General features: G+C 60.6%; 2 protein-coding genes across 4 annotated transcripts; both read left to right on the top strand.

The window, feature by feature from the left end:
* Positions 1 to 34,748: 34,748 nt before the first annotated feature.
* On the top strand, positions 34,749 to 57,452 carry ELN (elastin; the record flags this gene model as incomplete). The annotated part of the gene is given in 33 exon segments (XM_084272908.1): positions 34,749 to 34,830; positions 41,371 to 41,424; positions 41,835 to 41,861; positions 42,044 to 42,076; positions 43,359 to 43,403; positions 44,005 to 44,097; positions 44,424 to 44,497; positions 44,640 to 44,697; positions 44,783 to 44,830; positions 45,848 to 45,919; positions 46,142 to 46,168; positions 46,363 to 46,434; positions 49,871 to 49,969; positions 50,259 to 50,303; positions 50,424 to 50,525; positions 50,614 to 50,673; positions 51,378 to 51,482; positions 51,575 to 51,634; positions 52,404 to 52,589; positions 52,669 to 52,739; positions 52,743 to 53,001; positions 53,118 to 53,177; positions 53,687 to 53,851; positions 54,023 to 54,076; positions 54,298 to 54,441; positions 54,632 to 54,679; positions 55,082 to 55,123; positions 55,317 to 55,373; positions 55,813 to 55,839; positions 56,229 to 56,270; positions 56,493 to 56,522; positions 56,648 to 56,698; positions 56,821 to 57,452. Coding segments are annotated over 33 exon segments (2,442 nt in total). The 3' UTR covers positions 56,871 to 57,452.
* A 925-nt stretch (positions 57,453 to 58,377) lies between these two features.
* LIMK1 (LIM domain kinase 1) lies at positions 58,378 to 67,719 on the top strand. Of its 3 annotated transcripts, XM_084273167.1 has the most exons (16): positions 58,378 to 58,481; positions 60,742 to 60,838; positions 62,779 to 62,917; positions 63,232 to 63,341; positions 63,418 to 63,609; positions 64,459 to 64,564; positions 64,656 to 64,843; positions 64,927 to 65,110; positions 65,261 to 65,347; positions 65,559 to 65,690; positions 65,801 to 65,860; positions 65,959 to 66,024; positions 66,119 to 66,275; positions 66,393 to 66,448; positions 66,532 to 66,689; positions 66,808 to 67,719. In XM_084273167.1, the coding sequence occupies exons 1-16, from the start codon at positions 58,424 to 58,426 to the stop codon at positions 66,959 to 66,961; spliced, it is 1,944 nt and encodes a 647-aa protein (XP_084129293.1). In that variant the 5' UTR covers positions 58,378 to 58,423; the 3' UTR covers positions 66,962 to 67,719. The 3 variants fall into 3 exon arrangements, with proteins under 3 accessions (XP_084129293.1, XP_084129291.1, XP_084129292.1); XM_084273165.1 differs by lacking the exons at positions 58,378 to 58,481; positions 60,742 to 60,838 and adding an exon at positions 61,152 to 61,387; XM_084273166.1 differs by lacking the exons at positions 58,378 to 58,481; positions 60,742 to 60,838 and adding an exon at positions 62,563 to 62,643.
* The last annotated feature ends 635 nt before the right edge of the window (positions 67,720 to 68,354 follow it).

The following is a 68,354-nucleotide window of genomic DNA, read 5'->3' as shown; positions in this document are numbered from 1 at the left end:
AGGAAAGGCAGCTGCCTGCAGCATCTCACCACACAGTGCCATTTCACAATGCCTGGAGCCCAGCAGGGGTGGCTGGAGGCTGCCCCGACCCTGCAGGGCTTCCCAGCAGAGCCAGGACGGTGCCTCAGCACGCCAAGTGCCGCAGCACACCAAGCCCCTGCAGCCCTGGTACTGCTCAGCTGCATCCTTGCTGGGTCCCCACTGCCACCATCCCTGTACAAGGGACTGACTCAGCTACTCTCTGCTTTCTTCCAGCATCCCCCCTGCTCCATGAATGCTGTGCTGTGGAGGGAGGTCTCCCATGCAGGGAGGCCTTCTTTTGTGGAGGGGCTTGGAGAGCAGGCTGTCCCAGGAGATGGAAGGAGGGCAGCCATTCCCTGGGGCTCTTGGCAGAGAAGCAGATGTGTCTTCATTGGCAGCTACCCTGCAATGGACCTTACAGGAGCCTTTGATCTAACAGCGGTTAATGGACATTAGAGGTTGGCAGGGGTTGGATGGAGATCCACCATGCCACCAGGACAATTTCTGATGGATGATGTCCCTTGAACCAGGACTCTGCAGGAGCTGGTGAATGTTCAGTCCATTGTCTTGGCCATCCTACTCCCAGGGGTGCAGCAGAAAGTTCTGGGTTACCTCAACTTGTGAGGACCACAGATCACATCTCCCAAGTGTTCCAGGGAGCCACCTCTGCAGCCTCCTGGCCCAATGCTTCCCTTATGCAGTGCCTGCAAAGCCTGGGAAGCTGCCTCCCACCAGTCCGTGCCTTCTGCTGTCTTTCTTTACAGGGTTCATGAGGCTGCCCAGATTCAAGCCACAGAGGTTTCATAACCAGCTCATGTTTCTCAGCCTCTGTGGGTGACGGCTGCAGCTCTCCAGGAATCTTAGCAACACCGAACAGGCTCCGGATGGGACAGCTCAGGTAGCTGAAGGTATGTCGAGTCTCAGCTCAAGCATTTGTCAGCCTTTTCCATGACCTCATTAGGTGGAGGATCATTAGCTTGCTCTCTGCAGAAACTCGAGCTCCTGGCAGGGAGTTGTGGTTCGTTCCTTGCCGCCAGCACAGTAGGTATGTCATGTCTAGCGAGCGCTGCGTTTATGTGTGCCTCTACATGACTGGGCGTCACAGCCTCTAATAACGCTATTTCTGGATCACAGTGATGATAATTGAGAGCTGGCGTGTCATTAATTATACAAACCACTTGCTGCCAGCACTGGATTGTGTCTCTAATTTCTGGAACTACTGTCCTCATTCGTTTTGTCGACAGCTTCTAGCATTTGACGTCTCTCATTATTTGATGTTTTTATCCCACGGTGAACCCAGGCCAGTGGGTCCCTGGACATGCCCATCCTTCCTGAGGCTCATCCTGCTTCCAGGCGGACACAGCCTGTGGGCTCTGGAAGGGCTCCTGCCTCTGAGCTGCCTCCTCCCACGCTGCCCTATCTGCGCTGCCAGGACACTGAGTGCTCACAGGTTGGAGTTTCACCTCTGGCACGGCTCCTCTGCCTGTGCCAGGGAACACATCCCTCTCCACGTGTACGGTTCCCTTCTCCCTCGCTTCTCCTGGCAGCTCTCAGCCAGCATAGAGACTCTCCCTTGTCTCCATCTCAGCCTGAAAGGACCAAAGGTGCCCTCCAGGTAGTTTAAGGAGCCCAAATCTCAAAGGTTCCAGTGTGGCTCCAGTGGACAGGGGTGAGGAGGAGGACTGGGGTGCACCCCAGAACCTGGGGTCCTGTCCCCAGTGGGTGACACTTCCCCGTGAGAATGAGGAGACTTTGGCTGGGGTTGGCTGTCAGAAAGCATTCCTGGCTCCAACAGGAACATGGGTGGGAGACCAGGTGATACCACATGCCTGAATGCCAGGGCAGTGGTCACAGGCTGTGTGGGCAGCTCCTGGGGTAGCTGGGGCTTAACCTTTGTTCAGCCACTCTTTCTCACAGGTTATTCTTTTAACCTGGAGCATTCTCCATCTGTAAGTTCCTCCCAGAGCTTTTCAGGACTCTGTTCTTCTGGCATCTTTCCCTGCAGTACAATACAATCCCTGTGAACTCCACTGCCTCCAGTATCTCAAATATTTGCAGTATCTTTTTGTGAAATATTTTGGATGCGCAGCGTAGCCCCAGGGAGTCCCGGGAAGCACCTCCCAGATAAGGCACTAGGAGCACACATGCAGGAAGGCTTGGGATTTGGCCAGGAGAACCGATGAGGATCCAGATGAAACATCCTATTTGAGAACGTCTGACCCCTGCCACTTGCTCCAAACGGACTCCCCTGCCAGGCACAGCAGAACATGCCATATCCACACCGAACTGACCCACAGGCTGCAGAGCCTTCCCGTTTCCCCGCGGCACGGACCCGGCTCTGCGGCGCTTCGCTATCTGACGTCTCCCTCTTGCCAGCTGGTTCCTCTGCTGGAGAGCCAGAGGGACATTTTTAGCTGCTCTTATGAAAGGACAACGTTGTTTTCTAAAATTACACGTTCCTGAGTGTTTCCTAAGCTTCCGCAGCCCTGCCCCTCGCCTCCCTCCCCACGCCGACGCTGAAGGCAGGTGGAGGCATCGCCCCGGTGCCAGGGGCCAGCAGCCAGGCTGGGTGCCCAGCACAGATGCGTGGAGCCCTGTGGTACCCACATCTGAAGGTCAGTGCCGTCCCACGCTGCCATCTGGCATGCTTCTCCCCACGGAACGCTTCCCAAAACAGCCTCCAGCGTGATCTTTCCACTCTGCCTCAGCGCCCCGTGCAGCGGCGGCAGGATCACCCCACCATCCAGCTGGGATGCAGTTGTGCTCAGCGTGATGAGTTTTTTCCAGCAGCTCCCTTACAAAAACCAACAGCCAGGACCTGCCTTACAGGCAGCTCATCAGCCACCGAGGCAACTGTCCTGTCCCTGCATGTCCTGCTGTTTGGCCGTGCCCACAGCACGAGATTCTCCTGGCTCCCAGGGTCCAAGCAGTCCTTGTTTGGGCTTCTCTCCTCTTTTTCCTTTTCTTTTTCCTTTTTTTTCTTTTTCTTTTTCTTTTTCTTTTTCTTTTTCTTTTTCTTTTTCTTTTTCTTTTTCTTTTTCTTTTTCTTTTTCTTTTTCTTTTTCTTTTTCTTTTTCTTTTTCTTTTTCTTTTTCTTTTTCTTTTTCTTTTTCTTTTTCTTTTTCTTTTTCTTTTTCTTTTTCTTTTTTCCTTTTCTTTTTCTTTTTCTTTTTTCCTTTTCCTTTTTCTTATTTCTCTCCTCTCCTCTCCCCTCTTTCCTCTCCTTTTTCCCTTCCCATCCCAAAAACATGTCCAGATGCTGGGAGGATCTGCAAGGACATCACCAAGCTCTTACCCCCAGCTTAATAAGTTCTTATAAAGTCCAACTTAAAGATCAGCCTGAAGATCAGCCGTGCTTATGGCCCCTGTCCATTAGAGAGTGTTAAGGCCCAAATATTGTGAACACCTCAGGCTTACTGAGAATGTTTAAGGTCATGGACTGACAACAGGGATGGAGCTGAACAAGGGGCTCATAAGTCTTAGGCTCTCTTATTCTTGGCTGTGTCCTTACAGGAGAGTCAGGGACCCTCAGCAGAAGGCTCCAAGCACCATGATGTTCAGTGACAACTCTGTGGGCATCCAGAAAAAAACAAAAACAAAGAAAAGCTGGGGAGAAAAGTGGTTTCCATTGAGTTTTCTTGGGATGTGGGCTATGAACAGCCATGCTGATCCTCAGACAGTTGTGTTTCTATAGTCCAGGTCCTTGGTGACTAGTGATGTCCTCAGGGGGTTGTATTGTGTCCCCACCTCTCCATAACTTATACTTACAAGCCAGTGTTCCTGTCTCTCTGTGAAGTGCTTTCTCTTACTGTACTGACACAGGCACAGCGCTGCCTTAATGGGTTTGGGGCAGTATGACTCCAAATCCTTATTCTGAGACATCTGCACGCTGTCCCAGTTGGATACCCAGAATCCAACAGTATTAAACTCCGGGCTAGTCCTGACCAGGACCACCACTGTTCTGAAACCAGTTTGTGCAACATCTGTCCAGAACAGTTTGAGATCGCACTGAAATACTCTCAAGAGCCCTGCAGCTGAGGCTTAAGCAGGAACATAATACACATACCCATGATGTAAGATGAAAGAGAAAGCCCTTCTTCGATGGGAGGGAGGTGTGTAATTGCGGAGACGCGAGCTGGATCTGGTTTTAATCCCACTGTCAAGTGCAATTTCTAATCTCAGCCCTGCTCTGCTGCGTTGGAGTATGGCTGAAGGTGTTTTTCAAGTGTTTAGGAGCCTTTCCAAAGACAACAGTATCATCTGGATAACATCAGGCTCCAGGCTGGTTACTGCGAACGGGACGCGCTTTGAAAAGCCCTCGGTGCTGATGCAAGCCCATATGGCGCGTGTTTAACCTGGGCTGCGTCCATCTCTCAGACATGCCATGAGGTTCCTGTGGCTCTTGTGCCTTGGCTCGGCCACACTCAGCCTGTAAGTGCAGCACACAAGTGCTGTCCCCTCTCCCAGGTGGCAGGGGACTTCTCCGACCCAAAGGAGCGGTCACAGGTGCAGCCTGCACCCCTCCAGCTCTCCCCAGCTCTGTGTGCAGCGGACTCAACAGAATTTCCACTGAGCTGGACTCTGCCCCAGTACTCCCAGCAGAGCAGGGCTGAGGTGGGTATGGACCAGCCCTGGCTCAACACAGGAACAGGCTCATCCAAGGATGCCCTCGGTGGAGCCTGGGCTGAGCACGGGTTCAGGGGGTGCAGAGGTGGTGCTCAGTGTCAGCGAAGAGCCTGGGGAAGGTGGGCAGTGGAGGCTGCCTGCTCCCCCTGTTCAATCTCCTGTTTCAGGCACATGGAGCATCTCCCTGCCTCCCCTCCCACCTCTGCTCCCATGGCAGCCCAGTGCCAGCCTGCTGTAGATCTCCATCCCCAGGCAGCTCCTCCTCTGCAGGCAGTGCTCTTCCTCCCCATGCCAGTCCTGGTGGACACACAGATGGAACTCTCTGCCCTGGGAAGGAGTCAGCAGCCACCCACCCCTTCACCCTCCAAAACCTGGTGGAAGGTACTGCTGGGGGGGGATGCCATGCTCCCCACAGCCCGGAGCGAAGGCACAGGGAGGCCAGCTCCCTCGAGCTGCGGGGCCAAGGGCTTGATCTGGCTGCAAGTCAGAGTCACACAGCTGATTCCTGTGGGAAGAGCATCCACTCCTCTCTAAACAGCTCTGAAGGGGCTTTTTCCTCTGTCCCTCTGACACTTCAATAGTCCTCACGCTTGGCACAGCCGCAGGGACGCCTTCCTGGGTTTCAGTTTTCCTTTTGCTGCTTCTGTAGCTCTTCCAGGGGTGAAGAGGTTTGGAAAAGCTGTGGGGGGAAATGCAAGAGCACAGTGAATACAGATCTGAGACACTCTTGATTTTTTATGGCCGCGAGCAGCGGAGGGGAAAGAAAAGAAAAATGGGTGTATGTTCCTGGCTCCAGGAACTTCCAAGCTGCAAGTTTCAAGGAGGTGTTTGAGGAGATCAGGAAAACCACCACAGTGGTTTGCAAAGTGGTTTTCTGGCTTGCTTTATGCATAGCCAATCACTTCAGATGGCTCAGACTCCGGGTCTCGCCAAGAGCAGAGGGGATCAGCTACACGACGCCCCGTATTGACCATGGAGCAGCAGTTTTGCTTTCCAGCTAGGAAGGAGGATGCAAAGCATGGCATGCTGTGGGAGGCATGGAGAAGGGCTTAGATCAAAAGTTCAGGCTTTCCTGCTGCGTGTCAGGCTCTGGATATCGGTACAACTGCATCAGGCTGCTGGGACACCAGTAAGACTTGGCACCAGTGCAACCAGCCCCTGGTGAGGATTAGCTGTGTGTCATCGGAATGTCAACCTGCATTCAAGGACCTGAAATAAATCACGTCCCTGTAGAGCAGCTGAGTGAGGCAGATCTCTGCAGCTTTTCTTCCTGACTACATTTGTTCTGGTGTCTCTCCCCCCACCCCAAGTGCCTGACCCACGTATGCACAGGGAGGAGCACACATGGGCACCAAATGCTGCAGCTGCACAAGTGATGGTTGAGCTCCTGTGGAAAGAGATTTCCAGGCACAGGAGCCAGCACTGCTGCCCTGATGGAAGAGGAGGAAGAGGGTGCTCCGGAGCTTTCAACCTCTCTGCCCTACCTGGGCTGGGTGCACAAAGATGGGCTTGGGACCCCCAACCCCCATGCCTGAATCCCATCAGTCTTGGGAAGGGAGGATTCCCATGGGGATTCATGGGAGCAGCTCTGGGAAGGGACCATTGTCAAAGTTTGGCCGGGAAGCACCCCCTGCCCCAGGGCTGCTCCTGTCAGTGTTGCAGTGCTGGCAGCCACAACCTGCTCCGAGAGCTCCCCACACCCACCTTGTTCATGCACTGGCAGCTCAGCAACCTACGACCAGTCTTTTGGGGCTGGTCTGAAGCAAAAAGATTCTGGCAGCATCTATTTAGGGTCTGAACTCTTCTCAAATGTTTCCTCTTATTTGAATAACTTAACAGAAATTATTTCGATTTCTGGACCAAAGGCTGTATCTTGCCTCAGTAAAGTTCAGATGTTCTGGCTTTTTGGTAACAAATCAAATGTCTTTGTGCAAAGGAAAGGAGTGCTTTCCTGCCTAATCCCACACAGGCTCTGCCTGGCCCCGGGGGACAGCAGCTGGGTGCTCACCAGCATCATGCTTCTCCTGCTTTGACCAGGCTCTGGACAGCCCAGAGCTGTCTCATGCAGGCAGCAGGGGTAGAAATGAAGAGCAGAGTGGTTTCACCTTCCCTGGTGCCCACCACAGCCTCTCCACAGAGGTACCGGGATGCTGCTCCCGGGTGAGGCTGAGCTGACCTGACCGTGGCCCGTGAGGCTGGGGTCTTTGCTTGTTTTCCTTTCAGAATATGCTTCTGATAGCTAAAAACTCACCTTTCCCCCCTCTCCCCAGCACAGGAACTCTGCTGTAGTTGTGCCTTCAGCTCACGGATTAGCACGTACCCGTTGGGTGATGTTGCATCTGCGTGTCCAACCCAGTGAGTGTGTGGGGCCGTCCTGTGGTGCTGCTGCCCTGGGGCTGAGGGAAAGGATGGCAAAACAGAAGGGAAAACACATCCCCTGCTGCGACTGCTTCTCCTAATGAAGAGCAGGGCTTTGTCCAAGCCCCAGGACATGGAACAGAACTCTGCTGGGGAAGCACTTTGTGCCGCAGAGCTGGTCCCTGTGCAGGAAAGGGGAAGGGGGGGTGGTGGGTGTCAATCTGACAATTTTAGTGCATCCTGGGGGCAAAGACCTGCTGGCTGTTGCTCCTCTGGACCACTTTTCCTAGAAAGCAGACAGCAATCCAGATGGGCACCTTCTGAGGCTGTCCCTGGCCAGGATGGGGAGAGGGACGTGCTGTTAGTCTGCAGAGGTCTGATGGGCTCCGGCCAACACCCGGGCTCTGTGGAAAGTATTTCTGAGTGACTCCCAGCCATCACTCCCATTTTGTTCTGTTTAAATTTTCCTCCAAGACAACCTCACTTGTAATTGTTCTCAGATTTAGGAAACTTGCTCTTCCTGAGACCCAGAAAACATCATTGGGACAGTATTCCTCCTGCTCACAGGGAGCTCCCTTCCACCACGTATGTGCTCTGGGCTACTGCAGTATCTTGTGACCTTGTTCATGCTGTCCCACGCTCCCACCTGCCCCTGCTGGGCTTCAGGAATGTCTGGGCTTCAGAAATCAACCCTGGCTTCTAGAGATCCATGGGTGTTTCGTGGTGGCAGGGAAAACCTCCAGCGCACTTCTGGCCGCCTGTGGCACGAGGGGGTGCTCCCACAGGTGCTTTGGGACTACCTGACCCTCTCCCCAGGGACTGAAAGACCTCTGATGTGCAGTTTGCTTGGCAGGAGAGTGACACCCAAAGCCTTCAGCAGTGTGCCATACCCTGAGCCCTCAGCAGCCCTAACCTGAGCATCCCAGGTTCTGATTACAGCAGGAGCGGCTTTGCATTAAAATAATGCATCCTGCCAGTGCCTGGGCTGAGGGTCTGGGCTAAAAGAGCTGATCAGGGTCCTGCCCAAGCTCTGAGGCGGTTCTCCTCTGTCTCTGCCACACTAAACCAGCCCTGGTCCTTGCTCTTTCTTCCATCCCTTCCATTGCTCCAGGACCCAGATAGCTGCTAGGGGAGGTTGAACCAGAGGCACCAGCTTCCTTCCAGCCAACAATTGCCAGTTGGGAATTGGGTCCTAACTGCATCAGTGGCTGGGAGCTAGACCTCCTCCATCAGTCCATCTCCAGGGCTGGACACAGGGATGTCCATGGCGCTGTGAGGCTCCAGGGCAGCCTGATCCTGGCGTCTGCCCACACTCCCCGCAGTGACGTGCTTCTCGCATCTGCTGGAGGTTGCTGCCAGGATTTGTCCATCTGCCCTTCATTTGGCAAAGAGCATGGGAAGAGCTGCATGGAAATAGAGCAGAAACGTTGGGAAATGGGCACAGAGGTTGGACTGCGGGGCGGGGAGGAACTGAACAAGAGCATTTGCAGAAGGATGAGCTGTGGCTTTGGAAGATGAGCTATGGCTTGAAGGCAGATGCTGGAGCTGGTCCTGAGACTGTGGTCTTGTTAATGAAACGTCCTGGAGTGCCAAATGGGAAGGCATCATGGAAGGAGCAAACCAGCCTTGTCTGGGGTGACAGAGATGTTGGGGGGGCAAGGTCAGGTGTCTGCACAGCACCCCCAAATGTGCCCATGAAAGTTGAAACAGAAATGGAAGAGCAGTTTGGGAGCACAGGAGTCTCCAGCATGCCCTTGGAAAGGACAAATGCTGTTAGCAAGGTGCTCCCAGCCAGGACGGGCTTGTGGGCACCACCACTGCCAGGTGGGCACTGCTGAGAGCTGCCCTGGTCCCAGCTCTGCTGTGGTGATGAAGGGCTCAGCACAGCAAGAGGTGGGACGGGCGGGTGGAAGGAGAGCTGGTTTTACAAGGGGAGCCTGAAAGCTCTTGGCTTGTTTAGTCTAGGAGACTAAAGGCCAGGAGAGAGTTGGTCTATAAATACATCTGGGAGTAAACAGCAGGATGGAGAAGAGCTATTTAGGCTAGAGGACAGTGCTGGCAGAGAGGCAGATGGCTATCAGCTGGCCGTGAACATGGTTACGTTGCAAGCAAGAAGAACCAGCCCCTCCCTGCAAAAGGGGACCCTTCGACAGCCTCTGCTGGGGTCAAACGGGGCCAAAACCTGCTGCTCGGTGGAAATCCTTGGCCCAACAGCCTTGCTGAAAGCCGTGCTGAACACTGCCATGCTGTCAGGGTGGTGATGGAAGGGGGGGGACTAGCCTGTGTGGGTACCTGGAGGGGTCAGCGGGGACCATCACTTGGAGCCCCAGGTGCCATCATAGCTGAGACCTCACCGCGCTCATCGCCGGTGTGAGAGCCCTGAAGCTGACAGGCACGTCAAACAGGAGGAGCAGCTGTGGGGCTGGGAAGCTTGTGGTTCACCGGAAACTTCAAGAAAAACCCAAACCAAACACTGGTGTGGATCCAGTTTGGCCCCAGCCCAGATTAAAAAAACAAACAAACACGACATTTCTGGTGAACTAGAAATCCTGGCGCTTGGCCAAGGCTGCAAATAGCCCGACTGGTTTCAAGATGGAGCTTGAAAAATTTATGAGGAGGATTACCCGAGCGGTTGCCTGTGGTAGCAGGGGATGGGAATGGGTCCCTCAGGAGAGCTTCCTACTTCCCATGGCTGCAGTCCGGTGCACGGACACCCTTGCCGCAGCTGGGTCGGGAGCGGTGGCCTGGCCACCATCCCTCAGGACTGCTGTCCTCCTGCCTGTGTCACCCTGCCCTGCTCTGCAGCTGTGGAGGTTGCCCCAGGGAGATGGTCCTTTGGGAAGCAGAGAGGGAGAGGACAGACAAGGCGCGGCCGTGCTGCCTGAGAAGGTGATGCTGTGGGCAGGTCTGGTAGCTGATGCTCAGGAGGGGCTCGGGGCTGGTCTCCACACAGGCATGAGAGGGTGATGCTCAAGGGCACCTTGCACATCATGTCCACTCTCCTTGGCCTCATTTCATCCTCCAGTTCCCTCCTCCCATCGCTGTCTTGCTGTGCCCAGAGCCTCTGCTGCCCCGTTTCCCTTCCTTGTGTGATCCCCAGGAATCTCCCTTCCCCTTCCCTCAACATGCTGACTCAGGGGGCTCCTGCAGTCCTTCACCACCTGACCCCACCTCGCCGTGGCACTGCCTGAACGCTGGGGGTCCTGCTCAGCCACCCCCATCCCCTGTCTCCCTCCCAGCCCTTTTCCCAGGTCTGACATTCCCCCATTCCATGTGCTCCTTTCCTCTCTTCCCACCACAGCCACGTTCTGGTGGGACATTGATAAAAATCCCTGGTGAGGGCAGGCCCCCCCAGTCCCCACACTGCCCTGCCCCTGCCCACACCAAGGTTCAGGGGTGAGGCTGCCATGCTGCATTGGCGGCTCTCAGTGGGGTTTTCGGGGGGGTGCCACCTCCCAGGTTCTGGTTTGTCCCTGGGGGTGTCAGTACTGGCATCACTGTCCTTCTCAGCCAGTGGCAGTGATGCAGATGTGGGGTGAGAGCCACGCACGCTGGCAGGGAAGCATCACACCCAGTTCTCACCCTGCCTACATTGAGTCAGGGTCCTGCAGCTGCCCCTCACTTTTCCTGGGCCACCATTACCCACCTTCCAGATCTTTGATGTTTGCCAGGCTTCCCAAAATCACCCCTCCCCAGGGAACAAGAGCTCAACCCCTCCAGATGTGTGGTGGAAGTGGAGAACAGGTCGTTACCCCTCCCTTTCCCCCCATGGTATCTTGATGTGTAAGGCGATATGGAACCCAGCTCAAGGGATGATGTGTGACATGGTCTGTGGTGTGATGTGTGCAACCCAGAGTGACAGCAAACAGTCTTCACCCCCAAAGAAGATGCTGCCCATCCCCAGGTGCTCCCAGCCTCACCCTGTCACGACATGTTGCTGGGGTGATTCCCACCCACCTTTGCCACTCACGGCTTCCTCCCTATGACCCCCCATTGCCTCACATTTCTAACTCATTTCCTCTTCCCTCCCAGCTGGTTTGGATACTCTGTTTTATTTTAATGGCTTCCCCCTTCCCCATCCCTTGAAGCCCAGGGGGAGCAGGAACAAGCTCCGATGATGTTCTCATCCGGGCAGTTGCACCGGCTGTCGTAAAGTGTTTGAAAAGAGATTTGAAGCATTTCTCACGCTCAGGGGGCTCGGGGCCTCCTTCCAGCTGGTTGGGCTTAGAGCAGGTTACAGCTCTGGGAAATGGGGCCCTTTCAGAGGCCAGCGTGGTGCTTTGGGGCTCACAGAACACGTCAGGATGTAACCCTGCTGCCCGAGCATGGCACACTCCTGTCCCCGTAACGTCATTGCTTTTGGACACCCCCCCGCCCCCAGGGACCCCTCTTCAGGATGGGCCCTGTCCATCTCAGATTCAGTGCTCTGCAGAGTTCCCAGGCACAGCGATCCAGATTTTACCTGCTGCCAGTGCTCACAGCCCATGGCTGTGTCCCTCTGTCCCTGAGGGACATTCAAACACCCCTGTCCCCTGCCTGCATGAGGTGCTTTGCCTCCTACCCAGGCAGCAGGGAGCAGGGAGGGAAAGGATCGCAGCCAGGTTTTGAGTCACCAGCTGGTCCTGACCCTTGTGGCAGCCTGGCAGGGTGCAGGGGGCCTGACTGGACTCTGTGCAAGAGACACAGCCCCTCTTGGGGGGCACCTTGACACTCTGCCCCAGGCTGCTCCGGCATCCTAGCTCCACAGCCTGGCTTCAAGCCTGCTCTGGCTTTGTGTAGCACCACAGACTGAGTACCACAGGGTCTGGCGATACCAGTGGCACTGGCAGGTGACTTGCTCCTTAGCACCCATCCCCTGAGCACCCTCAGCACCTGCAGCACCCATCCCCTGAGCCCCCCTCAGCACCCACAGCTCCTCTGGACTGCTAGAGGAGCCTGGACATCCTGAGCTTGTCCCAACACCTCTCACTAACGGGGATCTCATCTCCACTCTGGGGGTGCATGGGGCTGGGTGACCCCCCCCACCCCACCTCAGGGTGCTGGCCCATTTCCCTAGGCGCTGGGACAGGTGCCTGAGTCACTGCTGTGTTTTGTCTGTCCCAAGCAGTTCTGCTGGATTCAATTAGGGGCTGTGCTGTATCTCACTTGTGAGAGCAACTGGGGCTTGGCCCACTCAGTGTCTGCTGCTTCCCCCCAGTGCTTCGCCACTGGGGTTTCTGCACTGGGGACTGGCCTTCAACTGCCCTCAGACTATGCAGCCATGGTGAACACGGGCCAGGGCACTGCTGGGGGAAGCTCTGGGGGCAGGAGTGCTCTGCATGGCACAGCCTTGTCGCTCCCCAGCAGCACCCCTCTCCTAGAAAAGCCTCAGCCTTGCTCCTGGGTCAGCCCCACGCTCAGTGGCTGGCTTGTCCTGCAGCCCCAAATGCTGCACTGGGGCTGTGAGAGGCAGCAGTGCCCCAGTGCTCCTCTTCACACGTGCTCGAGGACCGTGCCACACGCTGCCACAGCTCTCCCATGGGACAGGGCAGCTCCTGTCCCTGCACAGCCTGTGGTCAGGCACGGGTGCATCGCTTGCAGCACCCAAACCTGACAGTGCCCAGGCTGTGCAGGCAGCACTGCTCTGCTCGGGGATGTCATCTGTCTGTGTGATGCCAACCCCCCCTTTGCTATGTGCTAAGATGCAAAATATTTTAATCCACTATTCTTTTTCGTGTTCCTTTCCTTTCCCATGCTAGATTCCTAGAAGACAGGGAATTTATGGTGTGAGTCCGCTCCAGCCGTGGAGTGAGCCCAGCCAAGGTCAACACCACGAGACAGGCAGCTCCTGCCAAGGGGGGAAAGAGCGATCGCTTAGTGCTTGGCGGAGGAGGAAATCAAACCAAAACCCTTCCAAAAAAATCGAGATATAAAACACCCCCTGCCCCAAAACCCTTTGGTGGAAGGAGACCAAAAGCTGTAAGGACCGTGCCTGCCCGGCTCCCCCCGCCCGGCCCCAGCCTGGCCCCGCTTCGCCCCTGCCCCGGCCCTCTCCCCTGGCACCGCAGCAGGGAGGCCAGCGAGCGGGGATGCAGCCAGTGCACGGGGACGTCCCTGCTGCTGTGCCCAGCTCCAATCCTTGCCTGGAGGTCAGGCAGCCAAGCCAGCTTTTGGCACCCGTTTTCCAGGTTAATTTTCATTTAGGGGTCATTCCGGCATCGCTCCTCAGCATCCTTCCATGCATCCCACCGCGGTGCCTCTGCCCATCACCAGCAGACACCGTGCTGAGATCTGGGGGGAGGGGAGGGGGAGCACAGAGACTTCAGCTGCTTGTGGCACACGTGCCTCCAGCCTGGTGTGAGCATCTGCAGGGAATTCCAGCCATTTCACTGCCTCAGATGATGTGCTTTGGGGTGTTCTCCAGCAAATGCCCTCCGTGCCCTTCCTGGTGTGTGTGTGTGTGTGGCTCTGTGAGCACCCATGCCAGGCTCTGCCATGAGGCTGCCTGTGGGACAGGTGCCAGGACATTGCCCGTGCTGCCCATTGCCTGCAGTGTGGGGAGGAAGGGAGGGGAGAGAGCATCGGTCCATGGGGTGAGCAGCTCTGGGGATCGGGATGGGTCTCGCAGAACCTTGGCAAGGGCAGGCGTGCTGGTCCTCTCAAAGACATAAAACAGCTACAGAGGGGAAGGGAACAGTCTGTTCTCCCTGCTCGTGGCAGACAGGATATCAAATGGGCTCGAGTTGTAGCAGGGGAAAGTCAGGTTAAACACTGGGAAGAGCTAGCTGAGCAAAGCGGCCAGTGCAGCTCCACTGGTGTGGGACTGCCCAGCCCCAGGGCTGGGGCAGGGTGGCAGAACACCCAGAAGCCCTCCTGGACCCTGTGCCATTTGTCTTGGATCCCAGGGGCACCCCTGAGCATTGGCATGGGCACTGGCGTCTGCCCCCCTCACGATTTGGGCCATGCTGCGTGTTTCCTCTCCATCCCCTCTGTTCTGCCCACATTTTTCTTCTGCCACCCCTTCCTCTTGCTCCAGGAGCTGGGATGGAGTCCCTCTCTCAGCCAGGGAGCTACTGGAGGTGGCAGGAGGATCCCATTGCCCACGGGAGGTGATGGGAGGGGGAGGATGAGGTGGCTTGGTGATGCAGAGAGGTCCCATAGCCAGATGAGCTATAGCTGATCCAAGGAAGAGATGGTTGCTACACTAGCATTGCACCCCACTCCAAGCCTCCCTGCCTTCCTTTACCCCTTTGCTAATGGCAAAGTCTGTGTGTCCATCCCAGCTCCAGGCTCGACCTACACAGTGGCCTGAGGCCACTCTCCAGCTCATGGGTGTTGCTGAGAAGGCGAAGACCCCATGATGTACTGTGTGTCTGGGACATTGTTGTGCCTCCCACATCCCTGTGCTCGTGGCCCTGGTCACCACCAGGTCACCACTCGGTCAGGCAGATGGTCCATCCCCAGACCTCAGAGATGCCTGTCCAGGACAGAGGGGATGAAGTTCCCCTCTGTGTGTCCTGCTTTCCCACATCAGGACTGCCCATGTGTTGCTCTCCAGGACATCTTTGAGGACCTGGGGTGACCAGCTTGGCAGTATTTCCACAACCTGCCCTGAGAAAACAGCTCGGTCGTGTCACAGGAGATCTTGTCTGGAAGTTTCCTCCAGCCATGACGGGGGGTCCTCCACTGATGGGGGGGCTGCAAGGGATGCTGCAAGGACATCTGCACACTTCTAAGCAGAGCAAGTTGCAGCAGATGAGCAAAGCCATGGCTTGGACCAGTGCTCAGGGTGAGAATGACGCTGACCTGTGTGGGTTTTGTGGGGAGGAGGAGGAGGAGGAGGAGGAGAGGCAGGCTGCTCACTATCTTGTCTGCAGTGGTGGTGTGCTGCAGGACCTCTCTGGTGCAGCACATCAGGATGAACGGTGCTGGGAACAAATCTGCCACCTTCTCTGGCTGGCTCTGCAGCCAGCAGTGCTTGGGACAACCTGTGCCCATGGGCTGGTGCCAGCTTGTCCTCTGCACCTTATCCAGGGGAAATGGTGTTTCCTGAGGACGTCCTGCCCATCAGCTGCTGGCCGTCCTGGTGACTCATGCAGCTGGTTTCCTCTTCCAGCCCCTTGCACCTCCTGGCCTCTCCTGCACACTCCCACCCTTCCTTGGCAGGGCAGGGTGTGAAATACCCGGCTTATCACAGCCCAGTCTATCCCCAGCGATTGCCATGGCCGCAGGTCTCATGTGCAGGCACCTCCCTGCTGCAGGGCTGGGGGCACCAGAGCAGGCTGGGGATCTCCAGCCTGGCCACAGCCCTCCTGCTGCTCCCAGAGCACCTCAGGCACCCTGAGCACCCCAGGCACCCTTGGCACCCTGGGCACAGGCACTTGCCTCCAGAGGATGGCTTTTTGGCAAGTCCTCAAACCGAGAGTCACCTGCATCCTTGGCCACCGCCTGAGAGAAACCCCCCTGGCACAGCCCAGTGCTGGAAGCGTGAGGATGGAGACCAACCACCCCAGCTGACAGCGCAGCCACAAAGGGGCAGGTCTGGTGGCTGCTGTGTGCTACCCATCAGGACAAGCGTGGTTGCTTGTCCCAGCAGCTGCCTTTGGTGTCTCCTGGTGACAGCTCATCCCACGCCCAGCGACTGCCACAGGGAGCTGAGGACCCCAAGGCAGAAATTCCCAGCGGCAGCATTTGCACAGCCCCAACGCAGCTCGTTAAGGTAGGAAGATGGGGGTCTGTGGTGAGAAGTTTGGTGTCTGAGCCACTGGCTTCAGTTCCCACCTCTGCCATGCTGCAGCCCCACACGGAACCCTCTGGGCTGCTCTGGAGCAAACGCCGTGGAACAAACCTCTCCCCACCGCCTGGTCTGCAGCGGGGATGGTCAGACCACTCTGTCCAAGCTGCTCAGCGGTTTGGGGTGCCACAGCCCCCCTACATCTGTCCTAGACCAAGGAAGGGACTACCACCCACGCCTTCTCCGCCTGACTCCTGAAGCTGACTGATGTCTCCCTGCTCAAGGCCCCCTCAGCTCGGCTCCATTTAAGGGGCTTAGAAAGAATTGAACATTGCTGGAATTCTTCTCTCAGCTAACTTTAAACATTCATTACTTTAAATGCTAATCCCCTGGGATTATCTCATTGGAGCAAGCAATGTAAAGCAACAGGGGAGAGAACAGCGTGTCTTCTTGCCCCTTGCACACCAGCCCGTGGCCCTTTTGGGGATGGAAATGTGAAAAATGCCAAAGAGAGCTTCTCCAAACCTGGCTTGGTTTTCACACCTCGGCGTGGACTCTCAAACAAGCCAAGTCTGAAGTCTCTTGCTCCAGCTGGTTTTGAGTCGTACATGTCCAGAGCGTCTCCGTGGAGCGCGAGGGGGAAATGTGTATTTTTCCATGTGTGTGACTCAGAAATGACTGAACCCAGTCGGTTCCAATTGCTTGAAAAATCCACTTTTGGCTTCAGCCCAAGAGTGGGAACTTTCAACCAAAAAAGAGTTGATTTCAGCTCTAAATAACATAAAAAAAAAAGGCTTAGAAGGGAAACTGGATTTCAACCATCATGATGGCAATCACTTCTCATGGCCCTCTGACAGCAACAGCAGAGCAAGTAGTGAAAGTAATTCCCAAGGAAAATTCACTTGGATTCCACGGGCAGAGCGGGATTCGGCTGCAGACGCTTTGTACCGGCCCTTCACGAGCAGGAGAGAGATCAGCCCTTGGAACCACGAAGGAACAGGAGTGCTCAGCTCCAAGACATGCTGGGGATGGAGGTCAGCCCCAGGCCTTGGCACCAGCTGAGAGCAGGGCAAGCGCCTTCGGACAGAGACACAGCCCTGCCTTGAGGAGACATTTCTCCCCCTCTGGGTTGTGCCTCCGCTGTTCCCTCCTGTTCAGCCGGGGAAGATTTATTCCCTGAGAAATGCCTGAATAATTTCAAGCCACAATTAATTAAAGGCTGCTGCAATGCTGCTTGCAAACAGGAAGCGAGGCAGAGAGAGAGAAAAAAAAAAGTAGCCAGAATCCCTTGAAAACCCAACCGTGTTGTGAATTAGCCCTAATCAGGAGAACAATGATGGATGCGCTCCCCCAGAGGCTTTCATCTGAGAGCTCATTACACTGGCCACAGAGAAGGCCCTGGGCTGGATTAGGATGAGATGCACCAGCTGATAGACTGGGTTTCTCCTGCGTTTCGAGGATGCTGGATCTCGGCACGGGGACGCCGTCCAACTTGGCCGTAGTCACCCCAGTAAATCAATGGCCAGGCTGTAACTGGCGATGTGGCTCCCTGGCTCCGGGGAGAGGCCGGCAGATTTTCCTGAAAAGAGCAGACTGTTTATGTTTGGGGGGGGAAAAAAAGCTCCATTAATTGGAAGGAAAGCCAAGGCTGGGAGCCGCTCACCAAAGTACGCAGGACATCGTAGTATGGCATGGGGCTGCCGGCTGGGAGGGATCTCCGGTGCCTCCAACCTCCTCCAAGAGCTGGGGTAGCTCTGAGGAGTGACTGGGTGGCTTTGGGCTTTGTCCAGGACAGTTGTCAACATCTCCAAGGAGGATTTTCACCCTCGCTGTGGAAATCCTTCTCTTCACATCACACTGCATCTTGCCCTGCCGCGCGTTGCGCAAGTTGCTGCCGGTCCCTTTGCTGGACGACTTTGAGCAGGGTCTGGTCCTGTCTTTGTGGCTCATTAGGCAGTTGAAGATGGCAATTAGTCAGTCCCTTAGCTGAAGAAACCCACCTCCCTCAGCCTTCCCTTGTGCATCACATACTCCAGCCCCTCATGATCTTGGTGAGCACTGGGCTTACGCCAACACAGCGCTTGTTTATCGCCATCCCAACCCAAATACAACACAAAGACCTACTGAGAGATAATCTGGGCATGGCATTAGTGAAGGTACAACTCCCTGTGACCCTGTCCCACTGGTGTCACCACCTGATGCCCACGAGTTTCTGCTCACAGCAAGTGTGGTTAACTAAGCCCCCAGGTCTAGGGGATGAGGGGGTGGGCAGTCACTTAGGGTAAGGGGTCAAGAATGGTGACTGAGGCCAAAACCAGAGGTGTGTGTGCTGTGCAGGAGACCATGCAGCTCGTCACAGGATGTCTGCTGTGGGGTAAGGTGAAGGGAGATGTGAAGGGGGATGCAGGGGATGAGTGAAGGGCATGGGATGATCCCCATGATGGGGTGTGTGATGCAGAAACATAATACATCCATGTGAACAAGCCAGAAGCCTGGTCATATGAAAGGGCTTTGAGGGTTGACGTGGTTGATGTTTGACTGACTTTGGCTGCCAGCTCTGCTCTGGGAGAAGGGACTGTGTAGAGATCCAGGCACATGACTGTGGCTGCCTTCAGTTTGGGTTCTGCACCCTCCAGGTTGGGACCTGCACCCTCCAGCTTGGGATCTGCAGCTGATAAAAAGGAGGCTGCTGACAGCAGCATTGCATGATCTTGGTGGTGCTCAAGTATTTCTGGGCCAACTCAGAGGCTCCCAACGCTGAGGCTGCTGCAGCAACTGTGAAAGAAACAAGATGGGTGAGAGGGGGTCCTTGTCTCCATCCCCTGGGGATCTGGGCAGAGATGCCCTGTGGAGGGATGTACTGTTTGAGCTGTGCTTCTCCTAACACGGGGCTGTGGAGCAGGAGCAGTGCAGGGGTTGGGGGACTATTCACATCAGTTGTGCTCCCTTTTTAGGCACCAGAGCAAGCAGTCTGGGTATGTCCCTTAATCATGACTGCTCATAAATCTTGCTGTCACAGTGGGAGCCTTTCACTTCCAGATATAGATTGGAGAGCAAATGCTACCGACTATTCTGGGACCTGGCAGCTTGATAGATGGCTCCAGAATTTACTATTTTAGACTTGGTCCTTGCTAAGACATGGTAGAAAAGTCGGGTTCAGAACATGCATGTTGACCTCATAGGCTTCATCTAGAATGAACTGAAGAAAAGCCTCTGCCAGAGCAGTGGTTCAGGTGGAGTATTTCTCTTTCCTGTGTTGGTAAGTCAGCTGAAGTCAACTGGGCTGCAGATCTCAGAGGCTGAATCTGCCAGGGGATGAGAGGTTTCTCAAGGCAAAGGCACCAAGCTATTTGGTAGCTGGTGCAATAGTGGCTTGCCCACCAAAGGTCACAGTGAGAAGGAACAGAGCTTAAAGAGGCCAGGCATATCCTCAGGGAAAAGTGGGTCTGAGGACCTGCAAGTGCCCAGGGTAAACAGGAACTGCCAGAAGTCAGCCTGGTTTGGGCCTTGCAAAGGCAGTTCAAACAAAGACTCTCTAGCTAAGCCAATAAAGAGAAGGGTCGGTATGTGGGGAGAAAGATGGAGATTAAAGGTAATCTTAGGATGGCCCCCATCCTAAATGCATTGCATTTCCTGTGAGGTCAACGGTGCACCCACCATAGGGTGGCTCATGGTGATGAGCCCATGGGGGTTTCAGCCCAGGGGAACCCACCTACCCCAGCCCTACAAGAAGAATCATCTCCAGCTCAATGCAGCTCCCATGGGAATAGGTCAGTGTGGGCTGGGGAAGGCCAGCAAGGGCAGGAGGCTCCTCAGTGACCTCCAGTCCTGAGATAGGTTTCCCTGGAGTTCTGAGAGCCTCCCATCCCTCTCCCTGAGAAGGTTTATATCAGGGCAACAGCTTCTGCATAGTGCAAGGGACAAAAACCTGCACAGTGGGACTAGCAGGAAGGATTGGGAATTGCAGGTTATTTTATCAGTTGTAAGAGGCAATTAGGGGACAGGCTGGGGCAGGGGAGCAGCTTAATGGGATGTTGGCTGATTGCCCATCACTGTGAGGCAGCAGCAACTACAGGAAGAGTCAGGGCAGAGGGAAACAGGTCGGAATTGTACCAGGGGGTTATGTGAGCTCTCTGGGAAGGTTTGGTGTCTGACTTAGAGACAACAGCTCTCAGGTCCAGCTGACATGGATGGGACCACCAGATAGAGATTGGTCCCCTCCCTGAGAGCATGGCTGGGTGCAGGGAATGGGGGAACCAGGCTGCGTGGCAGCAAGCAGGTGGGCTCTGCAGGGGCTGGAGGATGCTGCTGGAAAGGACATGGAAGGGCTCAAGCTGGTGGAAGATACCTCTCTGCTGCTTTGGGGCTAGGAGAAGGTAAGGGCTGGAACAGACCTTCAAGGGGAGCAGTGGGAATAGGGAGGACCATAAGACGGAATGTGGGTGGTTTATGAGATACTGATGCTGCAGGGAGGCCGTGAGGTCTGGCCCATCAGTCCATGGTCTTTGTAATGTGGATACTAAGACCACAGATACTATAGATTCCAAGACCATAGATACTATAGATCTCAGTGGTGGGGATTTTCCCCATGGGGCTCACAGAGGACGTGACTGTACTGACCTGGAGGAGCCATTCTGAAGGAGCCAGCCAGTAACGAATCCTATCTGTTAAGGCCATCCATAGGGACACTTGCACATCCTCAGGAAATTCAAGCGCTGTCAGGAGTATTTTGTAGGTGTTGGGAGGAGGAAACCTTTCAGTGTGCAGCAGGAGACTGAGTCCTTGCTCCAGTTGTGGAGGAGGTGGACCAGAAGGTGCAATCTGCACCCTCTCCCCTCTGACCAGGTTCAGCTTAGCTCTGTCCCTTGTTCTCAGCTCTGCCTCTCCCAGCACCTCAGTAGAGCTTTTCCATTTATCAAGACCCTCACTGCTCTCCCACCACAGCTCTGCTGTGGGACTTGGCCCCACATCTCCCCACCCCTTCCCAAAGTGGAGCTCGCACCAGGGTCCAGGCTTTGTCCCATGTGGCCCCCGTGCACATGCACATCGCCTCCAAGGAATGTGCTTTCTGGGTGGAAACTGTGTCATCAGAGAAATATTTCATCTTTTCGTTTGTTCACATTCCCCAAATGAAAAATGAATCCTGAAGTCTCATAAATAAGGGGCCGAGTTTCTCATTTACATATTTCTGTGGTTGTTGGAGCACGGGCGGCCGTGGCTCTGCCAACCATGTCCTAAGCCTTCCCCTCATGCACCTTAGATCCTGCTGGCAGCTGCCCTTGCTCCCTGGAACACGCTGCCCTGAGACCCGTGCGCTCGGATGGGCTCCATGTCCCTTAGGTCACCCTGCCTCCTGCCAAGCCTCTCGTGCAGCCACGGGCTGCTGGCACGAGCGTGGCAGGGAAAGCATGGGTAGCTGGGACTCTTGGAGAAATCCCAGCCCCAAGAAGGTTTTTGGGATTCAAAGAGGGGTTTGCACAGGTGGGGAGGGCGTGCTGGAGAGGGGAAACCCCATGGTGTGGGCGCAGCTTGGCTCTGGTGATGGGGCACTGGGGTAGATGACTGGAAGTGATTGGGGAAGCACATGAGAGATGGAGCAAGTGGGAGAGAAGAGGGCAGGGAACTGTAGGGGAGGAGGATGCAAGTGAAGGGGAGAGGGAAGGAGGGACGGTGGGCACAGTCAAGGCAGCAGGCAGAAGACCACAGCCTGATGTGTGCCCCATGGCTCCCTCCTTGGGTATAGCCAGCCATTCTGCCCCTGCTCAGCACAGCCCTGTTGCACCACCCCTCCATCTCCTTTCCTTGTCTCAACCCTCTCCCCTCCCTCCATGGCCAGGGACACTGCAATTTGCCTTGTCCATCCTGCTCCCCCTCCCCATGGGGACTCTGCACCCTCAGGGTCCGATGCGGCACTGAGGCTGAGTGCCCCCTCCGAGATCCAGTGCTTGGCACTGGCAGGTTGGAGAGAGGAGAATGGTCTCTCTGCATCCTCCACAGATCCCCCAAAAGCATTTGTAGCAAGGTGTGTTGGGATGTCTCCCTGAGGCCTGTTGTCCTCCCAGTTCCTCCAAAGAGGTCTGCAGGTCTCCGAGGGGCTCTGGTGTGTGCAGGCAGCGGGAAGCCCTTCTGGGGGCTCAGCAAGACCATCCCAGGGCACACACAGATGGCTGGGAGCTGCTTCTCCCCTTGAGGATGCTGTGCACCCCAAGCCACGCACACCAGCAACGTGACTGTGCCCTGGTGCACACCTGGGTTTGGGCATGGGGCTTGGCACAGGCGCCAGCCACGACCACTGCTGTTCCCTGGACCTCCTTCTGCCCGGGCCATGCTTGGGGCTTCAGGTGGGTCACCTTCTCTGGGCATGGCAGGAGGAGTCCAGTTTGTGTCACCGAAGGGTTAATGGCTATAAACTGTGCTGCTAAAGCCATCTTCTGGTTTCAATTTAACTTTGCATTTGCGTGTGGATTAGACTCAAGGATGTTCATACTCACTTAATAACCTCCCCACTTAGGCACCGCGGGGATGAGCGCTCGGGTGCCAGAGGCAGGGGAGGAAGAGGGACGCTTAACACTTGTCTCCCTGAAAGGTGACCCCACTTCTACAGGCCTCAGCAAGCAAGAAGAGCTGTGCACCTGCCCCTGAGACCGTGATGATGTTTGAAGGGCAGATGTGAGCTCAGCAGAGCCCCCGTGTAAGTGCTTGGGAGAGCTGTGCCCCTCCGCCCCCCACCTCCCCCTTCCAAGAGCGCACCAAGACCAAGGTACACGGGGTGGCCGCTTCTCCCTGTCCCCCTGCTCAGCTCCATCCAGCAGATCATCAGCATGTCCCCAGCCCTGCGGAGATTATCCACCCAAATCCACTGCGAGAGGCTCAAGCCAACCCTGCTAAGTCCAGGGAAGCCCGACGCCAACATCGCTCGTGCCGTCGGCCTGGCCCAGGCACACAGACCCTGGGACCTTGCCTTGGCTTTCTCCTGCCCCTCTCTTGTCAGGCTGCAGAGTCGTGCCGAAAATAAGATGTTTTTGGAGCGGGAGCAAGCGTGTCCTGCAAAGTTGTCTAAACATAGCACAGGGAAAGAGGAACGCAGGGCAAGGCTGTGAGCGCAGCAAAAATAACATGGGGCTCACTGCTCACAGCTCAGCCTCCTCGCCTTCCCTGCAGCCAGATCCCAGGGGTGCTGGGCAGATGGAGAGAGCCAGGGCTGTCCCCAGAGCCAGGGAGCATTGTGGGTGCCCAGGCGGGCAGGGATGTCGTGTGCAGCTCTCCCCAGGCTTCCTCGGCTGTGCTGGGGCTGGGGACACTGGTGGACACTGGTGGATTCAGAGATCCATGGCAAAAGGCTTGTAGGGCACTGGGAGTGTGCTGGGGGTCGGCTCGACTCTTTGTGTCTCCGTGGGTCTTCCGAGCAGGACTGATGCTCTCACTGACCCTGACACTGGAGGAGGAGGAAGGTAAGGGATGAGGTCCCCCTGTCCAGAGTCATCCACAGTAGACCTGTACTGGGGATGTTCTTTCAGACACCAGTCACGGTCCTGGTGCTACAGCAAAGGGAAGGCATGATGCCATGGGCTTGCAGGCAAGACATTAACTGGGAGCCCCAGAAAGGAGGAGGAGGATTACCTCCACCAGAGAATGTTGTGCTGGCCTTTCTGAACTTTTCAGGCTACAGCTCCTCTCCACTGTCCATCTTAGCAGTGGGACCTGGACTTGTTCCGAATCACAGGCACAGTCCAATGGACATTGTCCATAGGCAACTTGCTCTAGATGACCCAGGGGGTTGGGAAAGGTGACCTAAAGAGGTCCCTGCAAACCTCAGCCAGCCTGTGATTCAGAGACTTTTCTTCTCCTCATCCACTGAACATGCTCTTAGAATCACACAATCCCAGACTGGTCTGGGTTGGAAGGGACCCCAAGGATCACAGAGCTCCAACCCCCCTGCCACAGGCAGGGGCACCAACCTCCAAGCCTGGATCTACACAAGGTTGCCCAAGTGCTATCTCCATCCTCCCTGCCCAGGTTCCTGGAGCAGGTGTTTCCCCATCCTTCAGTGCTTGCTCAGAGGTTACAGCAGATTCCTGGCATGTGGTAGCCCTTCCCAAGGTGGCCCTGCCATTCAGCCCAGTGCAGCAGGGTTGGCACACAGCAAACTGGGAGGATTTTTTTCCCCACTTCAGATCTCTGTGCAGGTGGCTGTCAGGTCCCCATCCCTGGTGACATCCTTGCGCCCCACAGTCTCACAACACTGGTGATTCTCCCCAAGTCCCCGTTTCCTGGGGCAGCCCCTCTGGCTCGCAGGATGCCGCGGGCTCTCCTGCTGCAGCTCCACAGCTCTGCCGCTCGTCAGATACTCACCGCCCCCACCTCTCCTTGCTGAGGGCTGTGCTCCATCTGATGTTCAGAGTTTGAGTTGATGGCAGCCTGGCTACGCCTTGTGCCAAAAGGGACCTGATCAGATTAGGTGGTCCTCAGCAGAGCAGACAGGGTCCTCACCCCCGCGGCTGAGACTCTTTAAAGAAAGCGGAAAGGAGGAAAAAAAGGAGCATTTAACATAAACCATCTGGCATGTAGTTCTGCCTTGCACACTAGGATGGGAAAGAAATGAGGGGAGGAAAGGGGAGATCTTTGGACATGGACAGTGACTGGCACAGCAGCAGCTGGACTGGCTGTGTCCATGTGTTCACGGCCCCATGCCCCCCCTGGATATGCTCAAAGCCAGGGCTTGGGGATGTGCCCTGCACCCTGCGTGCCCTGGGGGGGGGGTGGGGGGGAGCAGGCTGTGGGCTCTGCTGCGTCTGGAAGAGCCTGAAGCCACCTGAAGACCAAAAGCAGGGACAAACCTGCTGACTTCTGCCACAAGCAGACATCAGGAGAGGTCCCAAGTCCCCTCTGGGTGATGAAAACTCACCATCCAGGGCAGGAGGAAGCCAGGGAGTTAAGCAGGGACAGGCAGACTGCAGGAGGATGTCAGAGAACAAACCGTGCCTGGGAGAGAGCTGTAAAATACTTGGTAGTCTCTCAAGCTGGAAGGAAAGTGAGTTCAGATGGACTCAAACATCGTTTCCACCTGGTCTGAGAGCAGTCCAGAGGAGCCAGGCAGTGTGCGGAGCTGAGCTGAGATCAGAGCCTTGCAGTGACCCAGACTAATGCTCCCTTTTATCACCCGGCTTTAAACAGGCGCTTTTATGATGTGTGAGAAAGGGGCATATGGTTCTCTAATTATCTCAAGAGTGCTGAGTTGTGAAGTGCTGCAAGGAAAAGCAGCTACAGCGGAGATGGCAGGGCACGTCCTCAGCACAGCCCGCTCCCTCTGCCCAGCAGCCCCCACCGGCTCAGGAGTGGGGGGAAGATGCCTTTGCCCCCCCCAGGCCCTGCCTGCTCCCAGCACCCTGCATCTCCAGGTGCTTGGCCAAACCTTCCCAGGCTTATCCTTGAAGGTTTTTGAGGGAGTATGCCTGAAGGACCTCTGCCTGATGGGCATGACATGGATATAGAGGATGTTCTGGTGCACTGGTCCCTGGGGACGTTCATGGTATGGTGCTGCTTCCTTCACAGAATCACAGAATCATAGGGGTTGGAAGGGACCTCCAGAGCTCAGTAGGTCCAACCCCCTGCCAAAGAAGGGTCCCTGGGACAGGTCACACAGGTTGGTGTCCAGACAGGGCTGGAATATCTCCAGAGAAGGAGACTCCACACCCCCTGGGCAGCCTGTCCCAGGGCTCTGGCACTCTCACACGGAAGAAGTTCTTCCCCAGATTGGTGCAGAACTCCCTGTGCTCCAACTTGAGGCCATCACCTCTTGTTCTGTCTCCTCAGACCACTGAGAAGAAGCTGGCCATTTCCCCCTGCATCCCATGCTTAAGATATTTATAAATTTAATAAGATCCCCCCTTAGTCTTCTAAAAGCTGAGCAGTCCCAGCTCACTCAGCCTTTCCTCATAGGGGAGATGCTCCAGGCCCTTCATCATCTTTGTAGCCCTTCTCTGGACTCTCTCCAGGAGATCCCTGGCCTTTTTATATCGGGGAGCCCACAGCTGGACACTTGCTCTCATTTTGTTGGGACTTTGTGTCCCAGAAGGATTAACACGTGACAGCAGCGGGGTGACCTTGGCATGATGGATGAGGTGGGCAGGTGGCCTCCCACCCTTCACATCTGCCCATGGAAGCACAGGGGACCTTCCTGAAGCCACTGCAGGACAAACCATCCTTTCACCTGCGCCAGCTGTGGCTCCTCAGACCTGGCACCAGGACTGGGAAATGCCCTCAGCATTCCCAATGGAGTGAAAAGTCTGATCCTTCCCTGTTTCACCTAAAACCAGTCTTCCTGTGGTTTATATCCCTGAAGTCAGAACTAAGTCCCTAATAATTTGTCCTCGAGGTGAAACGTCTCTTTTGGTGTGAAACACGATTGCTTGATTTGCTCAGCCACCAAAACATATCCCAGCTCCACACTGGAATGAGAAATACCCCAGAGTTTGGGTTGAAATGGTGAAATGTTTGATCACTGTTCTTTCTGTCTGAAGCCTCTTCGATGAGCAGCTCACCTGGCCTGAGGCAACACTCTGCAATAAAGGAAGCATTAATTAAATTGAATTATTACCCATTATTACCCATAATAGCTACAAATGATGTCTTAATTAGATTAGTTAAGCCAAAGCATCACTCTGGGCAACGGGATTTGGGTGGCAGAGCAAAGGAGAACTAGAAAGCTGTTCAAGAGCTTCACCCATGCACATCCCTGAGGCAAATGGTGCCTGCACAGCTGATGCCAGGGATCCTCACACCCTGCAGAGTGGGTGTTTCTAACACACAGGAGCAGGCAGCAGGAAGAATCATCTCTGTTCAGAGATGTTGCTGGGAATGAGAGGGATAAGGACTGCAAAGCATCTGTTGTCTCAGCAGGAACGGAGGACTTGAGGGATGGAGACACCATCGCTCAAGGCAACGGGTGAAGCTTTGAGGCTGGGAGGAAAGTTTAGTGATGGTTGTGAGCCCCGAGCAGAGGGAGAATATGGAAGTAACGGGCTGTTTGTATCCAAGAGTGAGGAAGTTCTGGCTCTGGAGAAACGCCCCAGACATCAGGGGTGGCTGGTGCACCCTGGTGAAGGACGGAACCGGGGACATCCCAGAACATGGAGCAGGAGACGAGCGGTGCAGCCAGCAGCCTGACCCACCGGCACCAGCTCCCACTCCCCAGCAGCGGGGGTTATCCGTGGCACCGTCTGGCTGCCAGACCCAGCCGGTGCCCTCCGTTACCCCCCGCTTCCCCTGCGCCTGCCTGCACTCCCGGCTCCTCTCATGTCCTCATCTGACTCCTCCTGGCCAGCCTGCCGAGAGGAAACAGCGTGCGCTGGTGCGGGGCCAGGGCTTCGCTTGTGCTGGAGCTCGCTGCCAGACTGCACGGCGAACGGCTGATCCCTCCCGGGGGGCTGTGTTTCGGGGCTCGCTCCTCAGCCCAGACAGGCCGATGGGAACCGAAGGATGTTGAGACCTGCCAGGTCTGGGCAGCGGCTCACAGGGCTTTTCGGGAGGGGAGCCAAACCCCAACGGACAGACAAAGTCCTGGCTTCCCCTGGGAAGCCAAGACCTTCTGTAGGGCTTGGTGGAAAGAGAGGAGCAAGGCAAAAAGGCAACGCTTGCTGCCCAAGGGCTCTTGCCAGCTTGCCCGTCACCCCAAACCAGGGATCCAGCAACCTCCATCTCCAGGAGGAGGTAGCAAGAAGTGGGTCTGGATTAGCCCTTCCATGTGCCTGAGAGAGATACAAGGGCAGGCCCTCAACATGATCCCTCCCAACTGTGCTAGCATCGGTGGGGGTGTGCAGGTTGATGGCAAACTGGCTGGAGTCCCTCTTCCCTTCCTGTATCACAGAACAGCCACTCAGAGCTGGGGACATGTCAGGAGGGATGCTACCAGCACGGGCACTGGCTAGAGAAGAGCAGGACTGACCGTGGGGAAAGGCAGCCAGGATGGGCTGGATGGACCCTGTCTGCAGGAGGATCTGTTTGCTGCTGCTGCTCAGGGGGAAAGACTGAAGAACAGCACCAACTCAAGTAAAATGGGCTGGAGATGGCCAGGAACACACTGGAAGAGTCTCGCAGGGACACAGCTCTGGAGGAGCCCCGGGAGGTGTGAGGAAGTCCTGGCTGGTGCTGGGATGAAATGTGACCCTGAGCCCATCAGGGACCTCCACACCTCTTCTGCCCTGTCACGACTCCCATCCCTAGTGTCTCCAACCCCATCTCTGCTCATGCAGGAACTTCTGGGATCCCTTCCCACCATCACCTCTGCCTTGGTGTCACCAGCCCTCGCTCAGAGCCTGACTGCTCTGTTGTTTCTAGCACGCTGTCTCCCTGTCACAGGGTCCCAGCCTTTCTTATTCCCTCACTTCCCAGCTGTGAGCTGGACCTTTTCATCCCACACAGTGCTTGACCTCTCCTATTCACTCTCCCATCTTGGACCAGCCTGGTATGTCCTCCTTGGTCACTGCTTTGCAGCACTGGGCTGGCCATCCCACTCCTCATCCCTCCATGCTGCTCTCGTTTTCTGACTTAGCCCTGATTTTGGTGCCTGATCCCTGCCATCTCCCCTGCACTGACGGCCCCATTGCTGCTGCAGACACCACAACCAGCAGTGGATCCTCTTGGCTGTAGGTCATGCCAGTTGGCTGCCAGCTGCCAGCCCTGCTCCATCCAGCTCTCCTTGCTTTGGTCCAGCCACCTTCTCAGACCCCCACCCCGGTCCCCTCTGTCCTTGTCTCCCATCCCCACAGCTCCATTGCTATGGAAACCCCACAATGTGGCTGTCCCACAGCCCCATGGTGTCCTCCATCACTTCTCCAGGTTCCTCACCATACTGTTTGGTCAGAGCCATTAACCCCCACGGTCACATTTCCAGTTACCTGCTGTGAGCAGCCACCCTGCCCAGAAGCTGGTGCTTTCCCAATGGGAAAAGCAATGGGGAAACCCTCCATGGGGGAGCTACAGGTCCCTGGGCAGCCCGGGGAGGGTGGCAGAGGGACCAAGCCATGGGGTCTGTGTGTACATAGCTGGCTGCACCCTGATGGAAAGCACATTTGTAGCTTTTTGGAGGATTTCTGTCATTTCCCAGCAAGGGGATCACGAAATGCCAGATCTCAGGATTGTGGGGCTATTAATCCCTCATGTGGTGCCTCTTTGGGAGTCAGACAGGAAGGCTGGAGATTACCCTGGAACCAAATCCCACCCTTGACAAAGCGTTTTGGCACAGAGAACTTCTCTCTGGGTCACCCCATGGCTGGGCTGGTTCCCCCCCCAGCCTCCAGGTCACCTCGAAGCAGGACAGGAGAGTGTCCTCCAGCCTCTACAGGGAGTTATATTCCTTTGCAAGGGGAACTTTGGAAAGGACATCCCCAGGGCGCTGCCTCAGTAGCCCCACAGCCTTTTTGCCATCAGCCAACACATCACTTGCCTTGCAGGTTTCTTTAATCCCCATCTCCTGGAGCCACGGTGCCTGGGGGGGGCTCAGGTTTCACTCCTCCGAAGGGAAAACACTAAACCATGCTGGATGCACAGAAAAGCTGGAGGCACAAACCTCGTGGCTTGAAAAGCAGAACACAAGAAACCAGAACCCCAGAATGTGCTTGTTCATTTTTTTTTTCCTTGTCTAATTTTTAAATAATTCTTAATTGGAAGCTCTGCTGTGGATTTCTGGGCGCTGACTCGAGCTCAGGATTATCAGGGCTCTGGGAGCCATCGCCTGGCATCCGCAGGGTGCGCTGGGAGGGGAGGGAGACAGCCCAGCCCTGCCTGCTATATGTTTCCCCTCAACACCACAAGGATCTGGCTGCGAGATAATAGAGCTCCACCGCCTTTTCCTCAGGGCCCCTCTGTGCTGCAGACACAAACTGGAGCACACAGGCAGTGTCTAAAGTTCATGTTCTGGCTGAGTGTTACCAGTTACATCTCTGTGCTCGGTTGCCCACAACTTGCTCCAGTTTTCCCCTTCTGGGTTGATATTTTCCAGCCTCAGTCTCCTCACAAAGGCGATTTGAAAGGCAAGTCTCTTTGAACATGCTCTTGGCCATTCCAGAGAACGCAGGCAGTGAAAAGCAATATCTTCATCATAAACATACCCCCCCACCCCCACCCCCCCCTTTTTTTTTTTTCTTCTTTTTTTTCCCTTCTTTTCTTTCAAGAATAGGAAAACAACCTTCCAATTTTTAAACGGCTCCACTGCTGAAACTGCTGGGGGTCGGAGCTGACATCTGGCAGGGAATCAGTCCTGACCGAGAAGGACCGTGTGGTGCGTTCCAGTAAACACTGTGTTTCGGCTGCTGAAAGCTCCATCCACCCAGGCACAGCACGTTTCGTAGCGATGGTACCTTCTAATCAACACTTGGAAAGCTCCCACATGGCCCAGAGGAGGATGGAAACGGCCCCTTGAATAGACCCGTCCCCAGCAGCGGGAAGGAGCGGGCAGGGGAGAGGTTTCACACCCGAGCTGGGAGCGGGGCTACACTGCGGCCTGGGGTTACCTATCAGCAGCAGATGTTCAGCTGTCCTAGAGAAGGACAATGTGAATGAGATGTATGGAGCCAGGACCACTAAATCCCTCCTTGGCCAGCACCGGGTTATAACGGTTCAATGATACATCACTGAAGGCTTCCCAGAACTACATAAATACCAAAGAGAATTTGATATAAATCATGGCAGGGTTTAGGTTGGGAGGGATTTCTGGAGGTCTCCAGCCCAGGCCGTGAGCAAGTTAGCACTCCAAAGCTGGGCCAGGCTGCTCAGGGCCTGCTCCAGTCATGCTTCGAACATGCCCAAGGATGAAGAACCCACCACCTCTGTCCCTCATCGATGGTTGCTCATTAACACAACCCAAGCCTTGCAGGTACTGCCTGTCCACGTGGCCTCCCAGCAGAAGGAGAGCTGTTTGCCTGCAGGGTGAGAGAGGCAGGCAAAGCCTGTGGAGAAGGTACCAGGACAAACACCTCCGGCATGGCAGAAATCAGGGGCCAGGTCCCCTGGGGATAGCATCTCCCTTATCTGAAGTGTGGGACACAGGGGGAAATGGCCAGCTGCTTCTCAGTGTCTGTGGGGCGATGGACTCAAGTTGGAGCACAGGGAGTTCCACCCCAATATGTGGAAGAACTTTTCCCCAGTGAGGGTGAGGGAGCCCTGGGACAGGCTGCCCAGGGGGTGTGGAGTCTCCTTCTCTGGAGATATTCCAGCCCCGTCTGGACGCCAACCTGTGTGACCTGCCCTAGGGACCCTGCTTTGGCAGGGGGGTGACAAGATGATCTCTGGAGGTCGCTTCCTGAGAGACCCTGGGGTCCCCCCATGGCTGGGGGGTTCAAACCGAACAGGCACACGTGTCCCATGGGACCTGCCAGCAATTGGGGGTGGCAGGGAGAGGCTGCCTCAGCCCCCACACTCCTCACACAGCCTCTGCAACACTGGCAGCGCCTCTTGTGCTTTGAGAAACACCTGTGCATCGAGCATCTGTGGGGATAGCTGAGCAGATCCTGCCCAGGATGGGTCTCTGGAATGGCCCCCAGCCTTGTGCTGGGGACAGAATGGCTCCCTCAGCTGCACTGGGCAGGTGCCAGGCGGATGTCTCGTGGGGCCGTGGCGTGGGCTGCATGTGGGGGGGTGGACATGTGGGGCAGGTGAGATGAGATGCACAGGGCAGTGAGAGATGGAGACCCCATCCCTGGCCCACACTCAGTGTAAACCCATGGCTCTCAAAAGAGGTGTCAGTGTTTTATCAGCCACCAACCCACCATGTCTGCATCTGAACATGGAGTGCTGAGCCCCTTCTCCATTGGAACCCACACAGCGTGTCTCCACTCACTGGCTGGTGCTGGGCAAGGCTTCCCAGAGCCTTTCAGGATATCCCCAGCTGCAAGCACAGCTTAGGTCCAGGTCAGGGAAGTTTCTTCCCCAGGAGGGTGATGCACCCCTAGGACAGGTCTCTGGAGAGGTGGGGGATCCCCATTTCCAGCTGGGACCGCCCTGAGCAGTGCTGCTGGGAGCTGGACACCTGGGAGGGCCCCTTCCCCCGGTGTGTCTGTGACCTGCCCCTCACACATACCTTTCCTTTGAGCGCATCCGGCTGTGAAGTATCCGTAAAGCTCCGGCACACCCCGTTACCCAGCACCGTTTCCTATGGCAACGCTGTCAACAGCGAGGAGATGGATTCGGGTTGGGGGGAGGAGGGCAGGTGTGGGGGTCTTCTGTAGCTATGGCAAAGGGGTGTTTACTTCTGTGTTGTGAGTGCTGGTGTTACCCCCGGGACAGCTCTCCGTGCGTGCAACAGCAGGGTACTGCTGCTCCGTGCCTTCCCCAGCAACTACGTCAGCATTTAGGGGAACTTGCCAGCCACCACCACAGGACCCCCATCGCATGAAGAACCCTCCCTGGAGCTGCCACAGCTCCCCGCAAAGCCCCCAGCCCATCACCTGCCTCCACGCTAGCACGGGCAGGACCTGGATGTGGTCCCAGGTCTTGCTCCAGCCCTCGCAGTGGGTTTTCTCACCCAGATCTCGCACGATGCTCCCCTCTTTTCCACGTGGGGGTGTGTGTGTGTCCCCCCTTGCAAGTGAGATTTTCTGCCTTTCCCTTTTCTTGCCAGACCGTATCCATACCGATGCCTTCCCAGCAGCTTTTCCTGGGCACTTTAGGAGCCTCAGGGAACACTCCCAGCCCTTCCCCATGGGCAGCTCGTGAAGCACACGGCTCTGCCCCGGCCAGATCACAGAGGGCTTGGATCCCATTCCCCAGCACTTGTGCCAGGGGTGGGGAGGTCTTGCCTCGCATCTATTCTTTCTAGGTACAAAACACTCTTTCAAAAGTCAGAGTGTTTCACTGGCAAGAGATAGAAGCTGCTGGAGACGGCCAACTGCCCCAGTTACAATTCCCAGCAAGGCCACTTCCCCAGCTCTGCTCTCAGCGTGTTTTGCAGACACAGGCACGGAGGGTGCATCACCCGGACCCCTGGCCCACCCTGAATGTGGGTCTGCATCCCCCCTGGCCATGGTGCAGCCCTGAGGCTGCTGGAATGGCTGCAAAGCGCCTTGTCCCCGCATCTGTCAGCTCCCGTGTCGCTACTCTCGAGCAGAGGGCTCGTGTTTAATAACCACGTGTGTTTTCACTCAAGCATTACATCATCTGGCAGCGATAGCCAGGTGGGTGGATGGGCCAGCCTGGCTGTTTTGCCCCTGCTGATGCTCGCCCTCTCTCTGCATTGTAGGGTGCTCCATGACCCCCTCCCTTCTCCCCCCCCCAGATTTCACAGTACCGCAAGTGAAGAGACAATCAGCATCTGTGCAAATCCCACCAAGGCTCCCGCAACGTGTTCCCCCCTACCACCCCAACTCCTTGATGTGTCCCAGCACCGGGTGTGGAGGGCAAAACGCTCTGTAATTTCCACCTCCTGGATTTCCTGCTGCTGTCACCATGAGCGCTTTCCCCGGGATAAAGTGGGAGCTGAGATAAGCCAGACAGCCGGGCTCCGGAGGGACCGGTCCTGAGCGTGGATTTAGCTCACACTTCTTTAAGTGGGCGTCCAGGTTTGGGACTTCGCACCTCTCACAGGCACAGAGGAACTGGGTGGATTTTGGATTTGCTGATAATTTGCTGCCAATTTCCACAGCTACGGATGGAGGGTGGGGAACGGGGGGGGGTGGGGTGGGGGTGGGAGGCTGCTCGCGGGGAGCCCCACGGGAAGGGGGTGCGGATGGGGCATTTCCTTGCACGTGTTCTCTCTCCCTGGGCTTCACAGGGATTTGGGTACAGGGATGAGCAATGTCCTGGCAAAGAGGCGAAGACACCGTGCAGGACCTGCAGAGATGGTGTGTGGCACTCAGCACGGCCAGGGAGAACTCTGCACTCCTTGCTCTTCATCCCCTTGCTCTTCATCCCTGCACTTCATCACTGCCTGCCCCAGCTGTCCCCCCAACACCTGTCCCACGAGAAGAGGGGTGAGGTAGCCAGCGGGGACATGCCATACCCGGGGTTGCACCAGCATCAGCCCAGAGCCGAGGGGCTGACAGTGGGGGTCGGAGCCCCACTGGCCCCGAACGAGCTGGGGCTGGAAAGAGGGGAGCAGAGCCTGCAAGAGCCGTGTGTGTCCCCCCGCCCCGTGCCCGGGCTGTGGGGGTGGCTTGTGGGTGCGATGGCATCACCACCCAGGGCCAGCCCGGGCTGGGCGCTGCGTGTCCCCAGGACACCCGTGGGGGGGAGCGGGCTCCCCCCCCAAACTCGGCTCCACGCCGTACGTGTCTCTGCCGGGTCTCGCCCTCCCGGGGCCGGCCGGACACCCCGCGCCCGCCACCTACCGACCGCGACCGGAGCTGCGCCCCCCCCCCCCCACGCCCCCCCCCCCGCAGCCAGGCACGGGGCTGGGGTCGGGGCCGCCTCCCTGCCCCGCACCCCCCGACACCCCCCTCGCTTAACCCCCCCCGTTTGCACCCCCAGAACCCCCATGTCTTTACCCAGCCGGTCTCCACCTGCCCCCGCTCACAACCCCCTCCCATCTGCCCGGTGCCACCCGGGATGCGATATCCCAGCCGGGGTACCAAACCCCCACATCTCCCCCCTCCACCACGGTGCCACCCGGGGACGCGGTGGTCCATGGAGGTGGGCTCAGCCCTCCCCCCGCACAGGCTGCTTTGGCAGCTCCCCCATCCCCTCCCCTCTCCGGCTTTTTTGGCAGAGGCGCGTGCGGATTGGAGAGAGGAATTTAAAAAAAAAAAAAAAAAGAAAAAAAAAGAAAAAAAAAGAAAAAAGGGAAAAGGGAAAAAAAAAACACAACGAAAAAAAAAATCCCCATCCAGCCAACCCAATCGGCCTGTGAGTGTTTGCCCTTTCCTCATGACGTAGTGTCCTGTGCCTCTCTCCCCCCTTCCCCGGCTCCTTTTCCCCTCCCTCCTTCCAGCCCCCCCCCCCCCCTCCCCTCCCCTTCCCCTCGCATCCTTGGAAGCAACAATTAAGCAGCTCTGGGATAAAACACACTGCCCGCGGGAGCACGGGGGCATTGCTTCAAGAGATGGCAAGGCGGGCAGCTGCACCCCTCCTTCCCGGAGTCCTCCTCCTCCTCTTCTCCATCCTCCCGGCTTCTCAGCAAGGAGGTAAGGAAAGAAAAAGGCTCCTTTAGCCCCGGCCGCCGCTTTTCCCCGGCTCTGCCGGGACCCTCCACGGGGACCGGGGCTCGGCTGCTGCCCCAGCTCCCCGCAACCCCCTCGCCCCGGGCAGCCCCACGGCTGCCCCGGTTGCGGTTCCCTGACTAGGGAGAGGCAGCTCTCGTACCCTGTCCTGGGGACATTCCCGAGGGTGGGAGGGCAGCACCCCTCGGGTGCCACCTCCCCGGAGGGCTCTTTGCCCCCCAACCCGGTGGGCGGCGTGTGCCATTCCCGGGTGGGGCAGGATGTCACCGAGGGAGGTGACAGGGGCACTCGGGGCAAACACTTGTCAGGGGGAGGCTGTGAGGTGCTGCACCCCGGGTAGAGCCTCAGGACCCCCAACCTGCGACGACACGAAGGGCTGGGGAACATGCAAGGCAGGCACAGGGCAAGGCAGGGGGGTGGCTGCCAAACTGTCCCCGGGGGGCTGCGACTGCGGGGGGCTGGGGCTGCTGGCACCCATCACCCCCCCGGTGCGATGGCAGCGTGAGCTGGAGGGGCAGTGGGGGGGGGGGGGTGTGTGTGTGTGTGTGTGCATCCCGCAGTCGGTGTGTGCGAGCTGCTGCACAGCGTGTGGCCGTGACACAGCCAGAGCCGCTCAGCCCCCACCCCAAATCACAGCCTCTGGGTGCCGGGGGGGTGGCCCCTGCGCCGTCCCTCCTTGCCCTCATGTCACCCGCATCACCTCCAGCCACCCGGGGGTCAGGGCTCGGTGGATGGTGCCGGTGGGAGGAGTAGGGGCAGTGTGACCCCCCCAGAGCACACACACACACACACACAGACACACACACACACACTCAGGTGCAGGGACCCGGGAGCCGAAGGGCAGGACGAGCCGCGTGTGTCCCCCGGCGCCGTGTGACGCAGCCGCAGCATCCAGCGCAGCAGGTGCCTGCCCGCTCGGCTCACGGGCCGTGGCCGGGCCCCGAGCACACACCGCGAGCGCCAGAGCAGCCCCGAGCACACACTCACAGCCCGAGGTCATGGCACAACCGGGCGAGGATCGGTGAGGAGGGGACAGCGGTGGCCACCCCGTGCCCTGCAGAGCGTGGGGCGGGCAGAGCCAGCAGCAGCCATGGGCCGGTGCCAGAGCCGGCGCATGGGGCTTCTTGGCCGCAGCGGCGTGAAGACCAGGGGAGGGGAAGGGCAGGATGCTGTAGGCAAGGGAGGGCAGTCCCAGGGCTGTGTGCAGCAGCGGCAGCTGGAGTTTTGGGTCACCCCTTGCTCGGGGCAGAGCATTCAAGGCTGCTCTCGACAGCCCACAGCACCATCCACCAGCGTCATGCAGCTCCCTGCTCAGCACCAGCACGGTGGGCTTCTGGACCCTGACCATGGGCTGGTCTGTCCCCAAACTGCCCAGGCAGAGTGACCCCAGGGAGGTGTTGAGCCAGGCAGCTGCCTGTAAACCTGAGCCACTGCCAGGGCCTGATCCTGGGGTTGAGGTGCCATCCCTGATGGGATGCAGCTCAGCTCCGTCCCCAGCAGTGACAGTGCTGGCTTGCTGGACCACGGTGGCTTTTGTCCCCAGCTCTCCAGCAGTGGCCAGCTGGGAAAGTCGCTGGACTTTGTCCGCAGGTTGAGTGAGGTCCTGCAGCAGTTTCTGAGCTGCTGGGGGCTGTTGGCCCCACTCCAGTCCCAGGCTCAGTCTCCAGGGGTGTTTGCTGGTCAGAGAGAAAGTGGCCGTAGCCCTGGGTATGGTCCCAAGTGCTGATGGGGACAGCAGGGAACACTTTCCCATGGAGAAGTGACCAGTGGGCAGGCTCAGCTGTGCTCCTTGCCCTCAGGGACTGAGTCAGGATAGAGGCATGGCCACTGGCATGGGGCGGGGGGGGGGGGTGGGGGGGGTGGGGGGGGGGCGGGCATGTGAGGGTGCTCAGGGTGCACCCACCTGGAGAAGGCTCAGAGCAGCATCCTTCAGCACCTGCCACCAGCGTAACTCCGAACTAGCATGGCAGGAAAGGGACCCCTCAGAGATCCCAGAGTGGAGGGGAAAAAGGGGAGCCACCTGCACACAGAGACTGTCCCCCTCAGAGCAGCAACCCTGCTGAGGGGCCGAGCCCTGCGCTTGCAGCAGCTGGTGGTGCTTGGGAAGCCCCAGGCAGCGGGTCAGGATCAGCCCCTGCTGCTCTGCAGCACCCCAGGGAGCAGAGCTGTGCTGGGCACTGTGGGGACATGCGTGGCTGTATCCGGGCTGCTGCGTGGGGAAGCAGCCATATGCTTCCCTGGAAGGTGCCAAGAGCAGCATGTCCCTGCTTTTGGATTGGGGCATCTGTCACCCGGTGCTTCCACCCATCCCTCGGTGCTGGAACAGAGGGATCCCCCAGGAGCGACATCCCCTAGGGATGACTCAGGGAGTCCCCAGGCTTGTAGGTTCTGGGACCACAGGGACAGCTTGGGTGGGCACAGAGATGCTGGCACAGGGTGTGCTGGCATCCCAGCCTGGGCATTGTGGAGACCCTCCGAGGATGCCCAGAGTCCCAAGGTGCCTCCAGGGCCAGTAGTGCCAGTTGCAGGGCTGGGATGGCATCTCCCCTTTCCAGCTGACACATCCCCATGGCACCCCATGGCTGCTACCCCCACAAATGACTTGCGGGATGCAGTGTGTCCCCCAGTGCTCAGAGATGAAAGCTGAAGCCTTGGGGGGGCTGGAGAGGAGCCAAGCAGCTCCCCCCCACCCCCCCCCCCCCGCTCCTCCCCAAGCTGCTACCAGCGAACTCGGGCTGGGATGTGACTCGGCTTCGGAGTTGCTTGGAGACTGTGTGTTTCCAAAACTGATTCTCCCAAGAAAAACCCAGCAGCAGCATGAGGGAAGAGGGGAAATATCTGCAGCAGTTGTGTGCTGGGCCTCCTCCCAGGGCAGTCGCCCACGGGTGCAGGGAGGGCAGCGAGGGCTGAGGTTTGGCTGCCTGGCCAGGGCGTGAGCTCAGGTCCCGTGCTGGAGCCCGGTTGGGGTCTCGAAAGGAGGGGAGAATAAGCTGTCAGCTAGAGAAAACATCTGCATTCCTGGCTTGGAAAGGAAGCTGTGAGCAGTGATCATGGATACAGGAAGAAGCAGTGTGGGTGATGCAAACAGGGGTCAGCCCGAAGCAGCGCAGGTGGTAAAGCCGTGGGGGTGTCACAGGGGATGAGGGGTGGTAAAGATGGGGAAGGAAAATTCCAATTTCGACAAACAAGGGTGCAGAGCACCTCCAGGGCCATCTCCAGGGGCATCTTCAGCCCCTACCACAGCTGGGGCTGCACAGGTGGGTGGGTGCAAATTCTCCTGCCCCTGGCTTGAGGAGACAGCCCCAGGGTGGGTGCTGGGGTGCTGGGGGCCAGCCCTGTTCTATGCAGGCTGATGGCCCAGAAGACAGACTGGGAGACAGCAGAGCAGCCCCTTCCCTGAGTCCCAGTGGGTTCGGACCAGGGGCAGAGGCAGCACAGAGCTCCTTCAGTGCCCAGAGGCTAGTGACTCAGTTTCCCCTTCCCTGATGTGCTCAGGGAATGCAGGATGGAGAGGCCAAGGAGTGGGGGGATGCCATGCTGGGGAGCAGCCCCCAGGCTGGGCTGTGGGCTTCTGGCCCCGTGGCTGGGGAAGGACCTGGTGCAGCCATGGGGAGCCCACGGGGTAGCTGGTGCTGAGTGCGTGGGCTGCTGCCAACACCTGAGCCACGGCGGTGCCATTGATGGGCGGGACTGGTGACACTGGGGGGGTTGAATTTGGCTACCTGGGGTTGGTCTTCAGATGGAGAGCCAAACAGGTCAGAGACCCCTGTGCCCCAGGCATTGGCTGTGCTGGATGGAATGGTTCAAGTTCCTCTCTGACAGCACCAAGGCAGCTTGTAAAAGAGCCTCGGGAGAAGCGCAGAGCTGGCCACATTCACCCAGGGTCAGAGCTGGCCAGGGGGAGCAGCGAGGGGGAGCAGCCCCCCGCGAAGCTCCTCGGCTCCCTGAGGCCACAGGGCTTCGCTGCCCTGGCTGTTCCACTGCCCACCGGCCATGCAGGGCCCTGCCAAGGCTTGCTGAGCCCCTCTGCTCCTCTGGGAGTGGAGGTGGTTGATGGACCAGCACATCCTCTGTAACCCTGCCTCTGGGATGGGCACAGCGCCTCGGCCCTGGGATGGTGCCTAGGGGATGCCCGGGGAGGGGTCAGTGATGATGGTACCATAATGGGACCCCCCTGCCACGGGTTGCAGTGCCCAGGAGGGTGACAATAATGAAGTGTGGCAGCTGTGGCTGTGGGCAGGTGTCACCTGGACCTTGCCAGGGTCCCCAAGCACCCCAGGAAAGCTGTGAGCCACCCTGCCTTGTCCCAGCTTCCCCAGGGCTCTCTGCCTGGCAGTGCTGGCACATGGAGCAGAGGGGTAGGGGACCTCAGCCTACGTCCCCGCCCCACACCAGGGACCTTGCCTGGCTGTGGGGGGCTGATGCTGGAGAGCACCATGGGGGCTGAATGCAGCAGGGACCCTCCTGCTTGGTGGGGGACAGTCACTAGCCCTGGGCATGGGGTTCCCCTGACAGGTCCCAGCCATCCCACCAGCTCCCACTCCTGGCACGGGTGGGTGTCCCCTCCCAGCAGGGAGGCTGGGTGATCTGTGGGAGCTCGGAGTTTGTTTGGAAACAGGCAAGAAGTTGGGATTTGTTTTTTCCAGGCTGGGGGGGGGGCGGGGGGGGGAGGAATATGCCGGGAAAAGACGCTGCTCTGTAAAGCCCTGGCCCACAGCCGGGCTGGGCTGCGCCGCGCCAGAGGGGTGAGCCGGCCGTCTGGAGCTATGACCCAAGGCCGGTCCCCTCCGCTCCAAGGGACAGCTGCTGCCCCAGGGCTGGATGGCCCTGGCAAGGCCCTGGCAGGTGGTTCTGGGGTCACAGGACTGAGCCCCCCTCTTCGGCATCGCTGGGGCCTGTGGGGTCTGTGTGACGGGATCTGGAGTGAGTCCTCGGGCTGTGCGTGTGTCCAGATGGGCCTGTGGGTGTGTGTCCTGCTGCTGCCGTGTGTGTCCTGCTCTGCCGTGTCCCCTCACCTCCCGTGTGTGTCCTGCTGCTGCCGTGTGTGTCCTGCTGCTCCCGTGTCCCCTCACCTCCCATGTGTCCCCTGCTGCCGGGTCCCCTCACTTCCCATGCCCACACACAGCCTGGCACCCCTCTTGCCTGCGTGTGGGTGCTGACACACGTGTGGGTGCATCCTGGTCTCTGAGCGGCTGGGGGTCCATCCCAGGTGCCCTGAGTGGTGGGTGACACAACCCAGGGGGGCTGTGGGGCACAGAGCTTGCTCCACATCTGAGATGGAGATGTGAAGCCCCCCCCCCCACCCCCTCCCCGCTGTGGCATGCCACCTTTGCCACCCGCCCAGCCTGTGGTGGTGGTGGTGCCAGGGCTGTGCCCCTGCAAGTTGCCAGCTCCTGGGGGATGCCAGGTGTCCCCACCCCAGCCGGGATGCTGGGATGGTCACTGCAGCCTCAGAGGGACAGCAGGTCCTCAGGTGCTGGTCGTGCCACCGCAGGGTGCCCAGTGCCTGTCCACTCTGAACTCCATCCCCTCTGCCCAGAGCAGGCAGCAGAGCTGTGTGCAGCTTGCCATGGGGGCTCTGGTCATGGCAACCCCCTGCTTGCCTCCAGCACCCCCCAAAATGCCCCTCCAGCCCCGCAGCAAGCCCTGCCAGCCATCCTGCAAATCCCCACCACATCCTCCTCTGTGCCAAAAGGATGCTCCAGCCAAAAGCAGAGCACCCTCTGTCTTGCAACCTCCTCATACCATGAGCCCCCGTGGAAACCCTCACCTCTGGCTCTGACAGAGTAGGGGGAACAAAGGGACACCCAGGGGGTGGCTGCCTGGGGGGCTGCAGGAGACAGACCCTTGCAAGAGTCAAAAGAGGTGACTGGTGTTGATCCCTGAGCATGAGCTCCAGACACCCTGTAAAGTGGTGGGAGCTGGGTGCTCATCTCAGCTTCTCGGGGATGGGCAGAGGGGTGCAGGTATTTTTTGGGAGTGTCAGCACTGTTTCCAACACCCACAGCAGGGCAGGGCAGGCAGCCAGGGCCCAGTGTGCTCAGGCTTGGCTGGGACCAGTGGAGGCTGTGAGGATGAACTGGGACAGCCTGCCCACCCCCCCATGCATGACCATGCCTGGACCTGTTCCCCCCCCACGAGCCACATGAAGCTGGATGTGATGGAGACAGAGTTAGCTGTGGTGTGGGACAGATTTTGGGGACCTGTCAGCCCTACTCCATGCCAGCCCCATGTCCCACATCCTGCTGACACCTCCACCCAGATGCTCTGCCTGGCTCCTGGCTGAGGCACCTCCAAGCCCCCAAACTTGGGGTGGGGGAACAGGTCCAGGAACAGGTCACACTGGGGAGACTGAGGTGTGCAAGGAAAGGCAGGGGCCTGCCCTTGAGCCCCCACCCCAGGGCCCTGCATCCCACACCCCATCCCAGGAGGTGTCCCCCCAGCCCAACCTGCTGGACACACTTGGATCCCTGGGGGGATTATAACAAGACTCTTCTCTTCCAGGGGTCCCTGGTGCTATCCCGGGAGGGGGAGTCCCAGGAGGAGGCTTTTTCCCAGGTAAGGGGGGCTTCAGGCAGTGTTAGGGGGGAGCATCATCCTGCTTGCAGGGATGAGCCAGCATGGAGGGCTGGGGACATGGGGACACCCTGTCTGGCTGCTCAGCCCTGGGTGGCTGTCCCAGTGCCAGCTCCACAGTGTGAGGATGGGACTGGGTGGCAGTGCCAGGCTCGTGCTGGGTGTCAGTAGCCCTGGGCTGGCACCTACAGCCTGTCCAGTCCTGGCCATGGGAGGTGCTCAGTGGTCACAGCCTGTCCCCAGTGTTTCAGCCAAAAGTGTGGAGTCATCATGCCCCATCCCCTTGCACCCTTGTGACCCTCTCTGCCTCCCCATGGACCCATGGAACCCTGGAGTGGGTGGATGGTGGGTGCTCACAGGGGTTGGTGCTAAGACTGTGCTGTTGTTCCCAGGTGCTGGGGTTGGAGGTTTGGGAGCAGGTGAGTGCTGGGACCCTTTGCCCAGGCTGTGCTGGGTTGGGGATGGGGGGGCAGTGCCTCTGGAAGAGCTGCCCTCTGCGGGGTCTGCCATGAGGCTGGCCTCATCCCACTCAGTGTCCCCCACCTTGGGGGATGCTTGGAAGAGGGATGGCTCTGATCCCCCTCCCCTTGCTCTCCCCTAGGACTCGGGGCTGGAGGTAAACCTCTCAAACCAGGTAAGAAGCCTTTCCTTGGTGCTGCCACCCTCTCCAGCCACACCAGTGGCCAGGACATTTCCCAACCCCTGCTGCCCTTGTGTTTGTCCCACGTGGTTGTTGGGACCCCCCCAACCCTGGGCACCCCCATGGCCACAGCACCAGCACTTTCTGCCCTGCCATGCTGACCCCTGCCAAGGCTCCATATTGGCAAGGGAGCCTTCCTCCCTCCCCCCCCGCTTCGGCACGCTGCCCACACACCCTACAGACCACCCTTTCAGGGCGCTTGCTGCCTGCAGACCTGTGCCAAAGCTCCTCAGGAAGATGCCAAGCCCCGTACCTCCCGCTCAGCCCTGCCAGATGATGCCCATGGGAAGCTGGCAGCACCTCCACCTGCCCCTGTTCATGGCTGAGCGGCTTTGCTGGGGCTCCTGTGGCTCATGCTGGCTTGGGAATGAGGAGGCAAGCAGGGGGGTGTATCACCAGGAGAGAGATGAGGATGCAGAGCCTGAGGGCACCAAGCCTGAGGCACAGTGGGGAGGTGTGGGGGCAGCAGGGACTGGATGTGCGAGGGGCGAATCTGATGCCAACCTGGTGCCTGTGGAGACCTCGAGTGAGACCTTTTTTAAGTAGAGACCTGGGTTCCCTCTCCCTGCCCACCTACTGTGCCCCGGGGCAGGGAGGGGACACTGCACACACACACACACACACACACACACACACACCCCCACACACACACCCACACACACACACCCCCCCACACACACCCCCCCACACACACACACACGTCCCCCCCCATAAACCCCAGTCCCCCTCAAACCATCCCGTCTGCGCGGTGGGAGCGCCAGCCAGAGACTGGGGCCGGCAACCTCCATTTACTCAGATTTCAGCTCGTGGAAAGAAAAACAAGGCCCTTTATTTCGGCGTAATTAAAACCAAACCCGGCGCGGCCGCGGAACACCAGCCCGAGCGGTGTCCGGCCCCCAGCCAACCGCAGTGGAATTTGCGCCTGGAGGGAGCAAGGGCCTGATTAGGCCCAGATGTTGGAAGGCAGCGCTGGCCCAGCCGCGGGGACTCGTTCCTCCGCCCGCAACGTTTTCGGCCCTGTCCCCTCGTGGCCCGGTGGTGGGGTGGGGGGGGGGCAGACGAGGGGTGGGTGACTCAGATGTTGGTGTGGGCATGTTTGTCACCTGTCCGTGGGGCACGTTCCGGGCCTGTTTGGGGCAGTGTGAGTGGGATGCTCCTGCTCTGGTCCTGGCCACCCCCCTGCCACCCCCATAGCTCACCCCATTTCTCTTCACAGGGGTTGGCGGCCTCGGGGGACTTGGCCCGCTTGGCCTGCAGCCAGGTGAGCACAGGCCACCGGCCGGCCCCACTCCAGAGTGTCCCTGGGGCGGCGTCCCCAGAGACCCAGCTTGGGGACAGCACATGGCTTGTCCCCATCGGATGCTGTCCATGACCTGCCTGGCGGGTCCCATCCAAGCTGGGAACCCTTCCCAGACATGAGGGACCAGTGGCCTCCGATGGGCAGCCCTGTGGCCCCCAGCACCACAGTATCAGCCGCGTCTGGGGGTCCCCACGGAGGGATGGTACCTGCCCAGGGCCGCAGGGGACCTGGGGGTGTGCAGCAGCTGGTGGCATCGCAGGGTGTCCCAGGTGGTGTTGGCACAGCCGGTGACCTGTGTTAGGGCTGTTCAGATGGTCGGGCTATAGGAGGATGTGTGGATGGGAGCGGGAATGTGGGGGGACACAGGGAGAAGCCAGTGCAGGACAGGGCAGCGCCTGCTAACCACCGCCTTGCCCAGCCTAATGCCAGCGCCTGGCACTGCCACACAGCCCCCCCATAGCTCACCACCCCTTGCACCCACCGTGGCCGGCGTGGGGGGCAGGACACCTTCTCCCTGGCTGCTAATTAGGGGTGCTGATGCTGGTTATTGTCCTGCCCACAGGTGCTGGAGGTCTCTTTCCCGGGGGTGCCTACCCTGGGGGGGTCTTCCCAGGAGCTGCCTCTGCTGCTGCGCTCAAGGCTGCTGCGAAAGCTGGTGAGTGCTGGGGGTTTGTGATGTGGGGCTGGGCCAGGCAGTGGTGGGGTTCGAACAGCCCCCGGGACTCTCAATGTCCCCTGGGTTAGGAGAGCTTTCCCTTGGAGCTGGGGGAGGTGCTGGTCTCCCAGAGTGACCCTGGCATGTCATAGGGGGCTGGGGTCGTTGGCTGAACCTGACCCTGAAGGCTGCCTGGCCCTTGTGCCTAGGTCTGGGGGACCCATCCCTGGGGCTGCCTTAGGGTGTCCCCTTCACCCCCCAAGAGCTGTCCTGAGCTTGTCCTTTCCTTTGGCACCGCTTCAGCCACCTATAGCATCTCACATTAGTACGCTCTTTCCAATCACCCCCAGGTGCTGGCCTTGGTGGCGTGGGTGGAGTTGGTGGTCCTGGTGGCCTCGGGGTCTCCACAGGTAGGAAATAGCCCTCATCCCCCTGCTCCATGGATAACTGGGCCTGGGGCAGACTTGTCCCTGTGCTGCCAGGGCGGGCAGGAGCCGGTGCCAGCAGCTCAGGGGGGGTCTCTGCTCTCTGCAGGTGCGGTGGTACCGGGTGTGGTGCAGCCTGGGGTTGGTGCAGCAGGGAAACCCCCCAAAGTACCAGGTAGGTGCACAGCCCCACTGCTGGGGGGCCGGGGCACAGCTGCAGCAAGGCACTCACCCTTCCCTGCCTTTCTCTCACCCCACAGGTGCTGGGATTCCTGGAGCTTTCCCAGGCGGTGTGCTCCCTGGCGCAGGTGAGCTGGGGGTCCCAAACTGGTCACCAAGGGGGGGTTGTCTACCTGGTGCCAGCACCCCAGGTTGTGTCGATTACTGGACATGATAAAACGTCCCCTTCCTGCCCTGCTGCCTGCAGCTCCCAAACCCTTTTGCTGAAGCCATAGTGACATTTCCACCATGCCAAAGGGACCTGGCACCTCTTGGAGGGGGGGGATCTCGTGCCAAACTCCCAGAGCAGGCGGCAGCAGTGCCAGGACCTGGCATGGACCACGCCAGGGATGGCTTGGCCAGCCCAAGGCAGCGTGGGAAGGAGGGGGAGGAGGTGGCAAGGGGGGAGGAATTCCTCACTGCAGAGTAATTTGGGGGAGGAAAACTTGTGAAAACAAGATGTTTCGACATTGTCAGAAGGAGAAGTGGTGTTGCTGGTCAGGAATGTCTTTTCCATGGCTGAAAACGCACAAGTTATAATGAAAGACATTTGTAAACGGCGAAAAACAAACAAACAAAACCACCCCCAGCACCAAAAAAACAACCCAAATGGCTGCAGGGCCAAGGCACTGCCTGTTGCCCTGGAAGCTTGGGGTTCAGTGGGCAGGACCCCAGCCCACAAAGAGCCCCAGCTTGTGGGAAGCTGCTGCATATGCTGGGGCAAAGAGCAGTGCTTGGGCTTGGCCACACTGTGGGGTGGGCTGGTGCTTTGCTGTCATGAGATGGACCCACCCATGGGTGCTGTGTACCCCCGCAGGCACCCCAAGCTCCTATGTGGGTAGCCTGCTCCCCAACCCCCTCAAAGCACAGGCAGCCCCAGGGCTGGAGCAAACCCTTCCCAGGCAGCTCTGCCTGGGGAATCATAGGTAGCCAGGCATGGGTCGGGGGGGGGCCAGCAAGCAAGCCCCTGGGGATGAGGGTACACTGTCCCAGGGTACAGGGGTTAGTGCTGAGCCAGAGAAGAGATGACAATGATTTGGGAGCTGGGATCTTGGGTACCACCGTGTCCAACTGTGCTCACCTGGTCCCTCTGGTCCCCACCACAGGTGTTCGCTTTCCTGGTGTGGGGGTGCTGCCTGGCGTGCCCACTGGTGCTGGAGTGAAGCCAAAAGGTCCAGGTAGGTCCCCTCAATCCCCTGGGAACACCGGGGAGGAGGGTGGCTCCAGCTCTGCCCTCACCCCCATCCTGCTGGGCCTGGCTCCAGCCCACCCTTTGGGCTTGCAGCCCCGTGGGGAAGCAGAGCCCAGCTCTGGCTGAGCCCACGCAGCCCACACAGGCCAGCGTGGACCCTGAGGACCCACCCTGAGGCTCACAGGGGTCTCTCTGTGTTTTTCCCTAGGAGCAGGAGCCTTCGCAGGAATCCCTGGTGAGTGTCCTGTATCTCTCCTGTCCTTCTATTCCTTCCCAAGCCTGTTGGTCGCAGCTCTGGCCTCCCCGTGACAGAAGATGCCTCAGGGCTTCCCAGGCCACCCGCTCTCCTCTCCTGGGGTGTGCTGGGGCGCTCCCCTCTCGCAAGGACCGGTGCGGGCTCCAGGTGAGAGTCTGCTGTTGGCTTTGCAGGACTGGGAGGTTTTGGAGGTCAGCAGCCCGGTGTCCCTCTGGGGTATCCCATCAAAGCTCCTAAGCTCCCAGGTAAGCTGCCACAGCCAACGGGGCTAGGGGCAAAGGACCCCCAGCAGTGCCAGGAGAAGGACCCGCCGTTCCCCAGGGCTGAGCCGCGTTGCCCCCAGGTCCCCTGGACCTGGCAGTGCCAGCGCTGGCCCTGGGACAGCAGGAAAGGGCAAAGAGTGCTGGGCAGGTGAGCCCAGCAGCATCCCTGCCTGGTACAGCCCCATGGGTAGCTGCATGGATGCTGCTGCTGGTCGCACCTCCATCCCATGAGGATGATGCTGGTTGTGGTAAGGTAAGGAAAGAACGTGTTCTGGGGAGGTGCTCAGGGCTGTCCTGGCTGGCTCCTCCTGGCAGGAGGCACAATCCCTGCAGGGACCAGCCCGGGGGTGTGCTGGGCATTGCTAGGCATCACACTGGGACACAAGTCCCAGCTCAAGGACCTCTAGTCCAGTCCGCCAGCAGCAGGCAAGTGGTGGGGATGGGACCTCCAAGTCTCTCCTCTCCTCACCACCCACCCAGCTGAGGCTCAGCTCCAGCCAGGAGAAGCGCAGGGGTGCTCAGCACCCCTTTCACGAGCTGGGCTGCTCCAGGGACCTCCATCCCTGTTCCAAGTGCCAGTGCTGCCCATCCACAGCCCACAGTGCCCACACAGGGACAGCGGTGGGACAGGCGGTGCCAGGCAGCCAGTACAGTGTCTCTGCCTTCCAAGGGCCACACTGCTGGCTTACTGCTCCCAACGGGAGGAGGAAGAGGAGGAGGAGACCAGCCACATCTGGGCTGGGACCCACATCCCTGGGGTGTGAGTAGATCCATGGGCATTTTCTCACTCACCGAAGGCAGTCAGGAAGGCTGGGGGGGGGAATGTGGGAAGACACAAGCCCAGCCCTGGGGAGCAGGTCCCAGCCCGGCGTGGGTGCCAGCCCCGGCAGCGCTGCCGGTTCCCCCCGCCGGGGCCCATGGCCGCAAACAGCAGCAGACATACTTGGCCCGCCCCGGCTTCCTCCCGCCGAGGCAGAGTTACGCTCGCTGGGGCGACTCGGCCCCGCTGCCATCGGATACCGTCTGGCCTCCCAGCCGCAGCCCGGCCCCAGACGGCCTTTCATGGGGTGCCCAGTGCAGAGAACAAGCTGCCGGCACACGGCACGGCCGAGCCTGGCTCCATCCCGCCGCAGTCCCACCTCTGGCCCGCAGCCCGGACAAGACGCCGCTGCCGGCTGACCCACTTTACGTGGAGCCTTCGTTAACTAAACCAGGGGAGGACACCCGTCCCCTTGGCCAGGGAGCCCCTTTGGAGCATCACGCCCTGCTTGAGGGCCAGAGGGACCGTGCTGGTGTCCCCCAGCTGTGGTTTCAGGCACTGCCTGGCACCCTGCTCCTTCCTGGGGTGCAGGGGAATGCTGGTTTGTCATCTCTGAGAGCTGGGGACCAGCAGTGTAGGTACACACTGGGCTGGCTGCTGGGGCTTTTGGTTTGATGCAGACAGACCCAGGGGCTCCCACACATCCCCGTGTCCCCCCATACTGTGTCCCAGCTGCAGCAGGTTCAGGTTTAGAGGGGATAAGGGGATAGATAGCAGGGGAAAATAACGTTTTCAGTGGAAAGCCTCCTTTTTGGATGGTTTGCTCCAAATGCCCCAGGCAGCTCCTGCTCAGCGCTCTCTGCTCAGGGAGTGTCCCCAGGGCCACCCCACTTGCTGGGGGGGCTCAGCCCAAAGCTATGGCTGATAGCAGGGTCCCACCCAATGCCATAGGGATGGGGACTGCTCCCCAGTGCCTGGCTGTACCAGGGTGGCATCAGTCTGTGCAAAGCCCTTTCCATGCCAGACAGGGTTCCTGTCAGCCCTGAGCCCCTCCAGCAGCACTGGCAGCATCCCCGTGATGGTGCAGGATGGGTGTGCACAGCCCCAGGGCAGGGACTGCTCTTATATCTGGCTGGGGGTGTTGGGGAGCTGGGCTTGGACCTGGAAAAACTCTTGGGAGACCCAAGGGCTTGGGCTCTCAACCCACGGAGTCACCTCCATGTGCGTCACCGAGTGCCAGACCCTTTGGCAGCTTTGGAGCAAGAGAGGTGCTGACGAGGTGCCCCAGGATGGGTAAGGGGGTGTCCCAAAGTGGGGGACACAGGTGTGGCTCATGGCCATCGCAGCCTGGAAAGCCTCTGCTCCCCAGCAATGCTGTGCTGGCGTGGGACACAGTGGGACAGCTGGGCAGGGTGGAGGGAAATCTGGTCCCCACATGCTGACTGGCGGCAGGGGATGGTGTCCCACGCTCGAGGAGAAGCTTTGCCATGAGCAATCCCATCCTGGCTGCAGGCAGCCGCATCCCCACCCTGCCCAGAACCCTCCCCGGCTGGCAGGCTTTCTGTGCAAGACACCCTCCACCCTCTGTGCTGCTCGAGGAGCCCCCACGGGGGACGTGGCAGCCCATCACCCCTCCTCAGGCCGCTGGTGATGGCAGCTCAGTGCTGCTTGCTTCCAAGCACACGGTCCCCGCCAAGTCCTGGGCATCCCCACGCCCTCCCCAGCGCTGGGATCCTGCTCTTTCACAAGGAGACATTTCCCTGGCCGCGATGTTCCAGCTCATAATCCTCCCCCCTCCATCCTTTCGCTCCGACCTCCTAACGAGGTCACGTTTCAGCAGAGGCTCCCAAGCCCTGATTCCAATTAAAACCTTTCATTTGGAGCTGGCTGTGGCGCAGCCAGCTGGGTACAGCTCTTGCCGCGGGGCTCCCGGGGGACCCCCCCTGCTGAAGCAGGGTCATGGGAGGCCTCTGCAGAACCGACTTTGGGCACCACAGTCCTCTGGAGCTGCTGCTTCCAAGGTGATGGAGGAGAGCATCTCCTGGCCCAGCTCCCTCATGGCGGGGGTTGTATCCTAGAGGATTTACAATCCCTGTGGAAGGAGCCCCAAGGGCTGGTGCCACACAGACGGCTGGCAGAGAGGGGCTACACCGCGGGGCAGAGGGGGCACAGCCACCAGCAGCCAGGTGCTAACCCGCCACCTTCTCTCCTCTCCAGGTGGCTATGGATTGACCTACGGCACTGGTAAGCTGCCCTATGGTGAGTGCTCGTAGCCCTCGCTCCGCGGTTGTAGCTCCTCATGGCTCTGCCACCTGCTGCCGTGGCCTTGTGGCCGCTGAACCCCAGGGTGGTGTGAGGGGCATCCCACTCCAAAGGGCAAGGTGGTCCCTCAGGGTCCTGTGCCTTGCCCTGCTGGGATGCTGGATGACCCAGCTGGGAGCAACCCGTCTGTCCTGGCATCCCATGGGACTGGGAGCCGTTCACCTGCAGGCACACCGTGGCCCTTCTCAGACACACCCTGGGCTGCAGCCAGCGCCAGGCAGAGCTGTTTGAACTGGCACCTCAGCACATCCCTCGACGCCAGGGCAGGGGAGATCCTCCAGACCAAGGGAGCTGCTCCATCTGCTTCGCCCCCTCTTCCCAGTTCCAACACCTGACCTGGTTTTGCCTTTCTGTTTGTGTTTGCAGGCTTTGGGCCCGTTGGGGTAGGAGCTGGAATCGGGGCAGGAGGAAAGGCAGGGTACCCCACCGGGACAGGTATGCTCCCTTCCCAGGCAGCCCCAGGGTGAGGGGGTTGGCGTGGGCATGGTGAGGGGACCAGGCACCCTTGGTTCCTCAGATGGGGTGTTGGACACTGCCCAGCTGTCTGGTAGTCCCAGGATGGCAGTGTCACCCCAGGGACAGTCTGGAGGGATATGTCACCTCCCAAAAGAGAAGGAGATGGACGCTGACAGGAGGGACTGGTCCCCAGGGGGGTGCAGGGTGGGGGAGATGAATTAGGAATGACAGTCTTGGGAGCTCAGCGACTGCCCATGTCCTTCCCCAGGAGTTGGAGCACAGGCGGCAGCAGCAAAAGCAGCAGCAAAATATGGTGAGTTGCCATCTGTGCACACCCATCACCCACCTCCCCAGCGGGGCAGCTGCTCCCTCCCCAGCTCAGGGGGATGCTGATTGTGTCCCTGCATCACTGACCCCTTCTCCCCTGTGGCAGGAGCCGGTGTCCTGCCTGGGGCTGGGGCCATCCCAGGAGTCGGTGGCATCCCGGGAGTCGGCGGAGTGGTACCCGGTGTCGGCGTTGTCCCAGGAGTTGGAGGTGAGGGGATGATGGGGCTCAGCCTTAGGGTGAGGAAGGCTGCCTCCTCCTCTCCCCCACCCCTGACTCTCTCCCTCTTCCCTGGCAGTTGGAGGGCCGGCGGCAGCGGCGGCGGCGGCGAAGGCAGCAGCGAAGGCCGGAGCTTTTGGTGAGTGCCATCTCGGACAGGTCCAGCTGCTGCTGGTGGGGCCAGGTAGCTCTGAGGGTACAGAAATGCTGCCTATCAGTGCTGGGGCGTTGTGGCCTCACTGCCTGTCCCACTGCCCCCTACCCTATTTCCTGGGGTGCTCTCCCAGCCCCACACCCCTGTCCCAGCTCCAGCGGTTTCTTGCTGGACCTTGGGGTGAGGTGTAAAACCTGCAGCAGGGGTGCAGAGGGGTTTGACCCCCTCAGGGCAGCTCCAGGAACGCTGGGTTTGGCTTGGGACATCCTCATCACACGTGGTTTTTCCATAAAAGATGTGGTTTTGCTGTGCCAGGCTGTGGTGAGGTGTCTGGGGAGATGGTGTCTGTAATGAGCCATCGCTCATTAGCGAGTGGCAAACAAGCATCTGCTCCTGGGAGCACCCAGAGGAAATGCATCTGGGATTTACAGCCACAGCCTTGGGGGACCTCAGGGGTTCCCAAGCTCCTGTGGAGCCAGTTGGGCTCCAGGCCCCTGGGCTGGGAGTAGGGAGCTGGGAATCCCAACACTGAGTGGAGGCCAGGTTCCCTCAGCAGCTGTTTTGGGAGGTGTGAGGAACCCACCTTGAAGCCAGGTGCCCTGAAGCCTCCTGTGACACTGCAGGAGATGGTGTCCCCACCAGAGGCACAGGGTGTTTTGGGAGAGTCTGACTGCTCTGCTTCCCTCCAGGCCCAGGGGTGGTGCCTGGGGTTGGTGGTGTCCCTGGCCTCGTGCCCGGCGTTGGCGGCGTCCCCGGCTTGGTGCCCGGTGTCGGAGGAGTCCCCGGTGTGGCAGGTGACTGTTCCCAGGAGCCCTGTCCCCACTGCCTGGCTGTGTGAGTGGCTCAGGGGATGGTGGCTGAGGGTGCCTCTCTCCTTCATCCCCAGGAGTTGGGACGCCAGCAGGAGCAGCAGCAGCAGCAGCAGCAGCAAAGGCAGCTAAGTACGGTACGTGCGGCACGGGGCAAGGAGCTGCCCCAGGACCCTGCTGACCCGTGGCACGCAGTGTCCCCCCAGGCTGGCGGGTGTCCCCTGGGCATCACTCCTCACATCTCATGATGGGGAAGCGTCAGGGGGCAGGATGGGGATGTGGGGGATGCAGGGCATGGCCAAGCAGCAGGGTGCTGGGCACCTGCCTGCAGAGAGGAGGCAGAAATATCCCCGAGGTTCCGCGCAGGGCTGGGGGATCCATGTGCTGCTCCACAAGGAGTGTCAGAGGTGTGGGGCCGGGCGATGGGATGAGGGGGATGGGCTCAAGCTGCACCAGGGCAGGGTCAGGTCAGACATTAGGAACAAGTTCTTCCCCTAAAGGGTCATTGGGTGCTGGAACAGGCTGCCCAGGGAGGGGATTGAGTCACCATCCCTGGGTGGGTTTAACAGATGGGGAGATGAGGTGCTCAGGGATATGGGTCAGCATAGGACAGGAACTCCAACACAGGTTGGACTCGATGATTTTAAATGTCTTTTCCAACCCGGTGATTCTGTGGTTCAGTTGCCCCATCACTGCAGAGTGCCCTGGGAGCAGCCATCCTCGCATGTCTCCCTCATGGGAGACACGGGACAAGCCCCTCCCTTGCACCCCTGTGCATCTCTCCTGAGATGAGGTGGTGCCCTCCTTGCTGTGGCGTGATGGCAACAGCAGACCTACCACAAGGTCCCACCTTTCAACAGCTGCTGCAGCAGCAGGATCTAACTTCTTGCCCCTAATTGCCTGCAGGAGCTGGAGTCGGCGTTCCCGGCATTGGCGGCGTTCCCGGTGTTCCTGGTGGTGTTCCTGGTGTCCCTGGTGTCCCTGGCGTTCCCGGTGTCCCTGGCGTTCCCGGTGTCCCTGGTGTCCCTGGTGTCCCCGGTGTCCCCGGAGTGCCTGGCGTGCCCGGCGTGCCCGGCGTGCCCGGAGTTGGAGGTGAGTGGATGGGCTGGCACGAGCCCATGGGTTGGTGCTGGCTTCACTGTGTGCCAACTGTCTCCCTTGTGCCCTGCAGTGGGTGTCCCAGATGCCGCGGCAGCCGCTGCGAAGGCTGCGGCGAAAGCTGCAGCGTACGGTGAGTCCTGGTGATCCTTCCCCGGGGAGGGAGGAGGGATGCTTCCCAACGGCAGGCAGTCGCCCTGGCACTGCGGGTCAGCAGAGCCTGCTGGCTGGGCCCCATCCCTGAACCTCTCTGCAGGAGCAGGGCGTGTGCCCGGAGTCGGCGTGCCCGGCGTCGGCGTGCCCGGCGTTGGTGTGCCCGGTGTTGGTGTGCCTGGTGTCGGCGTGCCCGGCGTTGGCGTGCCTGGAGTCGGTGTGCCCGGTGTGGGCGTGCCTGGGCTGGTGCCCGGTGGGGTCGGAGGCATACCAGGTGAGGTGGTGTCTAAGGGATGCTTGGGATGTCCTCCAGTGGGGCTGGATGGACCACGGCCCATCGCTGCCCCTCACGCTCCTACTCTCCCCCAGGAGTCGGAGTTCCATCGGCCGCTGCTGCTGCCAAAGCAGCTGCCAAAGCTGCCAAGTACGGTAAGCCAGAACCTCCCCAGGGTTGTCCCACCTGTCCTGTCTCCTGCTGCCCCACCCCAGGCTGCTTCCCTCATCGGGGATGAGGCCTGGCACCACACCACTTTCCTGGGGGTCAGGGCGAGGGGTGAGCTCTCCCATAGGGCTGTATGTGGGATGAGGTCCTGGCTGTCTCAGGGAACACTCTCCAAAGAGCGTGTCTGCATGGAGTCATCTAGGTTTATCATCTATATAGCTCCTCACACATTAGTCCATCCACACCCTCCCTTCTACCCACCCACCCACACCACCAGCCAGCCAGCTACCTCAGTAGCCATCCATCCATCCATCCATCCATCCATCCATCCATCCATCCATCCATCCATCCACCCACCCACCCACCCACTCATCCCTCCCTCCCTCCATCTACCCACCCACCCTCCCAATCTCCCAGCCTGCCATGCCTTTTCAGCTGTCTCCTTCCACCACCTCTCTTCCTGAGCTGAACCCCTAATCCTTCCCTCTCCTTGCAGGAGCAGGTGGTCTGGCTCCTGGTGTTGGTGGTCTGGCTCCTGGTGTCGGTGGTCTGGCTCCCGGTGTAGGTGGGCTGGCTCCCGGCGTGGGTGGCCTTGCTCCTGGTGTAGGTGGCTTGGCTCCTGGAGTGGGTGGCCTGGCTCCCGGCATTGGAGGTGTCCCAGGTGAGGAGGAGGAGGATGACGGGCGGTGATAACCTGGGGCAGGTCTGGGACATGAGGAGAACCTCTGTGGTCTCCCTTGGGGGATGCAGACAAGGTGGGAGGGCTCTGCCCAGCATTGCTGGAGGGGACACCCCTGGGGACACTGCCCCTCCCCTTGCTGTCTCCACTCAGGGGTTGGAGGTCCAGCCGCAGCCGCAAAAGCAGCAGCAAAGGCAGCCAAATTTGGTGAGTTTGCTGGAGAAGTCCCTTGCTCCTGGCACAGCCCACAGCAGGCAGCTCCACCCCCTGGTTGGGCATCTGGGGTGTCCCTGTGAGCCCCCAGCCTGGCACTGACTAGTCCAGGAGCTGGGGGGGGGAGGGGGGGCTTCACAGGTGAGCACCCCACACAGGGCACCCCTTCCCATGGGAGTTTGGGATAACACGGGGGTCCCCCCATCTCTCTGCAGGTGCTGGGGTCGGAGGGGTACCAGGCGGGGTGCCCGGCGTTGCCGGGGTGCCAGGAGTGCCAGGAGTGACGCCTGGTGTGGGCGTTGTGCCCGGGTTGGTGCCAGGTGTGGGGGTACCCGGTACCGGCATCCTCCCCGGTGCAGGTACGTGCTCTGTCACCCCCCAGTCAGGACCTTGCTTGGGGACAACGGTGGCCAGAGGTGCCAAAGGACACTGCCACACGTGGAAGGGTGGCGGGGGGGGGGATGCAGGTGGGTTGGGAGACAGCAGCACCCATGAGGGGTGCAGGGGTGACTGTCCCACCTAACTACGGTGTCCTCATTCGCTTTGCAGGCATCCCCCAAGTAGGGGTGCAGCCTGGTGCTAAACCTCCCAAATTCGGTATGTACCTCTGCCACCCTACCCCAAGTTACACTTCTGGCCATCACTGGGTACCCTCCTCCCGTGGCCATCGGGGTGCTGGCCTCACTTTTTGTCTCCTGCATGCCCCATGGTGTCCCAACAGAGGGTGGCCCAGGCGTGGGAGGTGGGGTGCTGTCACCCATGGGTACATCTGCCACCCGTGTCCGCTTACTGGGGACGTTTTTCTCCTGCTCTGCACTGCCTGCAGCAGTGTCTCATGCAGGGGTTATGCACCCTTCCAGCTCTTCTTGCTCTGGGTCCTGCGAGATGGGTGCTGGGGTCACCCCAAATGGGAATTAGGGCCACCTCAGTGGGTCAAGCACCAGCCAGGGGTGTCCTGAGCTGTGGGGGACACACAGATTAATGGTGTCTCTCTGACAGGTGTTCCCGGGGCTGGAGTCCCAGGAGTCGGCGGTGTCCCAGGTAGGTGCTGGCAGGAGCTGAGCCTGGGCAGCGGGGATGCTTCCCTGGGGGGGGTGTGGGCAGGGGGATGCTCTGAGGGGGGATCTGGGGCTGCCTGAGGAAGGACAGGCTTGTGGGGGGCTGTGCCTGGGATGGATGGCACACCGCCCCGCTGCCGGTCCCTGCTGGTGCTCACCTGGGGTCCCCATCACAGGTGTCGGAGTCGGTGGCCTTGGAGTCGGTGGCCTTGGAGCTGGTGGGCTCGGTGCTGGTGAGTGATGCTGGCCCCTGGCACGGGGACCCCCCAGGCTGGGCTGCGGGGAGCGGAGCGGCAGCAGAGTGCTGACAGCGTGCCCAAGAGGAAAGGGGTTTGATGGGATGCAGGGGTGCAGGGTCACCTTCTGTCCCCTCCCAATCCCACACTGTGGCCATGCCCTGTGCCCCATCCCGTGTCTGCCGCCTGCCCCGCTCCGGGGTGTGATTGGAAAGGGACGGCCATCGCTGACAGGTACAAGGGCCATGGCACCCCCATTGCCCATGCTGTGGGTGCAGGGGATGGTACAGTACCATGTCCCCAGCATGCAGAGATGCAGGTCCCTGTCTGGGGACCCTCTGGGCTTGTAGCAAGGTCCAGCCGCAGCCCCGGGGGCACAGAGCCCCGGCGAGGGCTGCACTGATGCCCCTCTCTGACACAGGGATCTTGTATCCAGGAGCTGCTGGGAAACCTCCCAAGCCAGGTAAGGAACAGGGACTCCTCTGCCCGGGGGGGTGAAGTGATGATCCTTGTCCTTGTCCCCATCCCTGTCCCTATGCCCACCCTTCCTGCCCTCACCACAGCTCTTCCATCCCACAGGTTTTGGTGTTGGGGGGCTGCAGCCAGGTGAGTGCTGTGGTTTGGGGCTGGGGTTGGGAGCGTGTCCCCTACCATGCCACGCTCATCCCCGCTTGCTGTCCCCACTGTGCTGCCGATCCCGCTGACCACACCGCTCCCTGCCTGGGGAGAGCACCCCAAAGCCAGGCGGGTACCCAGGAGGGGACAGGGGCTTCTGCAGTGTCTCCTGTCCCTGGGCAGGGTTGGGGTGGCACTGCTGTCACGGGCTGTCACTGCCTGTTGCTTTCTCCCCAGGGGTTGGAGTTCCCGGCTTCGGTGTGTCACCGATATTTCCAGGTACCGTCCCCAGCTCCACACCTTGGCACCCACCCAGGGTGTCCCAGCGCCCACCTGGCTTGCGGGGACATGCACAGCCCACAGAGTGCAGGGACATGGGCACGGCTTGGGGAGGGACCCGGGAGGCTGGGCTGAGCTGGGGGGGGTGCTTGTTTGGGAGGTGCTTGGCAGCACCCTAATGTGGGTGCCTGGTGGGTGCTGAGGGCTTGGCTCTGCTTTCAGGTGGGGTCGCCGGCCAGCTGGGATTCGGTGGTGAGTGTCCATCCCCCCCAGCGGGACATTTTTGGGGTGTGGGGGGCGTGGGGGTGTATTCCCCTTACCCCCAGTAGCTGGGGGAGTGGGGGTCCTGCTCACCCCGCTCTGCCTCCTCCTTGCAGGGAAGCCCCCCAAGACCTATGGAGGAGCCCTCGGTGCCCTGGGCTTTAGAGGTGAGCAGCACTGCCGGCTCACCCCCCTGCTCACAGGGGCCAACACCCACACCCCCTGCCCTCCTCCCAGACACCCCGGGGGTCAGGAGGTGCGGGGGGGCTCACGCTGTGTGTCCCCCCAGGCGGCGTGGGCTGCGCACAAGGGAAGTACTGCGGGAGGAAGCGGAAGTAACCGCCCGCCGTCACTGATGACCTCATGAACTTTGGTGCTACTGCATGGTCCAGAATGTAAATCCCAAGCAAAGCTGAGACACCATCCCCTCCCCGAAACCCCGGACACCCCCCTCCCCATCCCGGAGGCATCCCAGGCCCCACATTGCCAGGAGGGACCCCAGGCCTCCGGCAGCACCCGTCCCACCACCGGCCCCTCCAGCCCGGCAGGGAGCGCGGAATAAACTGCGGGGAGCAGCCGTCCCCCTTGGTGCTATCGCTCCCTAAGGGATTTGTGGGGGGGTCTTGGGGTGTCACACACACACACACACACACACACACACACACACACATCCCCGCCCCCCCAGCCCCAGAGCTGACCCCGGGGTGGGGGGTTGGAGGGGATGAGGGACACCCCATATTAGAGGGGGGAGGAGGGAGGGGGAGAGAGAGAGAGGGAAGGAGGGAAGGGGGTCCCTGTGGGGAGGGGGCGGCAGAGGGGTGTGTCCCTGTCTCCCTGGGGTCCCCCCCCTAGCCGGGGGGGGGCCGCAGGCGGGAGGGGCTTGATCCCTTCATGTTACTCACTTTGCTATAACTGGGTGGGACGCCCTATACCGAGGGACTCGCTTCCGACAGACTAATAAAGGACAAGTTTTTAAAGGACTCCGGCTCCATTCCTGTCCGTGTCCCTCTGCCCGCGGCTCTATCCGCACCCGGGGACGCGATGCTCCGGGGGTGCCCCGCGTCCAGACCCGGGGGTGCACGATATCCAGCCCCAGGGGTGCCCCGCGACCGGCTCCGGGGTGCCCAATGTCCAGCTCTGGGGGTGCCCCGCTTTCGGCTCCGGGGGTGCCCGATGTCCAGCTCTGGGGGTGCCCCGCTTTCGGCTCCGGGGGTGCCCCGCGTCCGGCTCCGGGGGTGCCCGATGTCCAGCTCTGGGGGTGCCCCGCTTTCGGCTCCGGGGGTGCCCCGCGTCCGGCTCCGGGGGTGCCCGATGTCCAGCTCTGGGGGTGCCCCGCTTTCGGCTCCGGGGGTGCACGATGTCTAGCTCCGGGGGTGCCCCGCATTCGGCTCCGGGAGTGCCCCGCGTCCGACTCCAGGGGTGCCCGGCGTCTGGCTCCGGGGGTGCCCTGCGTTCAGCTCCGGGGGTGCCCCACGTTCAGCTCCGGGGTGCCCGATGTCCAGCTCCGGGGGTGCCCGGTGTCCATCTCCAGGGGTGCCCGATGTCCAGCTGCGGGGGTGCCCCGCACCGGGCCCCGCAGCACGGGATGTGCGAGGGGCGCAGCGCGGGCCCGGGGGATGCGCGTTCCCCGAGGCGCAGCCACAGCCCGGGGCGCGGCCCGAGGAGCGGGGAAGGGTCCCGGCGGTGACATCCGCGCCCCGCGTGGCCCTGGCCCCGCCCCTCAGACCATCCACCCACCCCCAGGCCCCGCCCCCCGCGGCCGCGCCGGCGCCGTGTTCCCGCCCGGCCATCCCCGCCCGCCCGCCGGAGCCGCAGCGGCAGGGCCGGGGCCGGGCCGGGGCCGGGGCCGGGGCGAGGGCAGGGCCTGGCGCGGCGCCGGGCAGCGCGGCTGCATGAGGTTGATGCTGCTGTGCTGCACCTGGAGGGACGAGCCTATGGGAGAGGACGAAGGTGCGTGACCCCCCCCCTCTCCATCCCCCCCCTCCCCGCCCCGCACACACACGCACCGGGCCGCCCCCCCCCCCCCCCCACTCCCCGTCTGACTCAGCGCTTCCGCCGCCACTGGAGCCCCGCGACATCCCCCCCCGGCTCCCCCCCCACCCCTCAGACAGCCTGCAGACCCCCTGCATCCCTCCTGCACCCCCGCAATCCCCCTGCAGCCCTACTGCACCCCTCCTGCATCCTCATATCCCGCCCCCCCAACCCTCCTGCATCCCAACGTTCCCCCTTGCACCCTTACGTCCTCCCTGTACCCACCATCCAGCCTCCCCGCAGCCCCCCCGCACCCCTACATCCTCCTCTTCCTGCCCCCCCTCCAGCCTGCATCCCTCCAGCGCCTTCCCCTGCACCCCAAAATGACACTCTGCACTTCTCATCCAGCCCACGTCACCCCTGCACCCCCACTGCACCCCTCTTCTAGCCTGCATCCTCCCTGCACCCCCACATCTCCTCCTGCAGTCTCCATCCAGCTCACATCACTCCAGGAACCTCTGCAGCCCCCACTGCACCCCCTTCCAGCCTGCAGGCCCCCACGTCCACAGTGTGCAGCCCCAAATCCCTCTGTGCACCCCCCGTCCAGCCTGCACCCCACCTGCACCCCTCATGCAGCTCACATCACCACCTGCATCCCCCAGCATCCCCTCTTTGGTCTGCACCCCCCCATCTCCCTCTGTACCCCTGTCCATCCTGCATCCCTGTCTCTCCCTCCCCCACTCCCCCATCTCCTCCTGCACTCCACATCCAGCCTGCATTCCTGCCTGCACCCCACACCCCCCTTCTGCACCCCTACATGTCCCCTGTAGACCCCATGTCCCCACACTGCACCCTCCAGTTCGCACCACTGTCTGCACCCACCAGCACCCATACATCCCTCAGCACCCTGCACCTCAGTCCCTGCACCCCGATTTCTCCCCACAAACCCTATCCCTCCTGTCTCCTTCCCTACACCCCCGTGTCGCCCCGCTGCACCCCTCGTGTGCCCTGGTACCCCCTTCCATCCTGCAGTACCCATCCTGCACCCCTCTGTGTCCCTGCTCTGCTCCTGCACCTCATCCATGCTGCATACCCCAGCACCTTCCATGTGTCTGCACCCACCCTGCACCCCTCTGTGTGTCCCCAGGCACCCTGCATCCCCCAGCACCCACCCTGCACCCCTCTGTGTGTCCCCAGGCACCCTGCATCCCCCAGCACCCACCCTGCACCCCTCTGTGTGTCCCCAGGCACCCTGCATCCCCCAGCACCCACCCTGCACCCCTCTGTGTGTCCCCAGGCACCCTGCATCCCCCAGCACCCACTCTGCACCCCTCTATTTCCCCGAGCACCCTGCATCCTCCAGCACCCACTCTGCACCCCTCTGTTTCCCCGGGCACCCTGCATCCATCCTGTATCCCTGTTTTCCTCCACATACTTCATGTCCCACTGGATCTCTCCTTTACATCCCTTTTGTCCTGCATCCCTCCCATCCCCCCCGGACACATCCTGCACCCCTTCATCACCCCTTCCCCTTCTCCCCCCTTCCTGCACCTTGATATCCTCCCCCAGTACCTATCCTGCACCCCTGTATCCCTCCCTGCCCCCATCCAGCACTACTTCACACCCCTGTACCCCCCATCCCCATCCTGCCCTCCTGCACTGTACCCCTCCTTGCCCTCATCCTGGCCCCCATCATCCCTCCCCTCCAGCGAGTGCCCCCCATCCCACCCCTCCTAGCACACCCAGACATAAGCACCCAGGCACCCCGCCATCCCCAGCACCTCAGTGTCCCCCCAACATCCATCCTGCTGCTCAGCACCCTGCTGCATCCCCACGAGCCCTGCACACCCATCCCTGTCCCCTCCAGCACCTCCATGGGACACCCCATGGTCCCCAACGCCACCCCTCCAACCCCTGCACCCCATATACACCACTGTGGGCACCCAGCATCCCAATCACATGGGGGTCCTGCTGCACCCCAAGGGGACAGGGGTTCTGGAGGTGGCCTTGACTGGCACCACCTCACTGGTACCCTGCCCTGTCCCCAGCCCTGGGGACATCAGTACTGTGACCTTGTCCCTAGCACAGGATTGATTGGGAGGGGGGAATTGGGTGGGCGGGGGGTTGGACTCCTCACCCTGGGCAGAGGGAGTTAATCCCGGGGCTGTGCCTGGGCGCTGCTGTGGGGACGCTGGGTGGTGACAGCCCCGTCCCCTTCGTGTCCCTCTGCTCCGAGCAGGGACCGACCTGCCGGTGTGTGCGAGCTGCGGGCAGAGCATCTTCGACGGGCAGTACCTGCAGGCGCTGAACGCGGACTGGCACGCCGACTGCTTCCGGTAGGAGCCCGCGGTCCAGCCGGGACGGACACCGGGATGCTCCGCAGGGAGAGCAGCAGATGCTCCCGGCAGCACCGGGGCTGCTGGTGGGGGCCCAGCTCCGTGTCCCGGCACCCGTGGGGCAGCGCAGGCAGCGGGGTGCAGGCTGAGCTGGCCGGGTGATGCCCAACCTTGGCGGGGGGGGGAGTGTCTCTGCTGCCTGTATCACGCTGTCCCCCTGCGCTGTCCCTTCCTGCTCCGTGACAGGGGTGCGTGGGACTGATGTCACCCGGCCCCCCCCCATCCCCCCCCCCGCCTCCCGCCCCTGTTTCCTCTTTCACTCCTGCCCTCCCGGCAGCTCGAGCCGTGGGAGACACCGAGGAGGAGGAGGAGGAAGGTCCCGGGTCGGGAAACGCAAAGGGGGGGCCGGGACCTTGGCAGGGGTCCCCGTGGGGCTGGGGGTGCCGAGCACAGCAGGGTACCGGGGTAGTTCACCCCCCCACCCCCAGTCCCGAGGAGGATGCTGGTGGCGGTGCTGAGGAAGAGACGGGTCCTGAGCTCCGGAGCCAAGTGAGTGGGAACGGGTTGGGCCGGACTCCGCACCCCCCCCGGCCCCTCAGCTTCTCTGCTTCCCCCCCCCCCCCCCCCCCCCCCCTTCCCCGGGGTGCTCTGCCTGGCCCCTGCCCCGTGCTTAGCTCCCCGCAGCCATCAGCCCCAGCGAAACCTCCGGGGGGGCCGCAGCTGGATCCGCTTCCCCCCACCTCGGGAGACCGGCTTCCGGCAGCTCGGGGCTTGCCGGTACAGCAGCCTTCCCCTTCCTCTTCCCCTCCCCCTCCTCCTCCTTCTCCTCCCCCCTTCCCACCCCCTCCCCACACCCCCCGCCCCTTTCCCCACAGCCAGCCGGGCTGGGGGAGCGAGGGATGCGCCCGCCCCGTCGGGACACCGTGGGGCGGGGGCAGCAGCGCGGGGGTTAAAGGGGAGGGGCCGTGCACCCTCCTCCCAGGGGCTGGCCAACCCCCTCCCCAGGGCCGGGGTGGTTTGGGGCTGCGCAGTCAGGCGGAGGAGTCCTCGCGTGGTGACGTCATGGGGTGGGGAAATTCCGCGCCGTGACGTCACGCCTGGTTGGTATTTCACTTGCGTGGCACCACGCCACCCCATCCCCCCCCCGTGGCTCAGGAGGGGGTGGGGGACTGCGGCAGCCCCTGGGAACCCCCTCTGCACATCCCCCCCCCCCCCCGCGCCCTCCATAGGCACTCCCCAATAGCACCCCTTGCAGCAAATCCCCTGCACCCCCTGCACAGCCCGATGCAGCACCCTGCCGCGCAGCACCCCGGCACCTGCCTGTGCACCCCCAAAATTCACATCCCCCTCCACACCCCTGGGCACATCTCCCCATTGAGCAGCCCCCCTGCTTCCTCCCACACCCCCCTGCACCTCCCCATCCCCTGCACCTTCCTGCACCCCAAGCTGCAGGTGCATCCCCCTGCTCCCCGTTCGCAGCACCCAGGGCATCGCACCCACGAGGCTGCCGTGTCCGTGACCGGGGTGGCACGTCCCTGTGTGTCTGTGCCCAGGGTGGCACCTCTGTGCCAGGCTGCTGTGTCTGTGACCAGGGTGCCACGTCCGACTCTGTGTCCATGACCAGGCTGGCACGCCTGCACAGGGCTGGCACCTCCCTCCCCATGCGTGTCCCTGCCTCGTGTCCCCTGCCCTGCCCACCCCAGTGTCCCCACACGTCCCCGCACGCAGCCTGTGCTGGGACCCCCGGAGCCGCCCGCTGCTGCCCTGGGGATGGTGACACACGGATGCGGTGGCCCTGCAGCAGGGTAGGAACCAGGGGGGGAGCATCTTGGCGTGGAGACCGTGGGGTGGATGGACACCAACTCTTCCCCCGGGGTGGCCATGGGGACAGGGTGGTGGTGGGGACGTGGTGATGAGGGGGTCCCTGTCCCCTGCTGCAGGTGCTGCGAGTGCGGGGCCTCCCTGTCCCACCAGTACTACGAGAAGGATGGGCGCCTGTACTGCAAGAAGGATTACTGGGCGCGCTTCGGGGAGCTTTGCCACGGCTGCTCCGAGCAGATCACCAAGGGGCTGGTCATGGTGAGCGCTGGGGAGGTCCCTGAGGGTCCCCAACGGGGGGCAAGGAGCCTTGACCCATGGCTGAGCTCACTGGAGAGGGGGGCAAAGTGGGGAGGGGATGCAGACCCCTGGCACAGCTTGAGCTCTGGGGGTGGCTGGGCTGTCCCCGTGTCGGGGTTGAGGGTGCTGGGGGGAGGCTCGGGGTGGTGGGGGATCGTCTCTGCAGCCAGCCTCACCCTTGCAGCATGGCTGTCCCCACGGCTCTGGTTGCTCCCAGCACCCAGGGGTGGTGCCTGGGACGCTTGGTCCCCAGGGCTGATGGCATCTGCCCGCAGGTGGCCGGGGAGCAGAAGTACCACCCCGAGTGCTTCAGCTGCCTCAACTGCCGCACGTTCATCGGGGACGGGGACACCTACGCGCTGGTGGAGCGCTCCAAGCTCTACTGGTACGTCCCAGGCTGGCTGGGTGGGGTGGGGACACCCCGGCACCTCCCACCCACCACCCTTCTCTTTGCCCTGCAGCGGGCACTGCTATTACCAGATGGTGGTGACACCAGTCATCGAGCAGATCCTGCCGGATTCGCCGGCGTCCCGCATCCCGCACACGGTGACGCTGGTCTCCATCCCCGCCTGCTCTGACGGCAAACGCGGCTTCTCCGTCTCCATTGACCAGGGCTGTGGCACCGAGCACCCCCGCACCGTCCGTGTCCGAGAGTGCGTTGCTGTCCCCTCTGCCACCCTCCCTTCCCCTGGGGCTGGGGGGATCCCACGGCCCTTCTGCGGGTGGGATCCACCCCACAGAGACCTTTTGGGGTGGAAGGGTGAAGGATGGGGTGAAGGACAGGGCTGGTGTGTCCCCAGCGGCTGGTGGTGGCTGGAGGGGACCATGGTGGCGTGTCCCTGGCCATCAGGGTGACACGCTGATGGAGCTCTGGTTGTCAGGGTGGGCCGCAGGTGCTGGGCTGGGGTGTCCCTGCGTGTTTGGGGTGGCTCGTGGGTACTGTGCCAGCATGTCCCCATCCAGGGGACATCCAGGAGTGACTCGTGGGCCACATGCCTCTGTGTCCCCAGCTGGTGGGTGTCACTTGTGGGCAGCCTGCCTGTGTGTCCCCATCCTGGAGGGGTGACTCAGGGGTACCATGACAGGAGGGTCCCATCGAGCAAGCTGTGGCTCATGGGCAGAGGTCCCATGTCCCTGTACACCAGGGGTGAGTCATGGGTGGCTTGTCTCCGTGTCCCCAACCCACATGGGTGGCTTTCCTCCATGTCCTCATCTCATGTGGGCAACTTGCCTCCGTGTCCCCATCCCACGTGGGTGGCTTGCCTCTGTGTCCCCAGACAGCTGGGGGTGACCCGTGGGCAGGTCCCCTGCAAGTCTGTCCCCACCACACAGGGGTGACTCCTGGGTACCGTGACCGCATGTCCCCATCTTGCAGAGGTGACTCACAGGGGGCATAGGAGCCTGTCCCCATTGGCTGGGGGTGTCTGGGGGGCAGTGTCCCAGCGTGTCCCCACCCCTGATGGTGGCAGGGCTGTGGCACTGAGCCCCGCTGCTTGTCACAGGGTGGATCCAGACTGCATCAGCCCTGACATGAAGAACTCCATCCACGTGGGCGACCGCATCCTGGAGATCAATGGCACCCCCATTGGCCACGTCCCCCTGGATGAGGTAAACCCCCATCACGTGCCACCCCCTCCCCCAGATCCCCCTTCCCCAGAGTGCCTCCCAACGCCCCCCTGTCCTCCTTTTCTGCCCCCAGATCGACCTGCTGATCCAGGAGACCAGCCGCCTGCTTCAGCTGACCATCGAGCACGACCCCCACGAGCCCCTTGCCCGGGAGTCGGGGCTTGCCTGCAGCCCCCCACCCGCCTCGTGCAGCCCCCTGCTCTGCTCCCCAGCCCCCCCACCCTGCGGGGACCCCAGTGCCATGCGCCAGCGGACTGTCATGTAAGACTCCCGGCTCGCCTGCTTCTCCTGTCGGGTCCCTTCTTGGGGTTGACCTTCTGTCTGTCCGTCCATCCGTCCCGCAGGAGGAGCTGCAGCACGGACAAGTCTCCGGGGTCCAGCTCGGTGGGCTCTCCTGCATCCCAGCGCAAGGACATCGGTCGCTCCGAGTCGCTGCGCGTCGTCTCCCGCGCCCATCGCATCTTCCGCCCCTCCGACCTGATCCATGGCGAGGTGCTGGGCAAGGGCTGCTTCGGCCAGGCCATCAAGGTGTGGGGCTGGGCGGCCACAGGTGTCATGAGTGTGAGGGTCTCAGCTACCTGGGATAGAGAGAGGGAGGATGTCATCTGTCCTGGGCTGTCCCCTGAGGTGCAGGTGGCAGCAGGGAGCTGGTGGCTCATCCCCTGTGCTCCCTGCCAGGTGACACATCGTGAGACTGGCGAGGTGATGGTCATGAAGGAGCTGATCCGCTTCGATGAGGAGACGCAGAGGACCTTCCTCAAAGAGGTGAGCGTCCCCTTTCTTTCTGAGGGGCAGGCACAAGGGGTGGGGCTGTCTGATCCCGCCCCCTACCCTGACACCCAGAGAGCAGGGGTGGCCAGGCACTGTGGGGTGTGGGCAGCCCTGCCTGTCCACTGGAGAAGACGTGAGCAGCAGGTCTGTCGGGGTGGGTGCTGAGTGCCTTGGGGTGTTACCGGCATGGGGGGGGGTCCTGCAGGTGAAGGTGATGCGCTGCTTGGAGCACCCCAATGTGCTGAAGTTCATCGGGGTGCTGTATAAGGAGAAAAGGCTCAACTTCATCACCGAGTACATCAAGGGAGGCACCTTGAGGAGCCTCATCAAGAGCATGGTGAGCACGGGGTGGGGGCTACCAGTGGGCTCTCCACCACCCTATAGCCCTGGTGGGTCTGGGGGACCCGTCCCCTTTGTTCTCTGGCAAATTGCTCCTCCTGCCCCCAGGACAGTCACTACCCCTGGAGCCAGCGGGTCAGCTTCGCCAAGGACATCGCCGCTGGCATGGTGGGTCCCACTGGAGCATGAGGGGGTAGGATGGGTGCTGATGGGTGGGGGACCGTGGGGTGGGGGTGCTCCTGGCGCTCAGCCCATCCTTTCCCCAGGCCTACCTCCACTCCATGAACATCATCCACCGTGACCTCAACTCTCACAACTGCCTCGTGAGGGAGGTAAGTCCCATCTCAGTGCCCTCCCCTGGCCTGGGTAGGGGTCTCAGCCCCCTAGATGTCTCCTCCCATGCCTCACCCCTCTCCACCCACCCAGAACAAGAGTGTGGTGGTGGCTGATTTTGGGCTGGCTCGGCTGATGGTGGATGAGAAGAACCAGCCCGAACATCTCAAGAACCTGAAGAAACCGGATCGCAAGAAGCGGTACACAGTGGTGGGGAACCCATACTGGATGGCCCCTGAGATGATCAACGGTGAGCCCGGCCCCAGCACTGGGAAGGGGGACAGGGCCAGCCAGGGCTCTGTCCTCAGGCAGGGAGAGCTTGGTGGGACAGGATGTGTGGCATGGCCTGACCCATCTCATCCCACAGGGAGGAGCTACGATGAGAAGGTGGACATCTTCTCCTTTGGCATCGTCCTGTGTGAGGCAAGTACCAATGGGGGTGTCCCCTGTTAGGAGTTGGGGGTCCACCCTTGGGTCTGAGCCCGCTTCCCCCCCCTTCCTTCCAGATCATCGGCCGGGTTAGCGCTGACCCTGACTACCTGCCCCGCACCACTGACTTCGGCCTCAACGTCAGGGGCTTCCTGGACCGCTACTGCCCCCCCTCTTGCCCCCCCAGCTTCTTCCCCATTGCCGTCTGCTGCTGCGACCTGGACCCCGAGAAGCGGTGAGGGGTTGGGACCCATCCCTGGGGAGGGTGGGGGGGCTGCCATGGGGAGAGGGGGGATGCTGGCAGAGCTGTCCCCCCGCATGCCCCCCCCCCATGCCCCCCCTTTCTCGCCTAGGCCGTCCTTCAGCAAGCTGGAGCAGTGGCTGGAAGCCCTCCACATGCACCTGGAGATCCACCTGCCGCTCAGCTCCCAGCTGGAGCAGCTGGACCGAGCCTTTGGGGAGACACACCGGCGGGGCGAGGGGGGGCTGCCCGCGCCCCCCCGATAGACCTCCCCCACCCACACCCACCCCTCCGCCGAAGCTGCAGGAGAAGGAGCTGCACCCACCGCCAGCATCTCCTCCGGCTGCCACCACCCCCGGGGCTGGATCCCCGAGGGTCCCCAGATGAGCCCAACCCCCCCAAACACATCACCCGTCTCCTCTGCACGGGTTGCCCGCAGTGTCCCTGGGAGCTGGCTCTCCCCAGGACCCCCCTGCGTGCCCCCACCCACCCCCCCACGCTGTAGCTATTAGTCCCAGGACAAGCCCAGCCGGCCACACCGCAGGGACTGTCCCTGTGTCCCCATGGCCCCCCCCTGCCCCGGCTTGCTTCGCCTTTGCACACCCGGGGGCTGCGTGGCCGCTGCACCCCACGAGCCCCGTGGGCTCCCCCGTACTGAGCCGCGGCCTCGCGGCGGTGCCTTGGCTTCCCGTGAACTTGCACTGCGACACAGGAGGGACCCCCCCCCACCCCACCCCATTCCTTTTTGGGGGGGAGGGGGGGATACACACAGCCCCTGGCCCCCTTATGGGAATGTGGGTGCTGGGACAGCCTCGTAGTAACGCCCTCGGCCGGCCTCTCACGCTGCTCCTGCTGGCACCTCTGGGTTTGGGGAGGGGGGAGGTTGCCAGCACCCCCTGGCCAAGCAAAGGGTCCATGGAGGATGGGGGTCACCTCCATGGCGTGGGGACAGGCACGTAGCAGTCCCTGCTGTCCCCACGTCCCTGCTGCCCATGCTAATCCGTGACCGCGCATCCCTGGAGACAGCGCTGGAGGCGGGGGGGGGGGGGGTGGTCCAGAGGGATGCAGGGATGTGGCTCATCTCAGTCCCCTTGACCTGGGGGTTGGGGAGAGGGGTAGGGGAGTGGGGTTGGGGGGGGAGGGGGGGGGTTGCGCCGCACGGTGCTTTTCATGCTCTTTATTCAGGTTCATTTTTCTGTAAGATATTTAAAGAGAAGAGTTTGTATTATTTTTTCATACGACGTAGCGTCTGCCATGTGTCACTGCCTCCGTTCTGCTTGCCCCAAGGGATGAAACTGTGAAGCCTCTCCGTGCACTTTTGCCCGGGAAGTCCAAGGCGACGTCCTCTCCGGAGGTGGGGAAGGGAAGCTCAAACTGTGATGTACCCCGAGCCGTGAGTCAATAAATCCTTCCCTGCTCGCTGCCCGGCCTGCTTGGGAATTGCTCACCTCCCCTGGGTGGGGGGGGGGGGGGGGGCTGGGAGCTCGTGGGGAAACTGAGGCAGGAGGGGCCAAGCTCTGCTTGGGGTGTTGCAGCAATGCTGGACTTGGTGGCATCCCCCCGGGCTCAGTCATTGTTGTCCCCCCTTCGTGCTGTTCCAACCCCATCGTGGGTCACCTCCTCCAGGCATGGGGATGGTGCTGTCCCTGCCTGCATAGA

Source organism: Gallinula chloropus (genome assembly GCF_964237585.1).
Source record: "Gallinula chloropus genome assembly, chromosome: 19".
NCBI classification, from domain to species: Eukaryota; Metazoa; Chordata; class Aves; order Gruiformes; family Rallidae; genus Gallinula; species Gallinula chloropus.
Note: the sequence above shows the minus strand (reverse complement) of the source record. Positions and strands in the feature narration are given on the sequence as shown.

Bases quoted from the DNA above. Each gene is read 5' to 3' on its own strand.
- LIMK1 (XM_084273167.1), top strand. From the start codon at position 58,424: ATGAGGTTGATGCTGCTGTGCTGCACCTGGAGGGACGAGCCTATGGGA. The intron at 66,025-66,118 runs GTAAGTCCCATC...CCACCCACCCAG, and splicing joins ACAACTGCCTCGTGAGGGAG to AACAAGAGTGTGGTGGTGGC. The intron at 66,276-66,392 runs GTGAGCCCGGCC...CTCATCCCACAG, and splicing joins GGCCCCTGAGATGATCAACG to GGAGGAGCTACGATGAGAAG.